Source organism: Notolepis coatsorum, assembly GCF_963971535.1.
Source record: "Notolepis coatsorum genome assembly, chromosome: 2".
NCBI classification, from domain to species: domain Eukaryota; kingdom Metazoa; phylum Chordata; class Actinopteri; order Aulopiformes; family Paralepididae; genus Notolepis; species Notolepis coatsorum.
The window spans coordinates 197,972,892-198,044,980 of NC_140166.1; the positions used below are offsets into that span (position 1 = coordinate 197,972,892).

At 43.0% G+C, this 72,089-nt stretch overlaps 4 protein-coding genes across 4 annotated transcripts in view; 2 read left to right on the forward strand and 2 right to left on the reverse strand.

The window, feature by feature from the left end:
- Positions 1-843: 843 nt before the first annotated feature.
- Positions 844-7,537, forward strand: pole4 (polymerase (DNA-directed), epsilon 4, accessory subunit). The gene is made up of 4 exons (XM_084307409.1): positions 844-1,178; positions 1,608-1,692; positions 3,399-3,440; positions 7,251-7,537. Exons 1-4 carry the CDS (start codon positions 930-932, stop codon positions 7,265-7,267), a joined length of 393 nt encoding a protein of 130 aa, XP_084163535.1. The 5' UTR covers positions 844-929; the 3' UTR covers positions 7,268-7,537.
- Positions 7,538-11,743: 4,206 nt separating this feature from the next.
- On the forward strand, positions 11,744-17,360 carry ccl44 (chemokine (C-C motif) ligand 44). Its single transcript, XM_084309144.1, has 6 exons — positions 11,744-11,835; positions 13,149-13,219; positions 14,299-14,428; positions 15,327-15,474; positions 16,634-16,717; positions 17,171-17,360. The coding sequence occupies exons 2-5, from the start codon at positions 13,156-13,158 to the stop codon at positions 16,670-16,672; spliced, it is 381 nt and encodes a 126-aa protein (XP_084165270.1). The 5' UTR covers positions 11,744-11,835; positions 13,149-13,155; the 3' UTR covers positions 16,673-16,717; positions 17,171-17,360.
- Positions 17,361-22,408: 5,048 nt separating this feature from the next.
- slc1a6 (solute carrier family 1 member 6) lies at positions 22,409-46,741 on the reverse strand (the record flags this gene model as incomplete). Its single annotated transcript, XM_084307898.1, has 7 exons — positions 46,623-46,741; positions 41,097-41,234; positions 34,149-34,356; positions 29,452-29,685; positions 28,637-28,831; positions 22,880-23,014; positions 22,409-22,610 (listed from the first exon to the last, which is right to left on the reverse strand). Exons 1-7 carry the CDS (start codon positions 46,738-46,740, stop codon positions 22,409-22,411), a joined length of 1,230 nt encoding a protein of 409 aa, XP_084164024.1. The 5' UTR covers position 46,741.
- Positions 46,742-57,910: 11,169 nt separating this feature from the next.
- tax1bp3 (Tax1 (human T-cell leukemia virus type I) binding protein 3) overlaps positions 57,911-72,089 on the reverse strand; it is a 21,704-nt gene continuing 7,525 nt past the window's right edge. Inside the window, exons 3-4 of the mRNA XM_084338149.1 lie at positions 62,020-62,097; positions 57,911-61,239 (exon numbers count right to left, since the gene is read on the reverse strand). Coding sequence (XP_084194275.1) covers positions 61,105-61,239; positions 62,020-62,097 — 213 coding nt within the window. The 3' untranslated portion in view covers positions 57,911-61,104. The remainder of the gene's footprint in view (positions 61,240-62,019; positions 62,098-72,089) is intronic.

Consider the following 72,089-nt stretch of genomic DNA (forward strand, 5'->3'; position numbering starts at 1 on the left):
ATGTAGCATTTGTGAACATGTGCGCCGCCATTTTGTTGCTGACGTCACGGTGTTGGTTTGGTGTATACACTGCTGGTTAGCTGCCTATAGTAAACATGGATTGTCGGGTCAGTCAGTAAATAAAATGTTGCCTACCAAACAACGGGACCGCGGTGGTTCTTTTTGTATTGCTCCTGGCTGTTCAAACTAATTTTACCGTGTGAAAGAGAGAGTAAAGTTGGTTCATTTCCACAAACTACCAGTGAAAAAACAGTGTTGTTGGCACGTTGGCTGGCTGCACTCAAGCCGGCGGCGCGATCAGCCTGTTGGACAGGGAATGAAGATCTGCAGCGAACACTTCATTGCCTCGGATTATGTTGTTGGGGGTGGGAGGTCATGTAGGCCGAAACATGTTGGACTTTTAAAAGATTTTTCTAAATAATGTAAGCTACTTAAAGGCTTTTTAAAAACTGTAGAGCTGCCTTGGATCTCAACCTTTCTTATATAAGCGTTTGTAAATCCGTCAAGATTTCAGCGAGTTAAGAGTATTTTTGTTTGTGCAGATCATTCACAGAATAGTCCACCGAAGCAAGATGGCCGCCCGTGAACTACGCTGGAGACTCCGCCTTGAGCCATCTAGTGTTTATATATATCTATGAGACCTACTGCACCAGTGTCATTGGCGAGGTATTGAATGGCTTAATATAAGAGCCAATCGTCGGGTCTTTCTTGCCTGTAATCCTACCAATCGCTGATAAAGAATAGTTGGCGGGAGGGGGAGAGGCGGGATATTCGACTGTTCGATTGACAAATCAGAGCACGTTTCTCACTGACACTGCGCAAGTGGCATTCGCAGCACGCCATGCTGACGAGTTGGCGGTGTGCTATGTAGGAAACAGCAGCAAAAAACACTGGGCATTTAGCTAACATTATATTTGTTGAAGCAGATAATGGCAGCTACGGTGGTGACACCTGTCACACCCACAGAATCCGACCCTGACCGGTGTGTGAGTGAGGAAGAGAGCCGCGGGAACGAGGTTGAGGAGGAGAACAACCACCAACAAACGGGGCCCGTGTCCAGTGTTCCGCACAGCCGCCTCTCTAAACTCCCGCTGGCCCGCATCAAGGCGCTGATGAAGGCTGACCCAGACGTGTCCCTAGCCAGTCAAGAGTCTGTGTTCATCATCGCCAAAGCCACGGTACGTTAGCTAACTAACCCGCATTTACGAGAAGAGAAGCTCATGTTTAGCCACATCTTCTCATCTTTATCTTCAAACGTTAGCTTGCTGGCTAACCAAGCTAACACTTGCTATGCCATAAATGTCATGTATGTTGTGTATGTCATAAATGTCACTATGAATTGAAAATGGAGGACCCTGATGTAAACAAGACGAAAGTCTTTCTCTGGTCTGCATCCCCTTAACAATTGTGTGTATTGAGCCGTACTATAGTATAATATTGTACCCATTCTGCAATCTGTTAAATAAAGTATGCATTCATTCATTCAGACTTCTGCTGCATCAAACGTTAGCATATAATCACAGGGATAACTCAGTCAGACAACTGTATGAGAGAGGGAGGGATGGGGGCAGGAGTGATGATGATGCCTTGTCTATTCTGCGTTTCAGGAATTATTTGTTGAAATGATTGCCAAAGATGCCATGGTGTATGCTCAACAGGGGAAGAGGAAAACGCTGCAAAGGAAAGATTTGGGTAAGTTTAGTAAAACAATGTATATTGAATGACTTGACTACCATACAAGAAGGCAGGTTTTTGCTCCTCTACCTCAAGCTCACTGAGCATGTCATGGTTTGGTGTTGGGTAACAACATTATGTAAATATAATAATAATAATAATAATAATAATAATAATAATAATAAAGAAGTTACTTAAAGGAGCACTTCACCCAAAAATGCTCATTTGTATATCAGTTACTCACCCTGTGATGCCTTGAATTCATAAAGATGTTTTTCTCTTCTCGCATGTCTCCATGGTGAACGTAGAAGGCATCATTAAACCAGAAATGTTTTCATTAGCAAGGTTTTAGCCAAATGCATGTTTGTGAAGTACTGCACCCACAATTGGATAAATTAGTTAGTTTTGATATAGTTTTGCTGCTGTTAAACCAAATCTCTTGTCTTGAATTCATCAAGTGTTTCTATGGTTTTCTGGATTCTACGTTCACAGTGGAGACATGAGAGAAGAGAAAACAATCTTGATGAATTCAAGGCATCATGGGGGATGGGGTAATTGATATACAAATTATAATTTTTGGGTGAAGTGCTCCTTTAACTTGAACTGCAAGGCATCAAATACAAAATAGTTTGTATGGTTTCTTGATTAATTTCAAAAAGTGTAAGATTTATTACAAACCCAACAGTCAGTGGATCCTTTTTTTTTTTTTTTTAAACTTTGACCAGTCAGCTGGTTCTTTTAGCGTTTATCGCTTTTTCATCGCATTCATACTTGGTCAAGTTCGACCGACAGAAGCAGGCTGAAAGGGTTCAGATGGGGGGGAAGACACTCTGGGAAAGGCACGGCTGCCGTCCGGGATTCGAACGCGCTCAGCCCCAGATCCGTGACGAGCACGGTTGTCCACGGCGCTGAAATAGCACTCGCGGTACGTGGTGAGCTACTGGAGCTCCCCTAGTGGATCCTTTTTATGTTGCGGAATGGATAAGACTGGTATTTGACATGTGGCCACATGATGCTGGTGAGTGGAGGGTTTGCGGTTCGAGGCTGTTGGGAGGACAGGTGCTGAGCACAAAGTGCCTGCTAGTACCTAGTGCCCACCGTTAAACTCTTGAAACGGTGAAGTCAGTGGACCTCCAGTATGTAAAGACTCATGGTTGAAGGAGCGGCTAAGTGGCGCAGTGGGCAAGGCGCTTGCCACTAATGCAGGAGATGCTGGGTTCGAGCCCAGCTCTCGGCATTGCTACCAGCTTGGCTGGTCGTTCATACTAACACAATTGGCAGTGTTAGGGGTGGGAAGATGGTGGGTGGGGATTGGCCGTTGTGGACAGCGACTCCTACAAGTCGGTTGGTGCGCCTGCGCAGTAGAATCAGGAAGCAACGGGGCGGCGTGTCCCTCCCTCGCCGCTGAGAGATCACGCTGTGCAGGTGAAAAGATGCGACGGCTGCTTCCTCGAGTACCGGAGGGGACACGTGATGCAAGGCTTCGTCCACATTGCAGCCGGCCAGTGGGAGGCATGGCCCATAACGGCGTTCGAGACGGGGGGGTAGAATTGGACAATACGGAATTGGGATGGGAGAAAAATAGAAAATGGGAGAAAAAGTAGATACAAAAAAAAAAAACTCATTGTTGGCAATAAAGTATGAGATGGCACCACAACAGTCTTAACACCACTAACCCTGCTGCCCTGTCTTTGTCTTCTCTTTGTCTATCTTTTGCTTAACAGACAATGCAATAGAGGCTATAGATGAGTTTGCTTTTCTTGAAGGTAAGTTTTATCTGTATGCTGTGCCAAGATAATGGCATTTGTCATTTTTGTTGTCAGCCTAATTTCAGCAGCTAGACTGATGCAGTGTTTTAAAGCTCAACTCGGTTATCGTCTACCTTCTCTGCTTTAGTCAAAGTTATCAACAAATGGTACCTATCGATACTGTGCAGATCTTTGGTATTGATTTAAAGGATAATTGTGGATCATTTTTACTTTATCATGTCAACATAATGACATCAAACCATTTCTGGGTGCTCATGTTCAGTCTCTCCCAGTTGCAATTCAATCTGTCATCCTGTAAATCAGTCTATCCCAGCTGCAATTATTAAATTCCTCCCAGCTGCAATTCAATTAAACAGGGCAACTGCGCAACAGACAACATTTCCAAAAACTAAATCTGTTCGTCAGAGTAGTTTCAGATTTTTTTAGATTTTTTTAGGAAAGTCTTTTGACTAAAACCAATCTGATTGAATTGCAACTGGGAGAGCTGTGGCCAACACGAGCGCCCAGAAAAAACACTGCATGCTCATTAATTTGTTTGAATTAATACGATTTTGGTCATGATTGATCCATATGAAACCAGATAATGGAAAATAGGGTCTAGGTTAGAAAATAACTGGAATTATCCTTTAAGGCAGCAAAAGGTATTGCATTTACCAAAAGTTGGATTCTTGTAAGCAGGTCTTCCTCAAACCTAAAATGTTTATTGATATCAATTAAGCATGTTCTGATTCTAGTTAGAAAAGTACTGTAGAGGGTATGTAGAAATTACATTGAACAAATATTGTGTAAGTAAAAATGTCTCATTCAGCAAGTATGATGTCGAGAATGGTGTTTTAGGGCTATGTGAAATTTGAAGTGGCAGAATGAGCATGATTCTCAGTAGTTTCTGGCACTTACTGGTCATACTGCCTTTTTTCACTGTATGAAGGGTCAACACAGTCTCATAAGAAAACATAAATAAAGTACAAATTGATCACAGGAAAAAAAAAGGTACATAATGTATATGTTATAGCCATAAGTAATATATTTATGGGCGGCTGGGTGGCGTAGCGGAGATCGCGCTCGTAACCAATGCAAGAGACTCCGGTCTCGACTTCCCGAGTCAGCATTGCCTGCGGCTTGGGCCAGTCGTCATACTATCTCAATTGGCAGAGGTAGCGGGTGGAAAGTCGATGGGTGGGGATTGGACGTTGTGGACAGCGACTCCTACAGGTCGGTTGGGTGACGCCTGTACAGCCGAGACAGGAAGTATCGGGGGCAGCATGAGCCTCCCACGCGTTACTCCTCGCCACAGAGTCCGCGCTGTCTGGTGAAAAGATGCGACAGGCTGCCTCCTTGTGTACCGGAGGGGACACATGATGCAAGGCTTCTATCCTCACTACAGCTGACCAGTGGGAGGCATAGTCTAGCAACGTTCAAGACAGGGGAGGGGAGAATTGGCGATGCGAAATTGGGATGGGAGAAAAATGGAAAAATAAGGAGAAAAAGTTGATCAAAAAAATAAATAATATACCGGTATTTATGTTTTGTATCAGAAAAAGTCCAAAACAAACGCTGCGACTGGGAGTTTAACCAACAATGATTGTGATTGTGGTCGCGGACGAGTGCGCTCACCACTAGACTATGCCACCCACCCACCCATCCTGATGCAACACAGCAATACTATGATGATCGTTTGTTTTAATGTTTAACTGTTTGGTTGGGCGAGGTTATCAGAAAAGTGTGTCTCGGTAGTCTTGAGGTAAAGGCACTTGCCTCCCATGTGAGCACCCCAGGTTTGTTCCCCAGCAGGGAGCGCAAACGTTTTCTGAAAACATTCAAATCTTTTGTAAAATGTACTTATTTGTAATACATTACTTTTGTAATTCTCGTAAATACGTCAATAATAGAGGGGTCAGAGATGTAGGAGGGGGCCAGGTTGTTGAGGGCTTTGAAGGTGATGAGTAGAATTTTTAACTGAATCCTGTACATGATGGGGAGCCAGTGGAGATCATGGAGGATGGGGGTGATGTGGTCGGAGCAGCGGGTGGAGGTGAGCAGCAGAGTTTTGGACGTATTGTATTAGATTTTGGTGGATGTGCTATAAAGAATGCTGTTGCAGTATTCCAGTCGGGATGTGATGTGCGTGGGTCAGTGTTTCGGCAGCAGAGAAGGATCGTGAGAGGGCGTACTACACAGGCAATGTTCCTGAGGTGGAAGAAGGTGGTTTTTGTGATCTGGTTTACATGCAGGAGTAAGGAATGGGTGGGGTCAAGAATGATACCTAGGTTGCAGACGTGGGTGGGGGGGGGGGTGATGGAGCTGTCAATGTTGACTGAAAAATCCTGGGTGGGTCAGGGAATTTGGGCCAATAATGGATCAGTTCAGATTTGTCACAGATGAGTTTCGGAAATTTCTTTTGCATCCAGATTTTAATGTCCGAAAGGCAGTTGGAGTGGGTGGCGGCAGTGATGGTCTTGGGGTGGAAAGGTAGAGCTGTGCGTCATCAATTCTTGGTCTTGGTGGAAAGGTAGAGCTCTGCGTCAGACAATTGCATACGTCTATAACGTACAATATGCACCTTTTTCCTGTGGTCAATTAGAACTTTACATAAGTGAGTTTGGACTAGAAGGGTAGGTATATAAGCTTAGGCTTATTCCTGCACATTTTCGGTCATACTAATATTGTTTATATGGACAAAATTACACAAATAAAATTACAAATAAAATTGCTTTGATCATCACCAATGGCATACGTTGTGGAGTAACGTTACACACACACGTTGCGATTGATGTGAAATCATGGTTGGATCAAAGCAGGATTGATATAATTTAGTCCTTAGCTTCACTAGGAGGTACCCCAAAAAGAATATTCCAATGGTCTTATCGCGAGTCCCAGTATTGGTGTCCATCGTGTCGCCAACATAATCCACCACAACAGATGCATCAGGGGCATTTGACGCTTCTCAATGCGATCGGGATAGCCGCTCGACTCGCCTGACAAAAAAAACTGCGCCCGGAGGGATTTGAACGTAACACAAGCCAAGATATAAGGTTTCAAAGGGTGCTCGATACTGCCACCTGGTAGGATGCGGCCGGTATTGCACTTTGGCAATCTCAGGATGATTCCCCATTGATTGATTGATTGAAAACTTTTAACAGATTGCAGAATGGGTACAGTACAGCTCAATACATACAATTGTTAAGGGGATGCAGACCAGAGAAAGACTTTCGTCTTGTTTACATCAGGGTCCCCCATTTTCAATTAATCATAACATATTTGACATACACGACATACAGATAGACTACTGCTACATCTATACATTTATGACATACCAGATTTGCAAATACAGTACTGTTTGTGATACAAAAAGAGTCCAGAAAAGAGAGTATATACATTTGACGTAGAAACTGTACCCATGTTAACCCCGATGTCCATGTGCCTGAAATGAATAGAAATATTGAATAAAAGAAATAACGATGAAAACCCGACTATACTCGGGTCTGGCGGTGAACGGTTGGCGAGATAACCCGACTATCCTCGTGTCTGGCGCTGATTGAGTTAATGCATCTGCCATGTGAATAAAATAATAACTGATAAGAACATCTCAAGAACAAATTGATTTCAGTTAATTTCTCCATTGACTATATGAATAAACATGGTATATTAAGGCTATTTGTTACTATTTGTGTCATAATACCGTAAGTTATTTAAAAGTACCAAAATTAATTCCTTGTTGTGCCTCTAGGCTAATGCACTTGTCAAATAAAGCGTATTCTGTTTCAGTTGTGTAACTCTAACCCTTTCTCCTGTTTATTCCCTGTAAAGGTGCATTGGATTCCTAAGGAGAGGAGGGACACAGAGCGACTTTGTGAGAATTCCCATCACATGAAGAGGATTTATTGTGGAAAACATTGCAGCACAAGAATATCACTTTTGAAGTTGGGACTCTTTTAATTGGAAGTTTGTAAATGTTGTGCTTCTATAATGCGTTGTGTACATTTGTCAAGTCTTGGAATTTGTGGCGTCTTCTTGTACTATGCATTGGGTCTACCATTTTTTTATTTGTAAATATTAGTGAAATATTGCAGTATGTTGGAATAAACTATTTTTAAAGTGTAAATTATGGACTTTTAATCGTCTGTATTAATGACTCATGTTGGAATCATGTTTTGAAAATGGTAAATGGTGAGAAACTATGAAATAGTCAGCCAATGGGGAGACTTATGCTGAAATAGTCAGCCAATGGGAGGTTTATGCTGAAATAGTCAGCCAATATAGATGCTTATAAATGAGGCCAGTGTCCTCAGAATAGTAATTAATTCACTTATGGTCAGCTACTCTACCCTATAGTCGTGGCTCACGCGTATGCCATGTTCAGTCAAAGCCTGCATGGCATGAATGCTTTGTCCTTTTTTATTATATTTTTTTTTAACCAAATGGCAAAAAAATACATATCCTTGAATTTAGCAAATCTACTGGGGAGTGGTTCCTGTAATCTCAACACATCAAAGTGAGGTTGGACTGCCTAGTCACTAGTCTTAGTGCATTAATGCGCTGTCCCCACAGATGCTAAGAGGTTCATTGGTTAGGTTTGTATGTCTGACTTGTGTTCTCTTAGCTGTGCTGCTTGGGTGTCATTCTCCAACGGACTTAAGACCAAACATTTGCTATTGGGGCCATTTAAAACATCTTAGATTTTGGGATTCCCCAACCGATCCCTAAAATTGGATTAGGCTTTATTTGGGAGGAATCATAGTGATTCCTTCATGTCAACTCTACAGGCCTCCTTGGAATTAATTAATCATAATTTAAATAAATATTACTATCTGTACGATAAAAAGTTATGCATTTGATGTCGGAAAAATAAATAAAATCCAAGTTTATAGCTATGGTTGGGGAATCCCAAAATCTAAGATGTCTTAAATGGCCCTAAGAGCAAATTTGTTGTCTCATTCGCCAATGGACTTAAGACAAAAAAATTAAAGGTACATTCCAACATTTTGGGAAATCTCCCCCAGAGTCGGACAATAATATTGATATGCTTCATCTCTGTGTGTCCAGATTGAAGCACCAGAGAGATAGAGAGGTCCAGGTGCATGCTAGCCTAAGTTGGCACAAGGACTGGAAGTAGGGAGCAGCTAGCCTAGCTCTGTCAAAAGTGAAGAAATTCAACTTCCAACCACTCTAAAACCGACATGCACAGATGGAATTCATCAATGTTCTTGTCTGACTCGGGATGATGGCAAATAAGTGTTAACCACAATGTTTTTCTTTATGAAGACTTTATGATCTCCAAGGTAAAAAAAGGTCCTCATGGAGACTAACTTCATTCATATGTTAATTTCTAATGCTGTATTTATTTTGACTTCATGGATAAGGTCTAATTTGTGTCTTGATGCAAAACTAGTTGATAATGACTGGTCTGGTCCTCTTGTCTGGTGTGTTGGTTGGTTTCAATAAGACTAGAGTTATTTAACTGTCAATTCGCTCCCGTTTACTGCCTTCTCCATAGATGGACTGTCAGCCAAACATGGGTTTCTTGGTGCTGTGGGTCCATAATCAAGAAGGCATGAGAGGAGATTTTGCCCAGATCCGGGTGGCTCAGGCGAGGGTGGTCCCTTCTGCCATAGTAAATTGAAATTATCTGGACGAACTCAAAGCTATCTGGAAAATACAGGCTTTTCTATGCACTGCGAGAGTTACTGTGCTCACTGCTGTATTAGCAATAAGGTTGTAGTGAGTGACGGCTGACAGAGGGACAACCAAAGAAATCTGATAAGGGGACAATTGCCAAGAAATGCAGACAACGGGGATCAACGACAGCTATTATGTTGTTTAGGGGACACAATACTGTACATAGTAAAAGGTGCATTGTCTTTATGAGTGATGTAAACTTGGAATTTCACTCTCCTATTGTATGTTGGGAGTAACATTGTTCCTATGATAATCCATTTTTGTTTGTCCAAAGACTAGCATTGATTATCATTTTGCTGTCGGAGTAGTACGCAGCTGAAGGCAGACGTGTTACAGGCAGAGTGCTGGAGCGCAGAACCACAGCCCATGGCAGAACAGAAGGGGTTAAACGTGCTGCTCATTGCCAGATACTCCAAGCACTCCCACGGTGACTTTGTCTGGGACACGGAGGAAAATCATGTCTCGTTTTGAGTTTGGATTAAGAGCGTATTAAGAATCACCCAAGACAGAAATGTCTTGTTATTCTTTCTGGCAGCGTTTGTTAAACACATCCAACCCCCGAAACGTGTTCAGTTTCACACTCCCGAGTACAGTCGAGACCCCTCGAGTTTTTGCAATGGGGTTTTTGAAAATAAATGCTTTGGTTTTGTGTTAAAGCAAATACTTTCTGGGTTTAGTGTTACGGTGGGTAAAGAAACAGAGCTGTGAGAAGCCCAGATGTTTGGTTCCAGAAGAGTCCCGGTCGACTCCCTTCGGAAGAATGTCTGACTGGCACTGGGAAACGTGGAGCACCTCTCTGTTCTCATAAAATATAATCATAACATGTTACTGGGACGGACATAATTTTATTTCCACAGTCTGTCAAGACATTCCATTAAGGAAATCTCATGTGAAGTAAGATGGAGTTCAGCTCCTCCTCCTCCCTGCCCACAGCTGCGGAACACGGAACAGGCCCGCGTGGATGTTCCTCGTTTAGGCTGGTGAAAGAAAAGGCACGCTGATGGAACAAGAACAACCTGGAGCCTCTGCACATAATTCAAAGAGTCCTGGTCAAGTTCACCAATAGACTGCCATGTGGACGGCACCATCCTGAATGGCATTTTGTGTGGTTTGCTGTGTCTCTCTCGTGCATTTAATTTTAAAAAAAAAATGGGAGAAAGAATTGCCCCCCTGCATCTCATCCCCTGGAAATTCCTTTTAGGTAAGCTCTCCCGGTGCAGGTAATCTAGTGGAGAGAGCCATGCCTTCCAACAGCCCCAGGAGACCATAGTAGCCCACCATAATATCTTCTCTGGCCCGTACCTCCCCTCTGTTTTTATTTTGGACTGACCTCTGTTCGGAATGTTTGTGTGTGTTTGTAATATACTTTAACAAGAGATTTCTTAATCACTGCGCAGATATGCAGGAAATGTATTTGGCTCACGAGCATGCAGACCTGAAGTCATGTGGAAGGTATGTTTTTGTAGCTGAGAGGTTCCAACCTGATTTCTTAAGGGTCAAATTCTTGAACACCCCCCAACCCCCCTCCACACACACACGCACGCACGCATGTGCACACACACACACCTACCTCACCCCCTCAGTACACAGACGGCATATTTTCACTTCCAGGACTCCAGGTATGTGTGCACAGACTCAGATAGGGGATTAGACTGTGGCTTCGTTGTCTGAATATTTCTCAGTTCACCCACTGAGCCTAATTTAATAGCTTATGGATAATTTGCTCGGTGGTAAACTATTGTACCACAGGAGCCAAGCTGGGCAGATCCAAGTCCCTGCCGTATCGTTCTACCTCTGCATGTGCCAGTTATTATATGCTCATGAGACATTAATTAAAATAAATGATCTTGTAAAGCCATGCATACTTGCAGGAGGGGCGCACGTCTTTCCAGAGAGGTAACTTGCAGTTCAAATGATGTCATGCCAATGCACTGAGCGTTCATCTACTCTTAGTTATTTCCTGCGATATGTCCAGAGCATTTAACCTAATGGGGTGTGATAAGTGTTATGTTGTATTTCATTGCCTCAGTTTTAATTTCTTTTGCCTATAATATTTTATATAACCCAGGTCAAAAATGTTTATAGCTTTTTCCCCCACATAATTTCATTTAATGGAACAGCAGCAGGTTTTTTCGAGGGAGTGTTTTTCGTGAGTCTGTAATGGGCGGTTGTTTATGTGGATAGGCTGTACAATGTGGTGCATTGAAAGAGTTCTATTATATCGAACATTGGGTGACTTAACCAGAGAACGCCCACGCACATGCACACAAACCCAGAACATGGAGCGCCTGAACTCTAAACTAAACTCTCAATATATTCATTATTATTTCACTAGTACTGTGGTAGGTCAATAGGTCAACATTTGCTCATATCTAATCAGTTGTTGCTGTTGTTGTTGTCCGCATCGCCTGACTGCGGCATCCGTGTTCCAAACAGATACTGTGCAACAGATGGAGGCCGACACCAGTTCCCCTGGACCTGCTGGCGTCTATACTGAAGTTACTGAAGTCTTTCTTTAAAGGTTGTTGTCGACGCTTAACTCTGGAGACACAGCCTTCAGCGTATTATTTTGGTCGCCATCAGTTATGGAAACTAAGTGACTGCCTTTTTCTATCTATCATGGAAGTATTATTCGAAAGGCTCTCAATCAATATGGAAAGCATGAATCCAGAATAGATTCCATCTAAATTCTGATCACATCAACATACCGTCTGATGTAAGTCTGAGTACAGTGAAAGTGTTTTTGTTGTTTTGGCTTTGTATCCCAGCACACTGGATTTGAAATGGAGCAATGACTATGTAGTTAAAGTGCAGACTTTTAGCTTTAATAGTATTGGTTATATTAGTTAGTGTATACTGTACATTTCTATATAAACAAAGCTAGTAGTGGGGCAACAGAGGGCGCCATACTGCCCTTTGTGCCTTTTAATGGCATCATTTATAACAATAATTCAACAGATTATATTCTTCTCATCCCAAATGAATGCCATGTATCTCAGTTTCTAGGTGTGCTTAGTATACAGTTTAAAAAAGTCTTATGATCCCTGCAGTTAAAACACATGGACATTGTATATATATATATATATCCATACCAATTACACATCACACACATAAAGTACATAAACAATGTTTCATTTCTCACTGCTCTTATAAGCCGTTGCATCACAACTGTGTTCGGTCACATGGTTTTTACAGTGGTTTAGTGGTTTCAGTGAATCAAATCCAATCAAAATTATTTGTAAAGCCTGCAATCACAAGTTAATGTCCCCACAATGAACTAGAACAGGCATGGTTTAAACTTTAGACGTTAGGCAAGTGCAGTGCAGAAGCCCTTGGCTGTAGTCGTTTCAAAATAACAATCGGTTTATTCATTTCAGTACCCCATTTTCATACCAGGGGACCCAATAGGGGGTCCTGACCCCCAGGGTGAGAAGCTCTGGGAACAGAACTTGGAGGCAACACTAATCCAGACACACCTACTGCAATGTTAGGTAGGGCACTTTCCATGACTGCATTAGATCATAAATCAGGGTTAGTTGAGTGCTATTTGGGAATGCAAGAGTGACATACAGGGACAGCAAGTGAGAAAAAACAATGTCAAGGGAAAGAGAAAAGGAGAGAGGAGAGCAGCATGTAGAGTGGGAGGGAAGACAAGAATGAGTGAAAGTGAGAGAGAGAGAGAGAGAGAGAGAGAGAGAGAGAGAGAGAGAGAGAGAGAGAGAGAGAGAGAATGAGTGAAAGTGAGACAGAGAGAGGGGGTGAGTGAAAGTGAGACAGAGAAAGAGAGAGAGAATGAGGGAATGGGAGACAGAGAGAAAGAGAGGGAGAATGAGGGAATGGGAGAGGGAGATTGAGGTGGGTAGACAGAGGGAAGGAATCAGGAAGGAAGGGAAAGAGAGTGAGATAGAAAAAGAGGGAGCGGGAGGGAGAAAGAGAGAGAGAGGGAGGGAGTATAAGAGGCAGCCATAGAGGGAGAAGTAACAGAGTGGATTATCTTCCTCTTCTCTCTCCTCTCCTCCTATTTGCCAGCCTCACCATGTTCCTGCTACAGACTGTGACTGTTATTGCTCTGACTGTTGTTCTCCTGGCATCCGTGGAAGGTAGGACACAACCGCACAAACTGTGTGTGTGTGTGTGTGTGTGTGTGAGTGTGTGTGTGTGAGAGTGAGTGTGTGTGTGTGTGTGCGTGTGTGCGTGTGCATGCACACGTGCGCATGGCTGGCTTGCCTGCTTGCTTGCATGCACCCCTGCAGGTGGCCAGCGTAGCAGGGGAGCGATGGCGAAGGAGGAAAGGGAGAGGAGGAGAGGGGGAACGAGGGAAGAGGAACAGAAGCAGCAGCCACGGCATGGATGTAAACACAGGGTGTTAGAAATCACACAGGACTCAAAACACGGATGAACTGTCAGGGCTGCAGCCGGTGGATGGCTTCCGTGGTTTAGCCTCAGTGTTTGAAACGTTACTGTTCTGACAGCGATGAGAGAAAGTACTGTGATGTGCCTGGCTGCAGGTGATGAGGTGTTCAGAGCCATCTGTGACAGAACACTGTTATGCTGCAGTAGTAGCTGCTGCTCCCGCTATCGCAGTTTGTTTTGTTTACAGTCTGTCTGTCTGTCTGTCTGTCTGTCTCTCTCTCTCTCTCTCTCTCTCTCTCTCTCTCTCTCTCTCTCTCTCTCTCTCTCTCTCTCTCTCTCTCTCTCTCTCTCTCTCTCTCTCTCTCTCTCTCTCTCTCTCTCTCTCTGGATGAAAAACCATAGCAGCATTCCCCTCTCCATGTCACTGGCATGGCAGCATGTTCTGCAGGATGATGTGGTTCTAATTCCTCTGGCATTTGTGTGTGTGTGTGTGTGTGTATGTGTGTGTGCTTTGGGGGCGTGTACAGTAGTCTGCAGAACAGATAACATTTTTGCTATCAACAAAAGCTGCCATAACATTCTTTCTGTACCTATGATAACAGAATAATACATTTGACGTAATGCTGTACTTCTTTCATCCACCGTATGGACATTAGCAAGTGTAACTATACAACATCTTGTGAAAAGTATAGCAAATAATACAACAGAGTTTCTTACTGGGTCTCTCTCCCTCTCTTTTGTCCCTTTTCTTTCTTGATGTTTGTGACTCTCATCCCATCCCCTCCCCCTCCCCCTCCCCCTCTCCCTCCCGTTGTCCCTCTCCCAGGCAAAGGGGTCCAGATGCAGCGGGACGTCCAGTGCTGTATGCTGTACTCCCAGGGCAAGGTGCGCACCAAAGACGTCCTGCGGTTTGAGGTGCAGACAGAGGGGCCTGACTGCAGCATACAAGCCATCATGCAAGTATTCCAACTATCTATCCTGGAGCTGGGAGGACAGCACGCTGCACACATGGAAAATATGCCTCTCCCACTTACAGCAGGGCAGAGCTGGGCTGAGAGGCATTGTCATCTATCCAGGTCATGTTGTTATGGCAGAGCTCTCAACTGTAATTGCCAAGGAAGTGAGGAAGGAAATATGTGGGAATAACAAGCCATCACAAAATACCTTTCAAGCCAGCTGAGCTCTGCTGCAGTCAGTCAGTCAACCAGCCAGCCAGTCAGCCAACCAGCCAGCCAGCCAGCCAGCCAGCCAGCCAGCCAGCCAGCCAGTCAGTCAGTCAGTCAGCCAACCAGTCAGTCAGTTAGTCAGTCAGCCAACCAGTCAGTCAGCCAGCCAGTCAGTCAGTTAGTCAGTCAGCCAACCAGCCAGCCAGCCAGCCAGTCAGTCAGCCAACCAGCCAGCCAGTCAGTCAAGACAGAAGGGTTGATTTAAGTAAAGCTGTTTATTTTTCAGCGTGCGCTCTGTGGGTCAGAGAAATGTGATGAGATGGCATGAGAAGCTCACCAAACCATGTGGCCCAGTTACTAATAAAAATGGAATGGTTATAGATCATAACATTTTCCTTCCTGTGTTCCTGTTCTGCGTAGCTCAATGGGTAGAGGATGTCACTAATGCTGCAGGGGTTGGGGGTTTGATTCCCACGGGGAACACCCAAGCCAAAAATGTATGCACTCACACTACTCTACTGCCCTTTGATAAAAGTGTCCATCAAATGGCAGTTACTGTACTGCGTTCCAAGTTAAGCCCCTGCCCTCTTTTTTTATTTTTATTGTTTTGCTTTAGTGTTTTTTTTGCCCTAGCATTCTGTGTTCTGCCACACTATGTTATGACATAGTGTGTCCTTGTGTTGTCCAGTCTGTATACTAAGAAGGCGGTGAAGTGTGCAGACCCCAGGGACCGGAAGGTGAAGAGGCTACTGAGGAAGCTCCTGCAGAGACAGACGACCAAGGCCCACAGGACCATGTGGCTCCCCCCGTACAACAACCTACCTGTCATGTCAGAGGTCTGCCATATACACTAGACATTGAACCCTTGAGCGAGGCACTAAACTGTTAGATTAATTTGGTCCTGTGCTGTGTGTGTCAGACCTTTTGGGACAAGCTGGCCATGTATCAGTCCTTGGCCGCACATATCAGAGGCCCTCGCTGTAACTGGAGGCTAATGATCCTGATGTTTGGCAGCCTTGGACATGATCATAAACGTGCAGTTAGTGGCTTGAGCACTGCAGGCCTGTGGGGAGGAAGGGCCAAGCAGCCGGAAAGATTTAGTTTGAACTTGGCTGTAATGGCAAGCTAGGCAGTGTGGTATGTTTTATGCACCCATAAAAATGTCCCCAAAAGCATACCAAACCTTTGGTTATATTTACATTTTACATTATGTGTGATATCCTAAGTTGTGTTCAATTGAAACAACTTAAGTTGTACTTAGTGTGTTAAAAGGTGTACTTAAATATATTGAAATCATACTATTGATGTATTTTTGGTTACTTTTGCTTACCAAAATAGTACACTTTTAATAGGTTTACTAAAGTACAACTTAGGTTTGGTAAACATGGTAAACATGTTTTAAGTGTACATACATTACAGCATTACACTTACAGCATAGTAATGACTGTCATACTAAACATGTGCATTGAATTAGTACCTGACAGCACATACGAAGTACAAAAAATACTTTGCAAGTACAGTCTCAGAAAAGTACTGGGTATATAGTAAAAATATATTTTCGGTATGGAAGAATATACAGTTTCTTTTGACTTGGGATATGATCTGTGGATTAAAATAAAGTAATTAAAATATGTTGTGTTATGTTAACATATGTTATGTTTATGTGAGTGAGGGGATTGAAGAAACAGCTACTTGTGTGTTTATATGTTGTGCTTATGTTTGTGTGAGTGAGAGAGATTGAAGAGACAGCTACTAATGTGTTTATACAATATGTTATGTTTATGTGAGTGAGAGGGATTAAAGAGACAGCTACTGTGTTTACAGTATATGTTATGTTTGTGAGAGTGATTGAAGAGACAGCTACTAATGTGTTTATACAGTATGTTATGTTTGTGTGAGTGAGAGGGATTGAAAAGATAGTTACTAATATGTTATGTGTATGTTTGTGTGAGTGAGAGGGATTGACAGCTACATATGTGTTTGTGTGATTATCAGGATAAGAAAGACAACTGGGCATCCCTCCATGTGGAATGAGATCACCACCGTAGGAGCACCAAGATGCAAGATCCATAGTCATAGGTAAGGTTATCACTGGACCAGCTACAGGGCTGTAATGCTCTGTGTGTGTGTGTGTGTGTGTGTGTGTGTGTGTGTGTGTGTGTGTGTGTGTGTGTGTGTGTGTGTGTGTGTGTGTGTGTGTGTGTGTGTGTGTGTGTGTGTGTGTGTGTGTGTGTGTGTGTGTGTGTGTGTGTGTGTGTGTGTGTGTGTGTGTGTGTGTGTGTGTGTGTGTGTGTGTGTGTGTGTGTGTGTGTGTGTGTGTGTGTGTGTGTGTGTGTGTGTGTGTGTGTGTGTGTGTGTGTGTGTGTGTGTGTGTGTGTGTGTGTGTGTGTGTGTGTGTGTGTGTGTGTGTGTGTGTGTGTGTGTGTGTGTGTGTGTGTGTGTGTGTGTGTGTGTGTGTGTGTGTGTGCATGCAATGTATCGTCCACTTCCCTGTAATGACCCAGTATTTTACATTCTCCTCCTCCTTTACAGGCCAAGTAAAGTGTCAGCGGCTTATCATCCTAACCCAGCGGAGCTTGCTGACCCTTCAGTCGTCTTGTGTCTCTATCTACCCCACCTGTCTACCTGGGACCAGGCCTGGGCAGCAGTATATATGAACATGCTTTCAAATATGTAAACCACTCGAGGCATGCTTGATTAAACCCCAAACACTTGGATCAGCTTTGAAAGTGGAGAGCTTTACTTGCAGCATAAGTTACATCAAGTGCTCTTCGTGGATTTTTCCAACAATTTGACATGAATCCAACTTCTATGTTGCCCAGGTCTTCCTGGAAGTGTCTACTACTACTACTACTCAAGTCAAGTCAAGTCAAGAGTTTTATTTGTCACGGCATACAAGTATACAATGAAATGCGGGTGGTCTTACTACTACTACTACTACTACTACTACTACTACTACTACTACTACTACTACTACTACTACTACTACTACTACTACTACTACTACTACTACTACTAGTGGCTGAACTGTTATGTATTGGGCTATACACCCACCATAGGCCAACAAAGGCCTCACTTATCAACATGATCGTATGCATAGATGTAGTGTTCAGAATTGACCTATCTCAAACACTGCCCTCTTTTCTTGATTCTCCAATTGCAACAGTTGCAACAGTTGCAATTGGAGAAGCAAGAAAAGAGGGCGGGTTTGAGATTGGTCAATTAACGCCAAAGTTTGTGATTCCTAAAACGATGGCGTGAAGTGCGATTGGTTTTCAGTGATATTAATACTGTATATCAGTGGGATATATACTTATTTGTGACTTGTAGACCTTCAGTAATGTGTAAGGACATCACGCACAGTACAGTCAGATTGGGTTTAGTCACAGAATATGGACTGTTTGTACACTGAATCTCTGTATGAATCCTAAATCAATATGTTTAAATGAGGCCCTCAGGCATCCATAGGAGGTTTTGATACAGTATCTATCAGCTAACGATTATTGTCTTTTTACACTGACTGTCGCTAAACTATGCCAAAGTATTTGCCAAGTATTTCTGATGAAATTCACCGCCCATCATGGCTGTTAAAACATAAAGAGGGCTGGATCTGGTCTGAAGCACCGATGTAATGTATGTTTAAACGCAGTATCTCAAGTGATTATCTCAAGTGAACTCTTTTATAAATTAATCTGAAATAGTGACTTTGATTCATTCATTGTCTGCTTTTCACTCGGCCAATGCTGTAATGTGTGTGTTTGTGCCCGTGTCTGTCCACACGTGTGATTGTGTGTTGCATGCTGTGTGTATGTGTTTGTGCCCGTGTCTGTCCACACGTGTGATTGTGTGTGTTTGTGCCCGTGTCTGTCCACACATGTGATTGTGTGTTGCATACTGTGTGTGTGTTTGTGCCTGTGTCTGTCCACACATGTGATTGTGTGTTGCATACTGTGTGTTTGTGCCCGTGTCTGTCCACACATGTGATTGTGTGTTGCATACTGTGTTTGTGCCCGTGTCTGTCCACACATGTGATTGTGTGTTGCATACTGTGTGTGTGTGCCCGTGTCTGTCCACACGTGTGATTGTGTGTTGCATACTGTGTGTGTTTGTGCCCGTGTCTGTCCACACGTGTGATTGTGTGTCGCATGCTGTGTATGAATGCGTGAGTCTCTGAAAATGTTTGTGTACATTACTGTTTTGGATGGGTGTGTGCATATAAGCATTTCACACAAGCAGGCAAATAACATACTGGGTTTTCAGATGAATTCAGTCCACAGTAAAATGCTACTCTATACATAGCCACAGCTAAATCTAGTTTCCAGTTACAGTTTGGAGTAAAGTGCCATGTTGTGTTGTCACCCCGGAAACACAAAGCTAGTGTGTGAGCGCCTGGCAGGGCCTGGTGTGTGTCTGTTTATCCAACCTGGCAGGGCCTGGGTCTGTTTATCCAACCTGTGTGGACTGGCTGTTTGACTCAGGTAGCTTGGAACTCCTCTCTGAGATAACATTTTTAATAAAAAATATGGTATCTCAGAGTGAAGCACGTGGCCAGCTTTGATAAGAGCTGTGATTTAATCTTATTTGTGAGGCTATAAGGACGGGGCAAGGTATGGTTTTCTAGACAAATCCGAGAGCATCTATGAGGAATATTAGTTGTGCTGCACTTTGGGCTAAAGACAGAATCATGTCCACCAGGGGTAGACATTCTCTCCATCACACCCAATACTCTCTCCCTTACACATACTCACACACACACTTGAATGATTTATTCATGTCAAAATAAATGTAAACACTGTAAATGCAGTCAGATATTCAGAGACCTTTCAGTTACATATGGGCTCAAATCGACAACGGGTTAGTAGTTCATACAACAAAACTAGGCAGACGGCACAATAACATGCGGAGTGTGCTTCAAGGATATAAAAGGCGAAAGGAGAAAAGACACACACACAATTATGTGGATCAAACACAAACTTCACACAAAGCTTGTCCATTCCTGAGACATTTATTGGTAAACATTTCTTTAAATCCTCCAATCAAAATACTGTGTAGCTTTCCCCACATGTATTAGCAAGCATATTGGTATAATGACATCAAGCATCAAAGCCACAACCAAACTGTTTATCTAGAACACAAGTGGCACAAAGTCAAGGAATACGCTTTCACTCAAAATGTAAATGCACTTTTTATGTGCACTATACTTTCTTTTTAAAGCACTCTCCACTTAACATCAAAATAACTAAATTGCATTTATGTAGCTACTATACATACAATTGCTTCAAAGAAAGCATACTCAAATTCTTTTCAGAGTACCTATTCACAGAACGTGTAAATAAATGAACATCAGTAGCTTGCAATGTGTTGTTCTAGTGAAAAATGTACCAAACCATAAAGAAAAAACAAGCCTAGTTAAGCCAGACCCGACGACACTCACACATGCGCGTTTCAACAATGGGGAGATAGTCAGTTAAGGACATTAACTAATGTTGGCCGGCCCTTTTTTCCACCCTCATTGTACCTGTTCCCTCCCTTCTATGTAAAATATAACAAAAATTTTAAAAATTTTAACTTGGTCACACGCACACACACACATACAAAAACAACCTTTACATTGAGTATATGGCTTAAAAAAGCATTCAGGTAGTATAAAGTCAGGCCTAATGGTATACCATCTTTATGGCACATATTGGTGACCAACAGCTTTCTACTATAGTCAAACTCAACTTATACTGTATCAGACATATCAAAATATGTATTGTATTTTTAATAATAACAAAATCTAATACTGTATCTAATACTGTAGGTTGAGGGGGTGTGGCTTAGTGCACCCTCTCTGAGCACAGCTAACTCTCAATAGGTTGAGGGGGCGTGGCTTAGTGCATCCTCTCTGAGCAAAGCTAACTCTCAATAGGTTGAGGGGGCGTGGCTTAGTGCACGCACTGAGCACAGCTAACTCTCAGTATGTGAGGGGGCGTGGCTTAGTGCACCCTCTCTGAGCACAGCTAACTCAGTATGGTGAGGGGGCGTGGCTTAATGCACCCTCTCTGAGCACAGCTAACTCTCAGTATGATGAGGGGGCGTGACTTAGTGCACCCCCTCTGAGCACAGCTAACTCTCAATAGGTTGAGGGGGCATGGTCCATTAATTTAAATGAGATGTCAAGTTACTATCTTAATACATGACGCTTTCAAATGTAAACAAATTCATGGGACCAGTGTGATCAGTTGCAATGGGAGATCAACATTGGCTAACTTGTGCTAGCAGGTGATAAATAAATTGTTGCTGTGAATGTTTTTGAACCACAAAAATAACTAAATTGTAGCAAACTAGTTTTATTACTTGTTTGTGGACTAGGTAGCTGATATATTTTACAACTACTGACAACTGACTGACTGATGGGCCAATCGGGGAAACCCGCTTGGATTCTTCAAGGAAGCAGATTGGATATCTGAAATGGTTTAACTGTTTATTATCCAGGGGGCTTTAGTCATCATCATTTTCACAACAGTAGTTCTATCCTTCTGGTAGAAAATGCAAGGAAATTGGAAAACAAATGTTTTCATTGTACTGGATCTTTAAGAAAATGCAATACAATCACAAGAACATCAGTGTTTTTTAAAGCAAGTATTATTCCCCTCCCATAAATTACTGTACAAAACTGATGTCTTGTGTCCATAGTGAAAAAGCACTTACACCAAAGACTGCTCGGTTAAGAAACTCTAGAAATACACAAAAATACACTATTCATTAGAAAGGATTGAATGAAAAACATTCTAACAAATCACTAGAAATACAGTATATCAAACTTGTATTAAGTAACAATGAAATCCCCAGTGTAAAACAGTCCGTACAGATATATTCAAAGTGATGCAATGACACGGTGCAACCAACTTAAATATGCAGAGTCATATGTACTGTAGAAATGGTGACGGATATGAAACACATGAGGTTGAAATATTTACACTTTCTTGATATGTTTTGTTTTATATCTTATCGGTCTTAGTGTTGCTTTGTTGAAGAACAACATTAAGAGTCACATTAGAGGTAGTCAAAAAGAGAATGCAAAATAAATTAAGGTAAATTAGATGGGATTGTGGTCAGTATTAAAGCCATGCAACAAAATCAGCCAAATTATGCAGATTTACTTCTTCACGGATTTAGAAAGATCACTAGTCATTCTTAATTTTTTTTTTACTTTTCTTGTGCATTAAAAATAACCCCCACATTCACCCAACTCCCGACCCACAATAATATAGTATATTCTGTCATTAGTCCCTGTGTTTCTCAACTAGTTTGTTTGTATAGTTATTGGGAGAAAATATATATTTTCATAAACATGAGCAACTATCTGACACACCAGGCACAGACCAAATCAAACAACTTGGCTGAAAATTATTTCAAATACTATTTGGCCCTAACCTGTTGATTAAAAAGTATTCTGTTCCTTGCCATCATGCAGCCTCGGCCTTTACCTTGTTTCCCAGCGAATTCACAGCTTAAGTAATTTGTTCTTTCATTCTACAGTTTCATCATAGAGCTGAGAGAGAAAGAAACAAGACAAAAAAAAGCAACATTGTAGTTCAAAGAGAGAAGTGAGTGTATGTCTCCAAGGATAGAAATAACAAATTACTTTGTGTAGTAACACTCTGAAAACCTCAGGCATAGTTATCCCAAAAGTATTTTATCTCTAAGATAGTTTTCATGCCACTGTAACCTTCATGCCAAGATACTTTTGGGAAGCCAAAGCCCTTTTGAGTCAGGCTCTGGCCCTCACATGGTGGTCTCACTCTTGCAGTGTTTGAGTGAGTCGTCGTTCTCCTGGCAGATGAGCTGGTAGGGTTTCTCATTCTCCTCTATGACAGAGTTGCCCAGCTCAGCATCCTGGCTCTGCAGCTCTCCACGGGACAGGTGTTCCACGATGCCCGCCCCGAGAGAATCGCCCAGCACGTTGGTGGTAGTACGCAGGCGATCCCTGCAAACATCCATAAAGATGACAGAGAGAGAGAGATGAGAGAGAGAGATAGAGAGAGAGATAGAGAGAGAGAGTGAGACGGAGCTCAGCCATGATTCATATTTGAAACATGCCTGTAAACTGTAACACCTGCCTTCAAATACTCTTGCAATCTGCATTATGCATCAATAACCTTTCCTCTAGTGGCACTTATGGGCTCTCTGAAGCCTCACTATGACATTTAGGCAGCAGGCCAATCCCCATCAAGCTGACATTTAGTGGGAACTTACAGGAACCAATCCACAGCGATGATCAGCGTTATGTCCTCCGTGGGCAGTCCCACCGATGTCAATACAATCACCATGGTAACCAGCCCGGCCTGAGGAATGCCTGCTGCTCCGATGCTAGCGGCGGTTGCTGTGATACTGAATGGGTGCAGGGAGGAATAGGGGGGAATTATAACACTGATACAACACTATCATAAACATGACATAACATCTGACGTAGACCTTTATTTTAATGACTGAAAATTTGGTTAATTATGTCACTTTCAATGTAAAGTTGACATTGTTCTGGATGTCTTTGTCATGACAACTTGACATTAACTAAGGTGATGTAATTATCATAATAAACGCTGCTTTCATGATAGGTATTAAATGTGGTAACTACCTCATCATCTTATTGAACCATGTAATGAAGTGACAATATATTATTGTATTATTGTCTCATGAAAGACAATGTCGAAATTAACTGCTTATGACAATTTAATATAATGTTAACATATACCACCAAATTAAGGTTTATTTATGTCTGATAATGAGACCTGCTTTGACACAATGTCAACTTTGCATTGAGAGTGACATAATAAACCAAATAACACTTGATGACAACAGTCATTAACATTCATGAACATCTATGTCAGATGTTATGTCATGTTTATGACAGTGTTATGTCAGCATTATGATTACCCTTTCAAATAAAGTTTGACAAAGAGAAACAAACATAGAGCACATACAGTATAATCATCAGGATACCAGGGATATGGATAACAGTCATTAGGCTTTCAAATACAATGTTGTGATTATTGATCATATGTAAATACAAATTTACTTTTTGCGGTTTGTTTCAGTGGACAATAGTCTATAATCAATGTGTGCTGTTTTGATAAAAGGAAACCTGCAGTAACATCAAATAAAGTTCATACATTTCCTCTGATATAGTGCACATACTTGCAGCCTACATGGCACTTTTGTTACTTGGCTTCCCCAGCACATGTGACCGTCTTTCCTTCAGGCTGTATAGTGTGATGTGTTTGACTATATGGCTCTGAATGAGGTGTGACCTGGGTTTGCTTGACTGAGCCTTCAATGGGTAAGTGACAGGAGTATACTGGAGTATGACATACAGTATACTGTGTGATACTATATGAGGAGGGTATGAAGATGAGGATGTGTGTTTATGTGTGTATGTGAAATCACACATGCATGTGAGTCATTCAACATATGTAAAGCCTATAATTGGCTTAATAGGAATTACAGTATTATCTACATAAACACAAACAAAGTAGCTTCAAATGTAGATAGAATTTATTTAGCTTAGAACTAAACCTAATTGGGATGTGTTCTTTGTTTCTTTCTTGGCCTATTGAAACGGATTTAGATACTATTCAATAACTTGCTTAAATAGATTAAAGGTTCCATGCATTATAAATGGCCTTTTCCAGTGTTTAGCATTGTTTCCTAGCAATGGGGGGTTATATCAATGTGGTCTGTGTCTCTAATTATCATATTGACTCATCAGTCTAGTCTCGAGTTCACGAGATCTTCCCTCACTCAACTAAGCCATTCTGATTTGACTGTTTTGCTGACGTGAATACTACTTGGTTGTAGTCACCGCCCACAATTCGCTCAGCAACAGAGCAGTGAAATTACTTCCTCAAACAGAGGGTGCGACAGACAGCAGAGAACGAGCAAGCGAGAGAGGGAGAGAGAGAGATAGAGAGGGAGAGAGAGATAGAGAGAGAGAGAGGGAGAGAGAGAGAGAGGGAGAGAGAGGGAGAGAGAGAGAGGGACTGTGTGTAAATGTGTGTGCGCCGCGGGGATGGGTCTTCTCCCCGCAGTTGGGAGCACTCCATATCACTGTCAAAATATCTTTGCGCACGCTCCCACGCGCACGCCTGTATTCCAATCCGTGCAATAATATTCACAGAGGTATATATTGTCATTTGAAACAAGTTACCAATGCATTGTCCCGTGGGATTATGCCCCCCCCCCCCCCCTGCGGCGAAATTAATTAGTATCCCCATCAATCTCTCTCTCTGTCTGCCAGTCGCAGACTGTGTGGGTGACTGTCACTCAAAGCGCTTATGGGCGGAGCCCAGCACAAACAGCATGAAATCCTGAGGTAGAAAACTGTTGCTTTTGAGTACTTGATTAAAAATATAAAACAATTAATTGTTTTTAAAGAAACTTTACAGATGTGTTCCATAGACTCACAGGAATTGTGTAAAGTTGCCCAAATAGTGCAAGGAATAGCAATGCGTGGGACCTTTAATAGATTATTCTTATTTAAAACCCATTTTTTTATCAAATAAAAACAAAGAAAATAATAATAAGAATTAGGGTAGATAAAACTTAAATACATTTTCTAGCAATAAAGAAAACAAATTTAATTATGAGTCATTACTCAACTGTGACAAATGTAATGCTACTAAATCGTTAAGAGGAAACGTACAGTAGGTTAATTATTAGCCTAATTGGCACATCAAACAGCCTACCGGTAGTTAACATTAAGCAGGCAACACTTGTTCAGGGCCCACAGCTGGATCAACTGTGATTAACTGGATTAACGTGACCGCCCTTCACTAATGGGAAATGGAAATCCTTTTATACAAGCCAGAGACTGATGTCAGTTTGATGGCACAAAAGAGAGCAGGTCCCTTTGGATAAAAGATGCCCTTGCTGGTTTTCCAACGTACATGACACAGAAAAGTCCAAGACAATTCCCTAACATTAAAGGGGAACACCACCCAAATTAAGAATTCCAATGTTATTTCCATGGCCTAGCTGTTCTCTCCCAAAGCCAAAAAACTAGAGAAGTAAGAATCAAACGTATGATGTCATCAGGTATAATGTCTGTCTCCATAGACAATGAATGGGACACATTTTGTGGACCCACAGAATGTTGTTTGAGTTTTTATGTACTTGTATACTCATACACATTTCATTGGAGATTATATGGATTCTAATCTATGGAGAAGCTTCAGACTTTATACTTGGTGACATCCCAAATTTAGCACTCTTGTTTTTAGTCTTAGATCATAAGAATAGTATGAATTCTGAAATTGGGCTTAGTTCCCCTTAGCCTGTTAAACTGTAGCCCTATTTTCAGAAATTTCGCCTAAAGGTACATGCCCAAGTAAATGGAAGATTGCTCCACTTCTACAAGGTCAATTTGCATGTTCTTGGTATCTAGGAACATATAAGGACCTGGGGGTATGTATTCCCAGTGCCAGAAATATTGTGTCTGTTACTAGGCTTGAGTAAATTGAGAATATAAATTATGATATTTTTTTGCATCTTTGCCAGTAAATAACACCATGTTACAATTGTGCCACCACCGAGCTCGCTCACTGAGCTCATTCAGCACCTTCTTGAGATCAAGTGTACAAAAGATGATTAAACAGAAGGATTTGTAGATAAAGTAATAAATTATAATCCATTTTAATTATAAATTCATATTTGACCTTGAACTTGACCATGACCTTATTATGGCCAAATCATATATCTATGGATAGGGGAAAGGCTCCTCTTTCAAATGGCAGTGTTAAACCTGGATTTAGTCATTTCCTCACGGTTTTACGATAAAATAGATATAATTAGCATTTTCCCGATAAATTCATATTTTCGGTAAATCTTAAAAACATCGGTACTAAAAATGTAAATATACACTTTGACTGCTGTTTTGATAGGGTTAAGGTCTTTACTCTTGGCTACATTTGAAAAAGAAACACAACATTAATCTCTTAACATCCAAGGGCCCACATGTGGGACGATTCACGACCCGCCACTTTGCCGACCTCTAGTGGCTCGGGTGTGCATTTCATTTAATATATATAGAGAATTAAAGCCCTATCTGTTGCCTGTCGATTGCCCTTTCAGGTGACAAAATCCACTCAGCGGTTCTCGAGTTACATGCCGATATGTGAGGCATGCGCCAAAGTACATGGCAAAGTACACAACACGTACACGACTCCCGGGGCTCTAGCTCCATCAATCATTTGGCGATCTCGAAAGAATTTGGACAGGGTTGTAGCCAATGAGTGTGGCTTTCCAATGATACCCCACGTGGGGATCTAATACGATCTTGATTGATCAATTTATGATTTTAAAAAAGCAGGGTCCCCTTATTAGGGGACCTTACAGCTTAACAGGAGCTAACCATAAACAACCCAATTACACAATATCTCCACGCTGACAGCTTACATTACATTTACATTTACATTTAGTCATTTAGCTGACACTTTTATCCAAAGCGACTTACAAGTTCTGTATGACAAGTCATCAGGAAGGGCACAACTCTATCAGCTGAGTAACAATGTTCATCAAAGTGTTGAGTTTATTAGGACAAGTGCATGACAGTAAGGTTAGTTAGGGTTAGGGTGTTGCTGTAACACGCAACACTTTGATGAACATTGTTACTCAGCTGATAGAGTTGTACCCTTCCTGATGACTTGTCGTACAGAACTTGTAAGTCGCTTTGGATAAAAGCGTCAGCTAAATGACTAAATGTAGATTATTTTTTCAGATAATGGTTGAAGAAGTGCGTCTTTAGTCGACGGAGAAATATTGGACAGGTTTCGGCTGTCCTAACTAGGGTGGGTCGTTCATTCCACCATTGTGGGGCAAGGACTGAGAAAAGGCAGGTTCTCCTTGATGACCCTCCCGGGGCTCGGATAGGAGTGGGTCTGAGACGGCCAGAAGATGCAGAGCGTAGGGGTCTTGATGGTGTGTAGTTAGAGACCATTGACCGGAGGTAGGCAGGAGCGGATCCCTTTGCCGCACAGTATGCCAGTTCGAGGGCATTGAAGCGGATCCGTGCAGCAATGGGGAGCCAGTGCAGGTCCCTAAGAAGTGGGGTGACATGGGCCGACTTCGGTAGGTTTGAGATCAGGCGGGCCGCTGCGTTCTGAATGAGTTGAGGAGGCTTGGTGGCAGTGGCCGGGAGGCCAGCAAGCAGTGCGTTGCAGTAGTCAAGGCGGCCATTACACATTAGCATGGCCAGAGTGTATTCCTGTGGCATCGACATGCGGCTGTGCTGCCTATCAGCCTTGATTTAGGAAACATTGCCCCACTTCCTTTATTCTGCTATGATAATGTTCCACATTTACACCAGGCGTTGCAGGGCCAAGGCTAAGAGAATAGTCAAAGACTCTAGCCACCCAAACAACTGCCTCTTTGCACTGCTGCGGTCAAGCAAGCGCTACCGGAGTCTCATGGCCAGTACAGAGAGACTCAGAAGGAGCTTTTATCCCCAGGCCATCAGGATGCTCAATGACTATGACTATGCAACACTAACCCATCCATCTACATGCATTGCACACACATACTTTAAACAAACACTCACCTTTAACATTCACTTAGACACTTTAAAACACTTTTAAACACTACCCCATATTTTATTTTTTATTTTGCAATTATTTGCATAATTTCGTACTTTAGGCTGTACTTTAGTTTGTATATTGTATATTTTGTATAGTGTTTTACTGTATGAAGCACATTCTCAGGGGGCTCATACAGATCCAAGCATTTCACTGTAATGTACATGTACTTTATACATGACAAATAAAAACAAACTTGAACTTATGTGACATACGTCAAGTCTCTCTACTGTCAAAATTGCTCCAGCAGATATCACACTAATTTGTTGGGTTAGCGAAATGAGTCAATAAACCAGTGGTTCTCACATCTTGTGTTGGTGTCAGCATGGTTGGTTGCTGCAAAACCTTGCTAATTAAACAAAAATATAACAAAGCTGTTGACAGGTACCTGATGGTGAGGATCTGGCCAAAGTTGAGGTCCATGTCATTGACCTGAGCTATAAAAATGGCTGCCACGGCCTCATAGAGGGCAGTGCCATCCATGTTGATGGTTGCGCCCACGGGGAGGATGAAGCGTGTCACTCGCTTGTCCACATGGTTGTTCTCCTCTAGACAGCGGAAGGTGATTGGCAGGGTGGCAGAGCTGGGCAAACAAGGAGAAAGTGAAGGATATATATAGTAATAGTAATAGTAGGTCGATCACTCAGAGACACTTGATATATAGATACTGTAGATGTGACCTTTATTTATCCCCTTATGGTAATTTGGGAAATATAAATAATGTATTTTTTAAACTTTAGAAAATCACAAATGCAAATATTGCAACTCATATTGTATGTGCGAGTGAAGGTTTTATGTAGTGGTGCACAGAAAACAATACTAGTATTGGATATAAAAATTTGGCAAAAATGTGTGTAACATGCCAGAAATCAAAGCAAAAAGACTTGATTTGCTGCATTTTAGATATTTAAATCTCACTAATGGAAACACATGTATTATATTTTTGTCTAATGATCCCAATATTACTAATACTGAACGTTTACGACTGTGAATCTGTATCGGCAGTGACAAAGTGTTATCGGTGCTTCCCTAGTCTTATGTGTCCAATTTTAAATCAGACACGGACATGGGCGATCTGATTACTTAGTTGTATCGTAATCTGTATCTAATGTATGTGTATCTCTGTCCCATAATGTGACACATTGTACTGTATTGTAGTGTACTGTATTTACAATATGTAATCTGTAGCAGACAGTGACTGACCTGGAGGAGGTGCCCAGGGCGGTGATGAGCGCCTGAAGCAGACCACCGATGAAGCTGTAAGGATTCTTCTTGGTCACCAGGAAGTAGAGCAGCGGCAGGACAAAGAGACCGTGGATGAGGAGGCCCACGATGACCGTCACCATGTACATCCCCAGCTGACCACCCACTTCCACCAAGTCCTTCATCTCCACGATCTTCCCTGCGATGAGGAACAGGATGCCCACTGGGGCGTACCTGAGAGGGTGGGACGAGGGGATGGGGGGATGATGGGATGATGGGAGAGGACGGACGGGGAGGAGAGAGAGGGGCGTGGAGAGGGAATTATAAGAAATAAGGTGATGAGTTATGTGCTATTTTTAATGACATGGAGTAAGGTGATGAGTTATCAGCACATAAACTTTCCTTGTTAAGATTGACGGATTTGAGTCCATACTGACCAGATGATAATGGCCACCAGCCTCATGATGGCTTCGTTGAGACAGTCGAAGAAGTCCTTCAGGGCCTGGCCCTGCTGCTTCATGTTACCGATGACCAGTCCAAAGCACATGGAGAACACCACCAGACCCAGCGCATTCACCCCGTTAGAGGAACCCGGCATGGGCACAGTCTCCTCCACTCTCTCCTGTGGTAGAGAGTCATTATCCTATTGGTTAGGGTAGACATATGCTATGATATCATGCCTAGACATTTTCTCAAATAAGATGAGATCACCTAATCTGAAGATTTTGGGGGAAATCCCATATTATCGATTTTCTCAGAGGCTTTCTTTGAAAAACAGCTTCATCAATTTCAGTTGAACTTACCTGAGACCTGCGGTACCTGAGAACCTCACCTTTCCTCCTGCTACTCACACCTATCCCCCTCAACAATGTGCTTCCTACCTATCCCCACACTTTCCTCCACCAGACCAGCTTCAAGCCATCCATGCCAGTTTGGAAGCAATCCTGCAAACCTTGCCTACCCCCCACGGCAACAAATATACCTATTACTGTACGTGGAGGCTTATGGAATTGTCAATCAGCCATCAGGAAAGCAGACTTCATTACTGCCTACACCTATAGTCAAAACCTCCAGCTTCTGGCTCTTACTGATACCTGGATAACACCAGATAACTCAACAACACCTGCAGCCTTATCTACAAACTATAACTTCACTCACACACCACAACCTTCCAGACGTGGTGAAGGCACTGGTCTTTTGACCTCTCCCTCATGGTCAGTGAGGTCAGTGAGCTGGATGCAATCCTACCTGGAGGAGAGAGAGCAGATGGTGGAGGTAAACGGTACCCTATCCCCCCCCCTCACAGTAAGCTGTGGTGTTCCACAAGGAAGCATACTAGGTCCGCTACTGTTCCTAATTTATGCAAATGACATGTCGTCAGCTTGTGACTGCAACTTGTTCCTGTTTGCGGACGACTCAGCCCTGCTGGTCTCTGACAAGAACAAGTTACAGGTTGAAAAAACCCTCAGCTCAGAACTAGGCAAAATCTGCATATGGCTCGCTGATAACAAACTATCATTACACATGGGCAAAACAGAGTCCATTCTCTTCGGTTCAAATAACAAACTCAGCAAGACCGACGGCTTCTCAGTTACAGTGGGTGACAATATTGTCACAAGGAAAGAAGATATTACCTACCTGGGTTCCATCCTAGAGGCAAATCTTTCCTGTGACAAAATGGCATCCAATGTAATAAAAAAAAGTCAACCAACGAACTCGATTCTTGTACCGGATCTCCTCACTGGTAAACAGGAATACCCTGAAGACTCTGGCAGGAGCACTCATTCAAGGGTACTACGACTATGCTTGTACCTCATGGTACCAAAGCACCTCAAAGGCGCTAAAAACAAAATTACAAACATCTCAAAACAAACTGGTCAGACTACTGCTTGACCTTACTCCTAGAACCCACCTCACCCCTGCCCACTTTGACAACCTAGGATGGCTTAGAGTAGACGACAGAGTACAGCAACTTGCAATGGGCCTGGTCTACAAGATACACTACACGACCAAGGTACCCATGTACATGTCAAAATACTTCCCAAAGGTCAGTGAATACCACGATCACAACACCAGAGGGAGCTCCACAAATCATGTTAAACCCAGATTCGGCTCAAACAAGGGACTAAACACGTTTCGCAATTATGCCACATCAATGTGGAACGCCCTACCCAAAGCTGTAAAGGAATGTGAATCACTACCCACTTTCAAAAACACTCTCAAAAAACACCTAAGGGAGACTGCAATTCGAAACTGGCCACTGTAAATGTCCGAACACAACCCCCTCCAATGTACAGCAAATTACCAAGTATGGTCTTGTCAATATTCCAATGTACAGTTTTGTTTGTACAGTTGTACAGTGTACCCCACCCACCCCACTATCACTTTGTGATACAGAAGGAGTCAGGAAAAGGGAGTATATACATTTGACGTAGAAACTGTACATTGGAGGAGGTTGGGTGGGGGGGGGTTGGGTACACTGGGATATTGACAACCATACTGGGTAATCTACATTGGAGGTGGTTGGGGGGGGGGGGGGGGCACACTGTATAAACAAGCAAAACTGTACATTGAGGGGGGGGGGGGGGGGAGACACTGTACAAACAAACAAAATTGTACATTGGACTATTGACAAAACCATACTAGGTAAATGACTGTACATTGGAGGGGGTTGGGTTAGGATATTTACAGGGGGGTTAGGATATTTACTGTCATATTTACTGTCATGCTTCCCACTCACAAAGCAGGCAGCTCCTTGGGTCTCATATTCTCCCTTAACACCAGCATTATTAACACCACGGTAACTCCCCTCCATTTTTCTGACCACTTCTTTATATCCTACTCACTAACTCTTGCTTAACCCCAAACCATCCATCCCAACCCAAACCATCTCAGTCAGACGCAACCTGCGCTTCCTATCCCCCTCCACCCACTCCTCCGACATCCTACCCGCTCTACCTTTGAGTGAGACTTTCTCTGCTCTCCCCACAGATACGGCAACCTCCACCCTCCTCTCAGCCTTCTCAACCTCCTTCTACAAGCTCTATCCCCTCACGAGAAGCCTGCTCGTCGTTCCCCACCCAGTCCATGGCTGTCAGATGCAGTGAGAGAAGAAAGACAGGTCCTGAGAGCAGCCGAGAGGAAGTATAGAAAGTCACACCTCACTGGTGACTTCACCACCTATCACAACCTCTTGTTAGCTTTCTCCAAAACCATTACTACTGCCAAAGCTTCCTTCTTTCACCATAAGATCGAGGCCTCAGCTAAGAACCATCGCAAACTGCACGCGCCCATGTCCTCCCTCCTCACTACCCCACCACCCCCTACCCCTCCTCTCTCTCTGCCGAAGACTGAGATTTTTCTTTTGAAAAAAGTGGAGAGCATCCGCAGCTGCTTCTCCCAACCCCCACCCATTCCAAATGCTGAATCGAGAACCTCATCCTTTACTCTGTCATCTTTCTCTCCCATTACAGACGTCGAGGCCTTGACACTGGTAACGTCGAACCATCCCACTACTCATAGACAACTATCATCCTGTCTCTCTTCTCTCTTTCCTTTCTAAATAACTTGAACGTGCTGTATCCAACCAACTTACTGATTATCTCTTACAGAATGACGTCCTAGACCCTAATCAGTCAGGCTTCAGGACTAGCCACTCCATACTGACGGCCCTCATAGCAGTCACAGTTGCTCTTCACTTAGCAAAAGCGAAGGGCCTCTCCTCTGTCCTTATTCTCCTGGACCCAGGGCCCCTTGGACCCCTCCTCTTCTCCCTCTACACCAAATCTCTGGGTAACATTATCACGTCTCATGCCTTCTCGTATCATTGCTATGCCAATGATACTCAACTCTTCCCACCACAGTTAGGAATTACTGTCTTCTATAATGCACTCTTCCTACTATACTAATATGTCTTTACTACTATGCACTCAACACTGCACCACCCAAGTTTCAGCACTGTTTGATGAATATTGTTACTCAGCTGAAAGAGTTGTACCCTTCTTGACTTGTCTTACACAACTTGTAAGTCGCTGTGGATAAAAGCGTCAGCTAAATGACAAAATGTAAATGTAATATCAGAACTGATCCTTGCCTCACAGACAGGTCTGGATTTTGGACCCAGACACGCCTCAGGCCTCAGGTAGCAGGGTTACAGTTACAGGTTTAGGTTTTTTTGGGCACCAGTGAAGACCCCTACTGTCACTAACACCCACCTGTATGCTGTGCAGCACCCTGTTGAGGTTTGACACTGTGGTGCTGAGAGATTCAGAGAGGTTCAGGCTTAGGTTTGACTCTGTGGCGTTGAGAGCCTCAGTGAGGTTCAGGGTCACGGTCACATTCCTGGTGCGCACTATCTTCTTATACACCGTTTTATACTGCCAGACACAGAGACAAATAAAAAATCTGGTGCTTTAACACTGTTGTATTGATATTGCAAGCTGCAAGAGTAAAACATTTGCACCATACAATTATTTTACAAAATTAAACTGAAATGGAAACAATGTGGTGGGGGAAGGTCATGACGTTACCTGTTTGAAGCAGGCCTCCACCAGGTTAGGAGGAAACATGTTCCTGAGACGAGAGAAGGAAGGATTATTGTCCTGGTGCTATTGTTGTTGCCAGTCTGTACAGACCACAGACTGGATTGTTAATCATATCAGATCATAAATTTATGCGCATGCATAAAGAGGTGTAACCTGATGAGATCCAGGAAAGCGTCAGCAGCTTGTACTGGTTCAATGGTCCCAGCGGTGGCCACAGGGCTGTCCCTACTGCCCTTCCCTGGCCGGATGATCATCACCATGACGATGCCGATGAACACAGCCACCAGGGTGGTCACCATGTAGTAAACAACCGCACGCATACCCATCTTGCCCGATGCCTTGCTGTCCAGAGCAGAGATACCTGGGACAGTATGAAAGAGGAGTTCCATTGAGCATTCAGAGAATAATTTGTTGTATAACTTCAATAACTTGTATAAAATCAATAACTGGAGTGGTCAATGTCAACACCTCTCTCCACATTATTTTTCACTTTGTTTTCATGCTGTACTGGAGGCAGGGGAAAGGTCAAGCACAAATCATTCATCATGGAGGAATAAAGGTGTAAATACACATCCAGATGTATGTATTTATTCATCGGTCACTCAGGGCGGTGCTCAGAAGGGGGGCTTTATATTAGCTAGCCGACTGAAGGGTGAGATAATGAAGAGCAGGTTGTGGGACTGGCAAAGGGAACAGCCAATCAGAGCTGGTGGAAGTAAAAATAGCTTTCTTTATTTTTAATGTATTTATTGATATTTAGTCATTTTACAAACAGTCGCTACCCCCTCTCCCCAACAGAGATTGCAATACATGTGTAGTAAGAGAGGAGTGATGCAGTATACCATACCACCCTCAACCTTACTCCCCTATCGGCACTGTGGTGAGATCAGAAGCTAAATAAACAATAAACAGCTAGGCAACACGATTAGACATACTGACAATCAGACAGAGAGAGAGAGAGATGGACAGATTGACAGACATGTGCAGTAGATGCGGACATACATAGAGGTACTTGTCAAGACAAGACTAGACAAGATGACAGGGACAAATAAACAAGTGGCATATAAACAAATAGAGGAATGATAATAAAAATTGCTTTTTCCACAATCCAGATTGATTTGTTAAAGGGGCTATGTACTGCTATTCCTAGCACTCATTTGGGCAACTTTACACAATTCCTGTTAGTCTATTGAAGACATTTTGTAAGGGTTTTTTTTTTTTTCCTCAATATTTCAGGCTGTTATGGACTGGCTCCACCCATAAGCACTTTGAGTGACAGTCAGTTCCACACAGTCTGCACTGGTAGACAGAGAGAGATAGAGAGAGAGAGAGAGAGAGATGAGAGAGAGAGAGAGGAGAGAGATGAGAGAGAGAGAGAGGAGAGAGAGGAGAGAGAGATGAGGAGAGAGAGGAGAGAGAGAGAGAGAGAGAGAGAGAGAGAGAGAGGTGAGTGACGAGAGGGAGGGGGGGTGAGAGAGAGAGAGAGAGAGAGGGATGGGGTGGGAGAGAGAGAGAGAGAGAGAGAGAGAGAGAGAGAGAGAGAGAGAGAGAGAGAGAGAGAGAGAGAGATAGAGAGAGAGAGAGAGAGAAAAAAAAGACAGGCCGTTATTGACAAGGCCCCCTCTCTCCCTCCTCCTCCTCTCTCTTCTTTCTCTCCCTCTCGGTGATGAGAGTCCACGCGGGCAGCTTGTGTTTTTTTTCTTTTTCTTTCTTTCAATCTCCCGTTTGCGGGTGTGTGGCGCGCGGCAGCCCCCCCCCCCCCCCCCCCCCCCCCAAGTGCTCTCTCTCTCTCCCTCTCTCCCCATACAGAGTATGAGGAAGTGGTTTCCACTCGCTGTGTACAGTCAGTCTAGGTAGAAATGTGGGCGGGCATTAGCTACAACCACAGAGCCAATCACATCACTGTCTGCTACCCAGCGTCCGCCGAATGACGTGACTCAGCCGTTCAAATCAAAATGGCCTGATTTACTGGAGAGGAAAGGGGCTGAGCTGAATCAGAGCAATCCGCCAATATGGTATTTAGACACTAAAACACATTGATACGAACTCCTATTACTATAATACAATGCTCAGAGACCTTGAAAATGTCACCTTTAAGTATCTGTGCGCTTATATAGGATTATTTGTACAGTCTGATTGTCATCCATGTCTGTAGAACAATAATAAATGTAGCATTTTTAACCTGAGAGTGTTGCCCCTCGTCCTTCTACCTACAGATGAAGTAACGTTTTCCTAACACCATTCTACCGTGGCAATAGGTGGCGCTCCGTTGTGCTCTTGTGCTGATAATTTCTTGTGAAGTGCTGTTCTGTTATCTGCCACCAGGAGACGCAAAGCCATTCCGGCGTGTTGGTAGGCTGTCAATCTCATTGTACTGTAAATATCTAAATGTCTATCCATTACAACATTTATCACAGTGAATCTCTTAGTTACATCGTCATTGTGTCCCTTCCTGGTCGTTGCACGCATTTCCCCCCCACTTGCCGGCCTAGGGAGGGTTGATAGATACTATCACATGCTTCCTCCGATACATGAGGAGTCAGCCAGCCGCTTCTTTCCACCTGACAGCGAGGACTCTCACTGGGGGAGTGTAACGCGTGGGAGGATCACACTACCTCCCTCAGATCCCTTCCCTGCTGAGCAGGCGACCCGACCAACCAGTAGGAGTCGCTGTTTACAACGACCAGGATACATACCCCACCGGCTTCCCACCCGCTAACACTGCCAATTGTGTTAGTAGGGACGACTGACCAAGCCGGAGGTACCGCTGACAGCTGGATTCGATCCCAGTGTCTCTGCGGTGGTAGGCGAGCGCTTAGTCCGCTGCACTACCCAGCCGCCCCAAGCAGTGGTGTTTATGTGAACTATTTAACAAACATTTATCCCAGCAAAGTATTTGTATTTTTTCAATTACTGTTTGATGCGAACCTTGAAATACTTGTTTTAAGAGAAAAAGGTTGTGTGGCATAGTGCTTAGGCTGGTAAAGATATGACTCCTAAAGTGTGTAAACGGAAGTACAGGAAGTACAGGCTACAGGCTTTCCGGTTTCGACAAAACAATTATAGAAACGAGTGAAGTGCACAATATTTCCTTATTTAAGCCACTGCAGCGGCTTTGCCTGAAGAATTTACTACATGATGTTCTAGCTTGTTTGCCGACAGGATTCGGGAAAAGTTTGGTCCGTTCGGAGGCAGCTTCCAGGGGAAGTACATACACCGGAAATGATACCCCATACACACTTTCGGCCATAGTTCTTTACCAGGCTTTATCTCACGGAGGAGATAAAACTGGGAACAAGGTTACATAGTGCTTAACACATCCGACCCAAGTTAAATTCCCAGTCAAAACTTTTGTTTTAATTTAATGATCAAAACCGATGATTCTCACTATATTCCATTGTCTCCTGAATTAGTAGATCGATTTAGAGAGAGAGAGCTGTGGTTGAGATACAGGGTTCCTGTGGGTTTCAATACGTTACATTTAAGAATTTTATGACCACTTTGAATAGAACTTAACTATATGTTTATTCTCGTTTGCATATAATAGACATAAAGCATCATCAAAATAAGAATAAAAATACATGAGAGAACAAAATGGAGATTGTATTACTCATAACCTGTTTATGTAAATGTTTTTGGATGGCGAGCAAACAGCATTTCATATCTCTCATCCACAACACATTATGACCACTTAATAGTAGTTTCATAGAGGCTAAAATACTGTGAGAAGCACACATTTGAACTGTCCCTTTTGTTGCGTATTGGGTGTACCTCCAAACTGTCCCTTTTGTTGCGTATTGGGTGTACCTCCAAACTGTCCCTTTTGTTGCGTATTGGGTCAGGTGTACCTCCAACCTGTCCCTTTTGTTGCGTATTGGGTGTACCTACAAACTGTCCCTTTTGTTGCGTATTGGGTGTACCTCCAAACTGTCCCTTTTGTTGCGTATTGGGTGTACCTCCAAACTGTCCCTTTTGTTGCGTTTTGGGTGTACCTCCAAACTGTCCCTTTTGTTGGGTATTGGGTGTACCTCCAAACTGTCCCTTTTGGAGCGTATTGGGTGTACCTCCAAACTGTCCCTTTTGGAGCGTATTGGGTGTACCTCCAAACTGTCCCTTTTGGATCGTATTGGGTGTACCTCTAAACCAGTGGTTCTCAACTGGTCTAGCCTCGGAACCCAACATTTTCCTTAGTCATTAAGTCACGACCCAAAATTTTTAACCACTATGATTTATGTAAAAAAATAATTGCAGTAATACGCAATCTTTCAAAACATGAAATAAACACAAAAAAGTGCAACAAAAGTGCAACTATTGCTAAAAACCCAATGAAATAAAATAATAATAAATAATATATGCTTCTTAGCAGATTTCTTAGCTTAACATAACAGACCTAAATTTGGGGGAACTAATGGGATAACTGGGGTTGCAACAAAAGTGCAACTAGGGCTAAAAACCCAATTAAATCAAATAATAATAAATAATATAATTAGCAGATTTCTTAGCTTAACATAACATACCTAAGTTTGGGGGAACTAATGGGATAACTGGGGTTGCAACAAAAGTGCAACTAAGGGCTAAAAACACAATGAAATAAAATAATAATAATAATAATAATAATAATAATAATAATAATAATAATAATAATAATAATAATAATAATAATAATAATAATAATAATAATAATAATAATAATAATAATAATAATAATAGTAATAATAATAATAATAATAAATAATAATATATCCTTCTTAGCAGACTTCTTAGCTTAACATCACAGGGAACTAATGGGATAACTGGGGATGTTGTTTGCTCCTGACAAGAGACTTAAAGTCTGGGGTGATGGTAGACAAAGCAACTCTGAGGTCATGCTCAATGTCCAATCTGTTCCTCCGCTTTGTCTTCAGCTGGACCAGAGCTGAGAAGCCACTTTCACAAAGATAGGTAGTGCAAAAAAAAATTAAACTTTTTTACACACACATCCGCGACCCACTCAAAATGGCCCCGCGACCCACTTTTGGGTTGCAACCCACCAGTTGAGAAACACTGCTCTAAACTGTCCCTTTTGGAGCGTATTGGGTCAGGTGTACCTCCAAACTGTCCCTTTTGGAGCGTATTGGGTGTACCTCTAAACTGTCCCTTTTGGAGTGTATTGGGTGTACCTCCAAACTAGCTCAAGACCTGATGAGACAAATGCCTTGTGTGTTTTGTCCTTGGCTGGGAATGAAATGAAAGAGAATGAAGATAACAAATATACATTTGATCCACAACCCATGTTTTCAACTATCAGCAGGAAAAGGCCAAATGTACGCAACATCGTTGATGTGAGAGAGAGATAGAGAGAGATAGCGAGAGAGACCTGACTTACATTGACACGTAAACTCAGTCAGTCTCTTCCCCTGATGGGTTATCTGAAGACAAATCATTTATAGCTTTTACATCTACAACCACAAGCCTACAACCCCCACCCGCTGGTAGCTCATTGCTTGTTTCAGACAGGGTCTAGATATTTAACATGCTACTGTAGATATCTGTCGGGCTTCTGTGACACATCAAGCCAAGATCAATTCACCAGCAAAATTCTATTTAATGAATTTGCCATAGGGCTGAGAAAGCGCAATTCATTATTTTAATTAGACATAAAACATGTAGCCTATTATTATCATTCAAGTTCAGAGTATCGGGGAAGATACTCCACTCCTTCTATTCCAGGGCTGTAGAGAGCATTCTGACTGGAAACATCATTGCCTGGTTTGGAAACGGCACAGGACAGGAAGGCACTCCAGAGAGTGGTGCGCTCAGCAGAGCATACTACAGGTATTGCACTACCACCCCTGCAGGACTTATATAACAGGAGGTGCAAATCCAGAGTCTGCAGAATTATGAAAGACCCTCATCACCCCAACAACAGCCTGTTCAAGCTGCTGCGGTCAGGCAAGCGCCTACGGTCACACGCTGCAAGAACAGAGAGACTCCGGCTAAGCTTCTTCCCCCAGGCCATCAGAACACTGAACACTGAACTCTCAACTCACAAGTACACATGAGCACACACAGACACACACACACACACACACACACACACACACACACACACACACACACACACACACACACACACACACACACACACACACACACACACACACACACACACACACACACACACACACACACACACACACACACACACACACACACACACACACACACACACACACACACACACACACACACACACATGCGGCAACCGCTAAAACAATCACTTTAAACAAAATGTCACTTTAAAAAATAGAAAGTCACTTTAAAGGAAGGAGGTACTGTATAGTATATTTTAGATACATTAAGAGTTAAAATTGTAAATTGTATATTGTATAGTAGTGTATATAGGAACCAGTTTCTCAGGAACTTAGCATGTCTTTTTTTTACCATGCATATCTTGTGTCTTACCTATTTTATTTGTTCTATGCCTATTTTTATTTTTATTTTTATTATTGTATTTTGCACAATCAATGCGGGCATGACCACCCACATTTCACTGTATGCCCTGGTATGTATGTGACAAATAAACCTCTTGATTCTTGATTCTTTGAAGGTGGGTAGGGATTCAAATTTGTTTATGGCTATGGGTAGGGCGTTCCACATTGATGTGGCATAATTGCAAAACGTGTTTAGTCCCTTGTTTGAGCCGAATCTGGGTTTTGAAACTCCCTCGGGTGTTGTGGTCATGGTATTCACTGACCTTTGGGAAGTATATCGACATGTACATGGGTACCTTAGTGGTATAGTGTATCTTGTAGACCAGGCCCATTGCAAGTTGCTGTACTCTGTTGTCTACTCTAAGCCATCCTAGGTTGTCAAAATGGGCAGGTTTGTTTTGTGATGTTTGTAATCTTGTTTTTAGTGCCTTTGAGGTGCTTTGGTACCATGAGGTGCAAGCATAGTCGTAGTACTCTTGAATGAGTGCCCCTGTTAGAGTCTTCACGGTATTTTTGTTTACCAGAGAGGAGATCCGGTACAAGAATCTTGTACAAATCTAACTTCCAGTCAGTCAGATTGTACGTAGTGTAACAGCCCTATACTGTGTATCTGGAGAGGAGGACGTACCTGTGACCAAGCTGGAGACAATGAGAGGCAGGACCAGCATCTGTAGCATCCTCATCAGAAGCTCCCCGGGGAAAGCAAAGTACTTGATCCCTCTTGGGGACAGATCATATGGCCGCAGGGCAAAGCCCAGCATCACACCTGGGGACAGATACACACACATTGAGAAATTACGAGGAACTATACAGTAGATGAAAATAGTTTGCACAATCAGACAGGCAGTGTTTGTAGATAAACTGTGTATATAAATTATAGCTGGGCCGTTAACGGCGTTAACGTGCTGCGTTAACGCTATACTAGTATCGCGCGATAATATAATTAACGCATTAATCTAAAAAAAAAAAAAAAAAAAATTACCTTTATTTACCCAGGGTAGGTTCGCTGAGCACAGATGCTCTTTTTCAGGAACGCCCTGCTTCACATTCACACAGTTTAATTCACACCTGGGAGCTGCCCAGTACAACCACAGTTGACACCATTGGCCACTGAGCAACTCCACTGGAGCAGTTGATTCAAGCCATGTCACATAGTTCAAGTTTGAAATGATTCTTTCTGTTTTGCTCCTGAGAGTGTGCTAGATACTGTACTGTACTGGTAATATTATTTATTTGTGTTAACTTCTGAATAAAACAACTTATTAAACACAAGTACATCTTATTGAACATTATTTTGATATTTCATTACCAATTATCATAGCAAAACAGCTTTTTCAAACAGTCTGTAATGCATTTTGGAAACGGGAGATGGGCTCATGGTGTAATGGGCCACCTGGCCTGAGAAACATAAGGAGGAAAGAAAAAGTAAGGACTTACTTCTGGTCATTATTTGGGTAGAACACACATATTTTGAATGCCTTCGGCAGGTTTTTTTTCTTTTTTTTTTAGCCATTTTAATCTAGATTAATCTAGATTAAATCCAGGATTGCAGATAGATTAATCTAGATTAAAACAAATTAATCTATGCCCACCTCTAATATAAATACAAGACACTCTCAGGGGCTGTATAAAGCACACTCTCAGGGGCTCATACAGAACCAAGCATTTCACCGTAAAGTACATGTATTTTATTGTGACAAATAATAAACAAACTTGAACTTGAAACTTGAAACATTGGTGTGTGAAAGCTGGAGGCAATGTGCATAACCATCCTCCTCTTCATCATCACTATCATCACTATCATTCTAAAATGATAGTTTACAAACTTCGTAAGAACAAACTTAAGAAAGATCACTGTCGGATTCATGAATACATGAAAATGTGTTATTAAACAATAAAAGTGTTCTCAGCTGCACTCCCCCGAATGAAGAATACCACCGATTCTTAAATTGAATGTGCATTCTCATACACAAAAACAGTCTGGCCAACAACATAGTCAAGATGGCCAGCAAGATAATTGAGACCCAGCAGCTTTCCTTGACAGACATTTATAACAGACAAATTCTGCGGAAGGCTCAGATGATCTTAGACAGCTCTGACCATCCTCTCTTGGAGGAGTTTGTCCTCCTCCCCTCTGGCAGGAGATATAGGCTCCCCAGGCTAAAGAGCAACATATTAAAATGTTCATACATCCCCAGGGCACTACATGCACGTAACTTCCTTTAAAATAACAGTAATGCATTTTCCTTTTCTTTTTCCTGGTTGGATTCTGTAAGATGTGATGTTTCTTGTGTTGTGTTATTTGTTGTTGGGTGGGGGAAAAAATCGATACGTAGTAGTATCGCGATACTTTGCGTGGCGATACTGTATCGATACAGGGACGCCAAGTATCGATATTAAATTTTTTGTGTAAGGAAGTTGCATTGTTCATTTCAATACCTGTAATAGTACAGTAGTCCACACACACACACATGTGCATTCAGTTAAGTTAGAATATGACTGTAATACAAACAGTTCAGTTTGTCAGGTACATGCAACACAGATTACAGTGTTTACATCTGTCTGCTTGAGAAAATACCATGTTCTGCAATAGAAATTATTGAAGTGAGAATAACACACTGAACTTTATTTTATTAGATAAAACATGTTGACAAAGTTTTACTTTGCAGTTGAAAAAAGGTAATAAATCGCAATATATCACAATATCGCAATACTCAGCATATCGCAATATATTTAGTATCGCAATACTATCGTAATGTGACTCAAGTATCGTGATAGTATCGTATCGTGAGGCCTCTGGTGATTCCCACCCCTATGTTGTTGTCTCTACCACTGCTGCAAAGCAAATTTCCCCTTGAGGGACAATAAAGTCTGAACTGAACTGAACTGAACTGAATTTGCATAAATAAACGCCCGCCAGCTTCTTATACGGGCATGCTAACACAGCATTGTGTGCACACAGAATCTACAGGCAATGCAAAACAGTAAAGTACAATGTACAGGACCCAGTAGTTAAAAACATTTCATCTCAATCAGATCTGATCATCTTTTGAAATCCCATTTTTTGTGGTCCAGGATCAGACAACTTGGACAGATTTTGTCCCGGTATTTCAAAGCAATTCAGGATAGGGTCACCCTGATCCAGATCCAGACTTTTCAAGATTACTAGATCCTGAATATCAGTGCTTTAATCCTACCAATCTGTAGCTGTGGCTCCCTGCTACTTAAAAAAAATAACGTTTATAGATATTTCTGTGAGAAAATCTGGGCACTGTCGTTGATGCCCTCTCCCATAAGATGGTCAAATAAGTTCCCATGAGAGTTCCCATGGACGGGAGGGGAGGGGGTTGTCTGTGTGTGTGTGTGTGTATGTGTGTGTGTGTGTGTGTGTGTGTGTGTGTGTGTGTGTGTGTGTGTGTGTGTGTGTGTGTGTGTGTGTGTGTGTGTGTGTGTGTGTGTGTGTGTGTGTGTGTGTGTGTGTGAGCAAAACAGGTGTCAAGTCAGGTCAAGTTTATTTGTATCAACATCTCCATTTGTTGTCGTGGAGAAAGGGGGTGAAGGTGGGGTCACACCTGTATTGTACTGCGAGAAAATGTTTATTCCCATGGAGGAAGGGGGTGGGGGAGGGGTCACATACTGTGATGTGAGAAAAGATTTGTTCTCTTGGAGGAAGGGGGTGGAGGTGGGGTCAGATACTGTATGAGTTTTGTATAGTTTTACCTATAGTTTTACCTTGCCGGGTCAAGAATGACCCTAACACAGGCACGTGCACACATAGAGCCCAAGGGGTGCTTGAGCACCTGCCTTTTGAGCCTCATAAAAAAGTGCCATTTTTGAAGAAAAAAGAAAACACTTTTTTTTCTTTTTTTTTTTACCGTTACGCATGTAAACTGCCCTTCCAACTGAAAAATGTCAGGATATAATCAAAATATTAGGTAAAGAGAGAGAGATGCCCCATATTCCATTGCAGTTTGCACGGCCTCCTCAGCGTGCCTCTCCACGGACCTATATATTTTATGCATAGCGTGGGTGGTGATGATGATGATGATAGAAACCGCTGTGGCGCATACAGTTGAATGCTGGTATTACACTCATTGAGGGACACGAAGAAGTCAAGTCCGATGGGATTTGGGAATCTCAAATACAAATCGGGATTGGAATAAAAAAGGCATTTTAGGGTAAGCACTTATTCCCTCCCCCCTGAACATTTATGGAGATGTATGGGCCTTTTAAGTCAGTGATAAAAGTGTCTTTCAAGGATAAGTGAGCTCCTGCACTGATTATTATAGTTCAATATTCAATATTTGATCACCAAAACCCCCCAAAAAGCATAAAAAGGGGCCCCCCCTCGCCCGAAAAGGGCGCTTAAAAATCGGGTTTGCGCGCTGTGCGCGCTCGGTTAAAAGACACACAGGTATAGTGCCCTTTTCAGCCTTTGAGCACCTGCCCCTCTAAAGTCCTGTGCACGTCCCTGCCCTAACACCACAGTTTTTTTCTGCAGATACCTTCAGAATTTTCAAAATGGTGAAACATAGTTTTGCTGTGCTTATATATGTGTTGTGGATGATATCATAAAGCCTTGTTCTAATAAAATCAACTACATGGTAGTTATTACATATTATAACCTTGAAACAGGCCGCTGGAGACCCTAACACCACATAAGGGTTTTAATAGGGATGTTTACCCTACCCCTTATATTACTCTATATCCACATCTGTCTGTGCATACCTGTATATAATCCTTTTTACATATCTGTACTATATCTATATCTATACTATATCTGTACATATCCCTTACCTACTCTTACTAGTTACGCTGCTGGCTTACTACCATAGGGTCTTTATACCGGTATCACTGTACATTAATACTCTGTACATACATCTGATTAACACTATTACTCAGTAGTACTAATTTATATAAATAATATAATATTATACCAATTATTATTTTATACCCAGTTTAATCACTTGTACATTGCATGACTATTGCACTTTACTGTTACATTTGCACTCTGGTTGGATGCCAATCTTTGTTGTACTGTACTTTTGCTGTATAATGACAATACATTTTAATAACATTTTGATCAGTCGCAAATTGCTTTTGCGTTGCCTGTGGATTCTGTGTACACACATTCCTGTGGTTGCATGGTCTCATAGGGAGCTGGCAGGGCTTTTATTTATGCAAATTCAGATGTGCGAGAACGCACATTCAATTTAAGAATCAGTGGCATTCCTCATTCAGGGGAGCGCAGCTGAGAACACTTTGGCTGTTTATGAACACATTTCCACACATTCATGAATCCGGGCGGGGATCTGTCCAATGTTCATAGTTCAATGTTCCCCCTCCTCTTCATCATCACGATCAATGTTCATAACGATCCTCCTCCTCCTCTTCATCATCACTATCAATCTTCAAAACCATACTCCTCCTCTTCTTCATCATCATCATCATCATCATCACTATCAATTAGGGCTGGGTGATTCTTGCTAAAATGTGAATCACGATTTTTCTCTCTAAGAATTGAGATCACGATTCTCTCACGATTCTTATTTTTTAAATAAAATCATTTAAAAAGTAAAGTAAAAAGTAAAAAATAAAAAGAATATAAAAAGAAAAATTTAATAAAAGAAAATCGTCATAACTTAGAAATGAGATTGCATAGGTCTATGAAATGAAATCACGATTTTTTTTCTCGATTAATTGCCCAGCCCTACTATCAATGTTCATAACCATCCTCCTCCTCTTCATAATCACTATCAATGATCATCACCACCACTACTATCATCATCATGACTATCTATGATCCTCACCATCCTCCTCCTCTTCATCATCACTATCAATGTCATCATCATCATCACTATCAATGTTCAAAATCATACTCCTCCTCTTCATCATCATCACTATTAATGTTCATAACCATCCTCCTCCTCTTCATCATTATCATCACTATCAATGTCCATAATAACCATCCTCCTCCTCTTCACCATCACTATTATCACTATCAATGATCATCACCACCACTATCATCATCATCATCATCATCATCATCAGCATCATGATGACTATCAATGATCATCACCACCACTACTCGCATCATCATCATCATCATCATCATCATCATCATCATGAAGTAAAGTAGCTACAGCTTCCTCACCGAGAGCCACTGCTGCGATTGTGAACAGGACGAAGAGGTTGCGCCTGAGGAAGCCCTTCACACTGTCCCTGGTGATGGAGTTCATCCTCTCCTTCATGTTGCTGCTTCTCTTCTCCATGGCCCTGAGCAAACGCCTCTTCAGACCTCCTCGCTCCGGCAGGGGGGGCTTATCCGCGGCCTCGTTCAGGAAAAGACTGGTGCTGTTCGGGGGCTTCTCATTCATAATCAGCTCCAGAACCTGGTCCAGGAGGCAGGTCTCGTGGGAAACTGGGGATAGGGAGGAGAAGAGAGGGGGAGAGAAGGAGGAGTGAGAGATAGAAAAGGAGTGAGATAGAGAAGGAGGAGGAGTGAGAGATAGAGAAGGAGGAGTGAGAAATAGAGAAGGAGTGAGATAGAGAAGGAGGGGTGAGAGATAGAGAAGAAGTGAGAGATAGAGAAGGGGGAGTGAGAGATAGAGAGAAGGAGGAGTGAGATAGAAAGAAGGAGGAGGGGTGAGAGATAGAGGGAAGGAGGAGGAGTGAGAGATAGAGAGGAGTGAGATAGAGAGAAGGAGTGAGAGATAGAGGGAAGGAGTGAGAGATAGAGAGGTGGAGTGAGAGATAGAGGGAAGGAGGAGTGAGGGGGAGAGGGAAAGAGAGATAGATAGGAGTGAGATAGAGGGAAGGAGGAGTGAGGGGGAGAGAGATAGAGGGAAGGAGTGAGAGGGGAGAAAGATAGAGGAGGGGGGTGAGAAGAGAGATGGATAGAAGGAGGAGTCAGATGGGAGAGAGAGATAGAGACAGAGAGAGAGAGAGAGAGAGAAGGAGGAGTGAGAGGGGAGAATGATAGAGGGAATGAGATAAATGAGAGAGAAGGTGTTACATGCTCTTACCTAGTATAATAGTGTATGTAGCGTAAACTACAGTGAACCATCTCCCAAGTGTTGAATTTTTGTTCCAATGTATGGCACTCTGACAATTAGCTAATGGCATGGATATTATGTGTACTGTAATCACAGAATTCAAATGAATAAATTCATGACAGGATAAAACCACATGGAAGTCAATCTGCTGAATAATACTATATAACTATGTGTAATACTGAATACTAACACTATACATACAACTAGGTAAGGAAGGGAAGAAGAGCTTTAATTGCATTTAATTAATTAAATTATGAGGCAAATAAATTCATATGATATTGTATTATACGTTATATTATATATTACATTATAATCATATTAGAATTGATTATGATATTATATTAAACTATATTTACACTATATTCTATTATATTATGGTACTAGGGCTGACCTTCAAAGCTTTTATGGCAATCGAAGCTTCGGGGTAGAGATTCGATTTTAATTCAATGCTTCGAGATAAATTAAATTTTTTTTATTATAATTTCTTTTTTATCTTATGTTGTGGGACTTGTACAGCACTTTGGTCAACTTTGTTGTTTTTAAATGTGCTCTATAAATAAAGTGGATTGGATTGGATTAATTAATTAAATTAATAGTGAGTCGGTTGCTCTCCGTTACACAGCCAACAACATTACATTACATAAGGGCGGCCGGGTAGCGCAGCGGACTAAGCGTCTGTCTACCACCACAGAGACAGTGGGATCGAATCCAGCTGTGGTGCTTCCGGGTTGGCCGACCGTCCATACTAACACAATTGGCAGTGTTAGCGGGTGGGAAACCCGGCGAGGGTGGGTTCTGGTCGTTGTAAACAGCGACGCCTACAGTTCGGTCGGGGCGCCTGCACAGCAAGGGAAGGATCTAGGAGAGGTAGTGTGACCTTCCACACGTTACACTCTCCCAGTGAGAGTCCGCGCTGCCAGGTGAAAAGAAGCGGTGGGCTGGCTACACATGTGTCAGAGGAAGCATGTGATAGTCTCCGCCCTCCCGGACCGACAGTAGGGGGTAGAATGCGCAACGACCAGGCAGGGGATTGGGAATTGGCATAACGACTAACATTGGGAGGGGAGAAAAACGGAAAAAAGAAGATAAAAAGATAATAATTAAAAAAAAAAACATTACATTACATAATTATGCTGCAACCTTCGTTCGTTGCATTGGAGGCGCAATGTTTTGCAGGTGGGAGGGGGTAAACATTATTATTTATTTTTTTTAATTCCCCCATTCAAATTCCGTGCCCATCGAATGAAGCTTCGAAGTATTTAAGACAGCCCTACCAATATCCAAAATAAAAATTAACCAATATCTGAAATAAAAATTAACTGAACTGAACTGAACAATCAACCAGTGAGGGGGAGGAGGCCCAGAGTATCAGAAGCTCACTGTAAAGCAGTCTAAATCTTCAAAATAAACTTCAGCAGCAAATCACAATATGTCAACAACACACAGCTCAGATTGCTAATCTTACCGTAACCGCACAAAACAGTCCCCCGAGTACATTAAGTACAGTAGTAGCACTTCACAGCATGTGTCTGTCGCCCTCAATTCTCCTTATCTAAGTAGGTGATCAAGTGTTTCCTCTGAATCACCTTCCACAATCACAGAGTCCACGTCTTATTAAGTACAGAAGTTAAAGGGAACACGACCAGTAAGCTATTCTGTGTGTCATTAACCCGACCCCCTTTATATTTTTCACTATGCCCACAAGGATAAATAAAAACTGACAATATGATCCCCAAAGATTTCTGTCTATTCCGCATCACTCTTGTGCATTGATTTTCTTTGTCCATTGTTCTGATGTAAATGGCAAATAAAATCCATCTAAACATCCTCCTCACAATGTGGAACCTCCATTGATGAGTGGGTTGTCAGATGAGCCTGAATGATCCAACTCATTGTTCAACCCGGTGTCTGTACCTACACAATAGGCTTATTACTACTCTCATAGCTGTTAGTGCTTGTGTGTGTGTGTTTCACAATTCAATGACTTGAGTAATTGAAAGCATCCCCACTGCACTACTGACCCTTGATTTAAGGTTGAGAGAAGATATCTGAGAAAATATTCACTCACGGTAGCAAAACGAAGCAAAAGAGCTTAGAAAGCAAAAGCACTGAGCGGCTCCTGTTCACCACCATTATGCTTAAGCTTGTACTAAATGCAAGCAAAACTAAATTCATGGTGTGTTCATGGAAGATGAAACTACCTATAACACAGGGGAAGTTTAGAGGCTTACTTGCAGGCCTACGTAGTAGAAAAGACTCACGCACATCCAAAGTATAGTCACGGGCGCTATTGTACTTCAGAACACTGTGGACTATGAAAATGAAATTCTGAGACAATTAAATTATCAGTCGTTTTACAGTAAGTTACTGTCTGACCCTACCACTCAATTTAAGCAGTCTGTCCATGATAAATTGTTGTTTTGGCTAGAGAAAGGGGAAATCACAAAGAACGAATTTGAATTCATGAAGAACGAGTACCCTGTGACACCTGTCATCTACACACTTCCCAAAATCCACAAATCCCAAACAACCCCCCTTCCTGGGAGACCCATTGTTAGTGGTATCGGATCTCTGACCACCAACATCTCCACTTTTGTGGACCACTGTCTCAAGCCATGGGTGACCTCCCTTCCCTCCTATACACAGGATCCCATTGATCTCATTAACAAACTAAAGGCCACTGTACTACCTGACAATGCTATGTTTGTCACTTTAGATGTGACTAGTCTGTACACCAACATCCCACATGATGGTGGGATTGAAGCGGCACGTACCTTTCTGAGCCTCAGACCCGAGACTGATAAACCCAGTACTACTGTACCTGCATATGTGACCTAATGGAAACTGTACTGACCAACAATTACTTTAAGTTCAAATCAGATCACTATCTTCAAACCAAGGGTACGGCCATGGGGAGTACTATGGCCCCCAACTATGCTAATCTGTACATGGGTCAGTTTGAGAATCAATATATATTGGACCCTGTTGCTAAAAAAAAAATCCAGACATATTGATATATCAGCGCTACATAGATGATATTTTCATTATTTGGACAGGGAGTGAAGAGTCACTGGAGGCATTTCATAAATATCTCAACGCAGCTAACTCCAATTTGAGCTTCACTCTGGAGGCCAGCTCCAGCAGCATCAGTTTCTTGGATGTTTTGGTCATCAAGGAGGGGAACACTATACATACTGATTTATTTCGCAAGCCCTACTGACAGAAACACTTTACTACAGGGTGACAGTTTCTATCCCACCCACCTCATTAAGAGCCTCCCGGTCAGCCAGTTTCATCGAGCCAGGAGAATCTGCAGCCTTGATAGTCTATATCAGAGACAGTCCACAGACCTGAGCAGGAGATTCCAGGAGAGAGGGTATCCTACAGAATGGATAGATAAAGCTGCTAACCGCTTTGATGTGGCCACACAGGGCGAATGCCTGCAACCTAGCATTAGACCCACTAAGGACCAGTCCCTGCTGTGCTGCACTACATATTCTCCTGTAGGTTTTGAATTCACTAAGATCCTACATAAACACTGGCACATCATCAACTCTGATCCCAAACTCCAATCTGTCTTCAAGGAACCTCCCACTGTAGTTTACAAACGCCCCCCCCCCCCCCAACCTGAGAAACCAACTAGTGAGATCCTACAGCCCACCCACGGCTCACAGACCCACGTTCCTAGATAACACCCCGGATGGGAACTACAAGTGTGGTAACTGTGCACACTACAGTGTGGGTATACTATTAAGAGCAAGACCTACACACATCCACTTAATGGTAAAACCCTCAGAGTCCGTGGCTTCATCACCTGTAGCTCCACTCATGTCATCTACCTAATAAAATGTCCATGTGGCCTGAGCTATGTAGGCAAAACCAACCAGCAACTCAAAACACGCATCAGCGAACACCGCAGCAACATCAGATGTGGTGATGAACATAACCCGGTTGCAGTACACTTTAGACAGGCAGGACACAATATCAGCACATTAAGATACACAGGCATTGAAAAGGTAGAGAGACCAGCGAGAGGCGGAGACCATGGCAAACTACTTTTACAGAGAGAGACCTACCATATACACACCCTCCAGACTATGGCCCCTCTTGGACTGAATGAAGAGTTTGACATTTAACCCTTCCTGTAAAGGAAGACACATTCTGTCTGGTTCTGTTTTTTACGTTTTCTCATTATATATATTTTTTTCTCTATTTTGCATGTGAAGGTGTGTTACATCTAACTACTAACTACCGTACTGCTGTTATTGTAACTATGTACCGTATGTGCTGGCACTTGAGCTGCAGTATGTTTTGTAAATTTGTAGCCTATAGGCTAATTGATTTGAACCTTGACCTGGTTCAACCTTGACCCCTAATATGTATGTATATATACCCCACCCCTTTTCACATGTTGGTGACACTTGACAAAGGCCACAGGCCGAAACGTTGTGTTAAAGTAAATTAAACTTGGGGACACGGCAGACGGTGTGCTGACTTTTTTTCCACAACCTTACTTGCAGGCCTGCCTGCAACAGTCTGTAACTGTTTTTGACTTAGCCTACTTTTATTAGTTAAAAACTGTATATAGTCTTTCAGGCGTTTCGTGCATTGGTCTTTGTTTATCTTCATCTGGGATGCCGTTTCCGGTGGGGCGTGTCGTGGTTGTGCGTGGTGGTGGGGGTGTCGTTTCTGTGGGCTGCTTTGTTGCCTCTGGTCCTGGTGGCCTTGCCGTTGCGGGGGTATCGCGTGGGTTCTATGTTTTTTCTTTCAGATTCTGCAGGGGGATGGGACTGGCTGTTCCGGGGGGTTCACATGCCTTCAAGCAACAGTGTACTTATTGTACTTATTTTATGCCTATTCCTATGTCTGCATGTTTACGTTGCACTATTTCTATTGTCTTTTATACCTATACTTATGTCTGCAATTTATGCATTGTTTTTATTCTGTCAACTGTGTGCTGATTTTATGCCTATGTTCATTCTATACTAATTGCTATGGGGCACTCTGGGACTGCGGTCCATGTGTGAAAAGTGCTATATAAATAGAGTTATTCATATTTATTATTATTATATTGTAAAAAATGAAGGGGGAAAAAAGCGATCTTCACTTTTAACCAATATGTTTTAAACAACGATAATGTTTCTTCACTCTATCTGAATTCAAACAGCGGAATGTGAAGATGGTTTCCCATCTTCAAAGCAGACAGGCAGACAGACAGCAGTGGTTAGTTATCCTGCTGCAGTCTCCCAGCGGTGGGGTATTAAAGCTGCATGAGCCACCTGCCCCGGAATGGAGCCAGGCAGGACAACATCAGTCAGTCTGATGTTACTAGAAGTCATCAGAAGTGACAGAGAATCCAAGGCCAATTCTCATGGAGTAACTTAGAATAGGAGCATCAGCCGTGAGATCAACACTCTAACCCTGAAAGAATACAGGTGGTGGTGTTCTGTCCAGCGACTCAAATATCTACTGCAATATAAGGAGAAATATCAGTGAGTCAATTTCCTTGACATGTCTGCCTCATTATGAATGACAGATTAGGCAGGAGTAAGAGTGAGACCTGATCCAAGTTGGAAAGCTGCCACGAGTGACCAACTAGAATCCAACAACCAGAATCCAGCCTATGATGAACACATCCTGTATACAAACACTAGAGTGAGGATTCCATTGGGAAAGTTTAAGTTTATTTGGATCCCCATTAGCTGTTCCTGGGGTCCACACAAAACAATAAATACAAACAAACTACATAATAAAAAATTAAAAACCAGCAACAATAACATACAAAACAATATACATAACATTGAGTTAATTTTGAAAGTAAATAAAAAATATTGTAAAAGCATTTCTATCAAATGGTTAGATTGTAAACAGTAATTCACTAGTCAGCCAGCTGTTATTGTATTGATAGCGGACGTGGATATTACAGCCCCTGCTTGTCAGCCAGATGGTATTTCACACCTAAGCACAAAGTCTCTTCTAACTATACCCTGTTAAATATACAAGGACATACAGATCACATTGCAGGCCACACTGTGTATTATTTGTAGTTCAATCAATTGTAATATTCAAAGAGCATTTTCTCAATGAAAGACCCTTATAAGTGCAACAACAGGTGATTGTAATCAAATAGCAGGTGATTATCATTAAATAACAACTGTGGCCAAGGAGCTGTGGCATTGCACCATATTGTATGGCAAAACACGCTATGAGAATAATATGAATTTAAGTAAATAAGACACATGTTGCCACAAAGGAGGAACCATTTAACAAAAGCCTTTTGAAACAGGAGATTAAGTCTAAATAGCCTATGGATTAGAAAAATAGCAAACAGAAACAAACAGCTACTTTGCAAATCTACAGCACAATGTTTGTTACATGCTGTACTCACCACTCATGGTACAAACCCTCTGACCAATCCCAGTTTACAGTCTAGTGGACAGGAATCAGAGTGGTGTATCTACTGCATGTGTCCGAGCGCAGCGTCAGAGTGGTGTATCTACTGCATGTGTCCGAGCGCAGGGTCAGAGTGGTGTATCTACTGCATGTGTCCGAGCGCAGCGTCAGAGTGGTGTATCTACTGCATGTGTCCGAGCGCAGGGTCAGAGTGGTGTATCTACTGCATGTGTCCGAGCGCAGGGTCAGAGTGGTGTATCTACTGCATGTGTCCGAGCGCAGCGTCAGAGTGGTGTATCTACTGCATGTGTCCGAGTGACCACAAGTCTCACCGAGATCCTCTCATAAGCAGACAGACATGAAAAGGTCTCTCATCTCATCTGGACTGACCTTCTCACGCCTTCGTGCTCTGCGTCTCACTCACACACACACACACACACACACACACACACACACACACACACACACACACACACACACACACACACACACACACACACACACACACACACACACACACACACACACACACACACACACACACACACACACACACACACACACACACACACACACTCATGCACATGCATGCTTGCACGCACACATACTGTACACACCCACGTGTGCAGTAAAGTAGGCACTCAAACACAGATGCACAGACACAAACACACACATATGCATGCATGCAAATACAAATATGCACACACACACACACGCACGCATGCACGCACACACACACACACACACACACACACACACACACACACACACGCACACACGCACCACACTTGCCCTTTGACAAATGCATCCAATGTCAAACCCTCTAGCTGCAGCAGCCTCCACACACCCCTGTCCCTCCCACACACACCCCACTTCCCAGGGATCTCAGGGAGTCTCTTCAAATAGCAAAACACACACAAAAACACAAAACCTAGTTTTGAAACATATCTGACTCATCGTGTATTTATGAATTATAGGGTCTCTGTCTAAATGCAATATGAAAAAAATATGTTACAGGTACAGCTTAAATCAAGTCTGCTTCTTGGAGTATAGCAGCATAATGGGTTTTGGATGCATTCAAGGAATCAACAAGTGCAAACATTATCTTACCCCACAAAAGCATTTTTCATGTTTCAATGTTTTGCCAAATTGAATTTGACTCATTAATTTGGGTTGTGTTTCTGGAAGCACACACAGAGAAAAACATACCTTGTTTCTGTTGCCTTCTGTCAAGCTGTCATGGAGAGTTGCTGGTCAGTGTGTAATGTATGCAAATGGTGGCCCTCCTCACAACCTACAAAACAAGACAATTATAAATTACGTTTAAAACTTCAGTAACCTACAATATTTCATAAAACTGTCATTCAAAAAGTATGTACAGGTTATAAACAGTTTCATGATACCTGGATATAAGTGAAAATGCTGACAAGCCACATTGTTGAGCAATGATTAATAATTAATAAAAAATGCAAAAAGCGACACGACATGCATACCTTTTCTCGGACCGTTCTTCGCGCCGACTTTGCGTGCTCTCCACTCACTCACTGAAACGAACGTAGGCTAGTGCTGCCCACACAATGCATTTTCTCTTATCACGTTTACTACTGTAACTGTACATGAGCAATTGCCAAATTGCGCTTTTCCTAAACCCTCCGGCGAGGAAGAAAAGCGCCAGGAAAACGTACAGGGAGGTCGGCGTGGGAGGAAGAGTGGTTCTTCGTTCGCGCGGGTGGGGGCGGGAACACCTGCTGCTCATCCACGACTATATGCTAAACTAAGCTTGTGAGAGGAGAGCACAATCTAATATTTATGGATGGTATAAAACAATGAAATAATATCATACATTGATATCTCATTTGAACGACCATTGCAAGCTAAATCCACCTGGTTTTAATCTAATGTTATATTTATTAATGTATTTTGTTATTTGATATGAATACACCCATTCATAAGGGGGGGGGTCCACAAACACTGCAGTTATTGCTATGACAACATGCCTCCCTGCTCTTGCTCAGGGTCTGGTCTGAACTACTCAGGGGACACATATATTTGTAACCTTCAGCACTCAACTTCCCACTCTCACACCCACTCATGTTGTTATATAGGCACTATGTGTTTACCAAAGTTACATCAATGTGAATATAGGCCTGCTAAACTCCGGGGGGCTTCAAAGAACTGTTCAAATTCCTTGCAACAAGTGCATTAGAACAATCTTTCTACAAATACACAAATATTCTACAAAGTGTCTAATGCAATGTTTAACTGAGATGTTATGAAACAGAGTACATTTTCACCACCGTTGATCTGTTGAATATCAGAAGAAAATGATATATTTGACATCCAGCTATATTTGTGGAATTCACAGTAAACAGTCAACAGCTCAACAGAGAATTGCAAATTACACTGCAAACTGTAAAATTCCATACTCCTCTCATACAGCAGTGGTGCAGTGCAATCAGTCTAGCATAAACCCCAAACCTCTCTAACCATGGGTGGTTTGAGGACATAACTGGAAGTTCTTCAAACATGCCCAAGCATTCTGAGGATTTGACGTTTGGAAACAAAACATATTTGCAGATGTGAATACCTTTAAGGAGCAGAACAGATATGGCCATCTATCTTAATATGAGTACATTTTAGGCCACTGTACATTATTACTATCTATGAATGGTATCGCAGCTGCAATATCAGCCCCTAAAATAAGGACATGCCACTATCACGTCAAATGTACATCTCTCTCTCTTCCAACCGGTACCCATGCTATTTCTCATTCTCCACAAGAAGGAGAATCTGAGGCTGAGGACCATCTCTTGGTTCCAATCTGGTGTTGAACCAAAGTGATAGGAGAACAGATTGCATCACTATGGCAACACAATTACCCTGCCATAGCGTGGGAGGTATGGATCATGTATGTTCCTCATTTAGATGTGCAATTATTCACTTGCCTGCAGAAAATAATCCATTTTGTTATCTATCCTGGTGAAAAGACCATTGTATCATGATTAATTTGGTAGTTAATTGAATTAATTGAATTAATTGAATTAATGTGATTTTAGCATTCAATTGATGCATCAATTAATTCATTTCATTGTATGAATTAATTGTGGTGTATTCAAATGTATTTAAGTTCACAAAGGAATCAATTCTGTATAAGGAGAAAGGAGAAAATGATAAAGTATGTCCATCTTGTGTAAATGCTGCATTCTAAGCTACGTTGAATAGCCAATACTGTATCTCATGTAAGGAAGTTGGGAGTATTTTTCTTTTCCCCCCTTCCAATAAAGTCCAAGGACATCCATCAGTTACCTAGCAACAGGAAATGTGTTAATGTTATGATGTTGGTGAGAGCAGAGTCGATTCTATTGTGAGTTACTGTTGTGTGAGCTTCAGCTGAATCGTGTAACCAACCACCACATCTAGTCCTGTGATGCCAAGGCAAGTGGAATGGAGCATGCTTCCCTCTGTCCTCCTCGAACCACATGCACATACATGCACACACGCACGCATGCACACACACACATAGAAAGAGTTTGCTCGTCAATTATTTCTTAAAGGAGTGATTTTAGCTTGGCATCACACTAAATCGACCATCTGAGAATAGACCAGGTGATATTTTAAGACTTCTAAACAAAGATGCATTGGAAAGACAATCACCTCAACTATCCTTAGCCATAACAGGTCAGAACCAACTGGCAATAGATTGTGCAACTAATTAGAAACTCAATGACTATGACTTTTTGTACAAAACAACTAGATAAGCTAGTGGATGATAATAGTTATTAACAAAAAGATGCTGAGGTATTGATGGACCAAAGGGCTCGAATGGTGTAGCCAGAAATCTGAATCTATAGGTAGGCACAGAGAAAATCAGGTGGGCCTAGCCCCAATACTAACCATACAGTGGGCTCTGAAATGCAAATAGGCCTTTGTTAGCTGTATTTGCTGGCTGCTGGCATTCTTTTAATGCACTGCCACAATAAATCACACCTTCAAGTGAAAAACCAAGCCTAATGTTTATTGGTCACATAGTCAAAAGATAACAGTAGTCAGTGACAGGTAGCTGACTCATTGGGTGATCCAGCTTTTCATTTGTTTGTAAAATGAAACCCTCTCATTGGGTGGGCCCACAGCTACAGGTGCGCCCCCTGGTTCACATAATACAGTAGTCGAAGCAAATGTAGGCATGTTCATCCTGTTGTAAAAATCAAGACCAATATCAGTTGACCATATTCACACAGTGACAGGGTGGGAATCCTAACCTGAGCATGACATGGCAAAATGGCCACAGTGTGAATATGGACAATGGTCTGCTTGTGAAACCACTATTAAAGGTTAACTTTATCACCATGAAATTCACTGTTTACATCCAATAATATTTCATAATTAGCATGCAGGTTAATTGGTTTGTGCCCTGCTCTATTCAGTGTGCTGCATCAGATGTTGTTTGTCAACCCCTCAGTTGAAAGGTGAGCATTCAGACACATATTAATCATTTTCAGATTAGTCTTTTTATTTATTTTTTGCCCTGTTCTCATTGCTCAACCTTATTTTTATCATCGTGTACCTTGAAATAGCATCATGATGCCATTTTTTAAGTACTCCACTGACATTTCAAAATCAGAGAATCCATTCCATGACCTTTCTTTCTGTGAACCTATAGGCATTTTGATACAGGGAGCTTTCTCCTCTTTCATCTCTTAAATAACCACACAGTCAATGAGTTTTAGGTCAGTTTTGTCTCTTTATGTCTGAGAACATTCAGATATAAACAGTATACAATCAAATGTCAAGCCAAATTTGCAAGTGAAATCTTGTAGAGCATTTGATTACAGGTTTTATTCCAAATAACTACATATAATTTATAAAAAGAAATTATAAAAAAAAAACACACAAAAAGTTCATTAATCGGTATTTAAAATCCCCAATTTCGAAGTAAATTCGTTTTTACAAATATCCCATTAATGCTCTCGTTTTGTCAGAGGAGGTACCACTTTTCTAATGGTGGATAATGGATGTCATTTTGGAATGCAGATCTTCACTAATTATTTTACAAACTTTGATGTGGTTGATTAGTTTGGGTTATCATCTCCCAATTGAAAGGATACTATAAAAGCAACTACAAAAACCACACACATTTATACCACCAGTATAACATAGAAAAAGTCAGAAATAACATTGTAAAATCCATTACAATAGTTTTAAGATTACATTCTGTAGAGTTACTACTAGATCTGTAAGGCAGTTCTGGGTGCTTGTACATGTCAGTTCATTATTTACATGGAAAGAATACAGAAATGGTTCAAGCAATACACAATGATTGGTGTCATAATGGTTAGTGGTGGTAAGAGTTTATTTAAGGCTGCTGTGGATGAAAATGTTCCAAATGTCCTACATTGCAGCTGAGCTTGTCAGAACACCCATAGCCAATAATAGGGTAGGTTCCACATAGACACAGACCTATACCTACTGTTGTTGATTTCAGTATACAGGCCTGAGACTATTAGTAAGGTGACCTGGAACACACCCATCAACAAACACCAACAACCTTAGTTGGTTCAGATTATGCTCATTATTTGATGGCCTGGTAGGTGTAACCTTTTTCCTTCCCTCGAAACTTTGATTTGGCCTCGCTCGTCGACATAAAATGAGCAAGTTCAAGAAATATTACAAGAAAATGTCATCATCTCAGACAACGTGAATGCAACCTAATCCAGTGTGAAACTATAGTGGAGTTGCTTGCATCTGAAATGCCAAACAATTCTAAGTAACAATTCTGGGCACCAAGTTTCTCTATTTGAACCTGAGAAAGAAGGCACTTCAGTGATAAAAAAAGAAAAGAAAAAGGTAGATCATGCAATGTCATGTATCACCCAAAAGAGAAGGATGCTGCATGCAGCATACATACTGTATGTCCTTATATGGGATGTAGGTCATTTATTTAACATGGAATAACTTGGAATATAAAGTGGAATCAAGTATGCTATTTAGCTGTGCTGGTAATGTTGGTTGATGTACAACATAATATAGACAAAGATGGACAGATGACGTAAAACAAATAGAGAATGTCTGTTAGTGATGTAGTGTCAGTCTGTGTTCTGCAAGTGTATAATATTGGGTTTTTACAACTTTTGTACAGTATATGACTATAGAATACACATGCAAAATTATTACAAACACTTGTTTATATTGATCAAGCAACAGTTTCTTGGTATCCTCATTTGGCTTTTGCAGACATGAATATGAAAACACAAGACAAAAAAACAATTAACATTGGTTCAGATATTTAAGTGAGATGAAATGTGCTGCTAGCTAATCACTAAGAACCTAATACCCAGGACTACATTACCTAAACTAATTTAGCACCAAGATCATCTGTCATCAGTTGTAAGCTAATGGAGAAAAGATTACTTTGAGGGTGCGTTGCTTCTGGGAGACCAACACTGTATCTGTGACTGCCTAGAAGGATGCTAGTGCTCCCAGAGAAGTGGTATCATGAATGGATTGTTGATCTACTTGATTTGTACAGTAGTGGGATATGCAGATTGTATAGCGTATATATTAGTGATATATTTGGATGACCTAAATTATGTTGCTGTTCAACATGGGTTGACTCCGTCATCCCGGGTCATAGCTTTGGTCTGAAAGAGGTATTAGTCACTGACATCTCACTACCCTGACAGGAAATGAATGATATCATTATGTTCCAAGTCTGTCCTCAATTCCACAACAGGCTCAAAACAAAATAGAACTGACTGTTCATGCATGTGGAAAAATCTAGGAATTGCTTTCTATCCCAGATCTTCCCTTCCATCTGACCTCATTCATTCCCTCTCAAGATGGGACAGGATTACATGGTTGTGTTTTACAAAGGGGGGAGCAAATTAAAACGGAATGAACAAGTTCACAAGGAGGGAAACAGCATCCACATATAGAATTGACATCTCAAGCCCTGCCCTCTTTTCTTGATCCTCCAATCACAACTGTTTGCCCCAGACATTTGTGTATGCCATCTGCATGATGAAAAACTATTCTGACGGGGGTATACAAAAAAAGTGTTTTGTTTAGTATTAAAGTAGCTATAAAAGCATCTGTGCAGCCATGACACTGAAATGTGGTCTCTGTACTCCTTGGTAAATTTTTACGGACAGTGGCATGGAAAGCTCTGCTCTGTTGGCGTTATGGAAGTGATTACATCATGGACGTTCTGACAGCGTCCTCTAGCGACCTCCTGGTCACCAGAAGCCGCACCACGTCCTCGTGCTTCTTCGTTAGTCTTTTACGAGCCTGGTCATGGGTCACCATGGTCATATCCCAGCCGTTCACCTGGGAAGAAGACAGAGAAGGGAAAAGATCTGACCCTTTACGAGAGGTTTGGACAGTTACACGCACACCCCCAATTAAACACACACACAATCACAAGTTAGGTCTGTAAACTTGAACAAAACAAGCACAACCACACTACAACTGTAGTTGAATACTTTTATTATCCATTATACCATTAATATCTTAATGGAAGATAAAAACTCTGAACGTATTAAGAGCAAACAGAGTGTCATTTTCATCTAGTCTGAGTAGAAGCAGTAGTCATTCCATCAACCTTTCAGTCAGTTGAAAATACATCAAGGTTTGGTTAGGGCTGCTTGATTATGGCAGAAATCATAATCACGATTATTGATTGATTGATATTGAAATCATCATTATTAAACACGATTACTTATTGATTTGAAAACATCATATGGCGACAACCTTTCACCTTTCTTCTCGACCAAAGGCTGCCTTTCTGTCATCTACATGTTACTAAAGACGTTTCAAAATAAACGGAATGGACACGAGCTGAAACTACTGTTTGGGCTTGGGGTGCACCGATGTGAAGGAAGGGCAAGGACAAGACAAAATGAGAGCAACACGGCATGCAGCACAATAATTGTTTCATCTATCGATTATCTTGTCGTAATTGAAATTGAAACTCTATTAAATCGCCCAGCCCTAGGTTTAGTACACGCAGCACAATCCAGACACCTACAGGACAGCCAGCGCTATACGCATACTGCCATCTTGTGGATGTGACATTTAACAAGAACAGTCCATCTGAGAAGAACATACCTGCATTATTTTGTCGCCCATCATCAAGCCTGCCGCCTCCGCTGGGCCACCTGGTGTCGCTCTGGTCACATAGATGCCCTGTAGGGTCACACAGACACATGCCTCACTCCTTCTGCATGTACACACACTAGGGCTTGTGATGTACATGCATCCCTATTCATTGTTTATGGCCTCGTCTATCTCTGCTATCGTGTGGTGATGTTTTTGTTGTTTTGTTTTGTTTGTTATATTAAATTATGATATGTTAAAAGGGGCAGTTCATCCAAAACAAAACAAAAACGTACATAATTTCACCCTTATTTGGATAGCTATCCAATCCATATAGTTCCGGTGTGATTTGCTTAGGTTTGGAGATATTGGTCATAGAGATGTCTGCAGTCAGCATAATACAATGAGTTGTACAACAGCCAAGTAATCATGAGTCATTTACTCACAATAATCCACAGACCTGGTTGTGAACAGTTTCATCAGGAAGCATTTTCTATCGAAGTATGCATTGCACGCCATAATAGTTCTCAATGAAACTGTTGACAACACTGTTGAGTTTTTCCAAATGTACGCCACAAAAGAAGACCCATTGAGCTCCATTGTATTGGGTCAACACATACTACAACATCATACATCTCCAAACCTCAACAAATCACACCGAAACGATACAGGGGGGATAGATAGCTCTCAGTAAAGGGGAAATATATTCTTTGTGAACTTAAATTAATATTTGAATATTTGATTACAGTTGAGAATTAGTTTCAGTTTGATAGTGTATAACACTTTGTATTATAATGCAATCCAATTTGATGAGCATCCATTATCCAACATCCAATTGTCCTTAAATCAGCAGATAACATGAAGTATATCAATATTGAAAAATAGTATTCCTATATAGCCCAGCACTAGCACAGCCCTGAAACAGCCCTAACACAGCCATGAAACAGCCCTGATACAGCCTTGACCCAGCCCTGACACAGTGCTAAGACAGCCATGAAACAGCCCTGATACAGCCTTGACCCAGCCCTGACACAGTGCTAAGACAGCCCTGAAACAGCCCTGACACAGACCAAAACCACTGAAACATTGGAATACACACAGATACACAATAGATGTGTACTGTGTGGGTACATTGCTGTGCATAGTTCCATAGTTAGCTGCTGGGTTTAGGGCTCTACCGTATATCCACTGACTATTTGTATAGCAGACAAAATACAGTTGGCTCTGGTGTGAGATAAATGACGAATGATGAATATAGTGGCCTATTACTCTTTCACTTTTTCTAGCACTCAGTTTCTGGTTTGTTCCTACCTGAGGCTGCAGCTGATGTGTTCAGGCATGTCCCTCTCATACCTTACCTACTCCCTAACCTATACCTACTGCTGTCTGATGCCTTACCTATACCTACTGCTGTCTGATACCTTACATACTGCTGTCTGATACCTTACCTACTGCTGTCTGATACCTTACCTACCTACTGCTGTCTGATACCTTACCTACCTACTGCTGTCTGATACCTTACCTACTGCTGTCTGATACCTTACCTACTGCTGTCTGATACCTTACCTACCTACTGCTGTCTGATACCTTACCTACTGCTGTCTGATACCTTACCTACTGCTGTCTGATACCTTACCTACCTACTGCTGTCTGATACCTTACCTACTGCTGTCTGATACCTTACCTACTGGTGTGAGATACCTTACCTACTGCTGTCTGATACCTTACCTAGTGTTGTCTGATACCTTACCTACTGCTGTCTGATACCTTACCTAGTGTTGTCTGATACCTTACCTACCTACTGCTGTCTGATACCTTACCTAGTGTTGTCTGATACCTTACCTACTGCTGTCTGATACCTTACCTACTGCTGTCTGATACCTTACCTACTGCTGTCTGATACCTTACCTACTGCTGTCTGATACCTTACCTAGTGTTGTCTGATACCTTACCTACTGCTGTCTGATACCTTACCTAGTGTTGTCTGATACCTTACCTACCTACTGCTGTCTGATACCTTACCTAGTGTTGTCTGATACCTTACCTACTGCTGTCTGATACCTTACCTAGTGTTGTCTGATACCTTACCTACTGCTGTCCGATACCTTACCTACTGTTGTCTGATACCTTACCTACCTACTGCTGTCTGATACCTTACCTAGTGTTGTCTGATACCTTACCTACTGCTGTCTGATACCTTACCTAGTGTTGTCTGATACCTTACCTACTGCTGTCCGATACCTTACCTACTGTTGTCTGATACCTTACCTACCTACTGCTGTCTGATACCTTACCTACCTACTGCTGTCTGATACCTTACCTACCTATTGCCCAAGAACCTCAGTTAGCCCTGCCCGATGTGTAATATCCTTGTGCTTAGAAATCAGAATGAAATTAAATAGAATGGAGTAGGAGAGTAGGATATCATTAATAGTGTTGGTTTTGGTCTATTGAAACTGTATGCCCAGTACATGCATGCGTATATGTGGACATGTAAGCACGAACACATACACATTTGAATAGTTAATTTATGTCCATATGCAATTACAAAAAGGGACAATAGACAAGGGATAGAAACATTGTTAATGCAGTCAGATATTAAGATGCCCGACATATATGAACAGACCTGCTTAGCCTTTAATAAACATTTAGCTGATGCTGATCATTTGTTTGATAATAATCATGTTCATGTGCGCATTGTGAGGCATGCCTCTCAGTGTTCCTTCCAGCTTTACCCTACTTGCGTTGTTTTTGAAGCATTGCAATCCATCGATAGCAGGAAATCAACTGCATACTTTTTTTTTCTCAGGCTAGCTGCTCCATTAATTACAGAGTAAATAACATATATATTTAATATTTCTTTGTCAACAGGCATTGTTCCTAGTGCCTGTAAATGTTTCATATACTGCATCTCTATTACATAAAAGGTGGAGATAGAAGTGACCTAAATAATTATCGACCAATCTCCAAACTATCCTGTGTAGTGTAGTGCTGAGAGACGGGAGTCCGAGGCGATGTCCTGAAGTCGAAGGTAACTCCTTTAATATTCATCAGCACAACTACAAGATACAATACATTACTAGAAAGCTAAACAGAATCCTGCCGTAAATAGGAATGTTAGAGGTTCTAGAAGGTACTACTATGACATCATCACCAACGTTCCAGCATGTACTACTATGACATCATCACGAACGTTCCAGAATGATCGGGCAGACCTAAAGTTCTAGAATGTTCTGCCATGACATCGTCACAAACATTCCAGAATGTTCGGGCGGAACTAATGTTCTAGAATGTTCCTAACAATAGTTCCGTGGGTGAATTATGTACCATTACAATCACTACTGTAACTGAGGGGTACAATTCCCTGACTGTATTGATAAGTATGGTATTAAACCACTACCTCTTGTACTTTAACTTCTGGCCATCCAGTACATGATATAGATATGATGAACACTTTCCCACCTGATGAAACGAAGTCCACACAAATGTACAAATCGAATATTTAATATAGCAAAAGGTATATACAACGTTCACTTGTTTACACTTATGATTTGAAATGCACTTGTATGGCAAATGAGTATTCGTAGGTAAATCAACATTGAATGTCCAATCTCTGGTTACGCAGGGAGTAAGTATACAACCCGGTTCTTTAGGGAACTATAGCGATGGTACTTAAATGATTATAGCTGGATACACTAAGGGGGGGGGGGGTCCCGCTGGTTGTAAGACAGTAGGAGGGGGGGGTTAGAAGAGCCGCTGGCGGTATCCCATCTGGCCGACGATTTATTGGGAGAATTCAAAGTCTTGAACACGGTGCCCACAGAACCTCGGTCCGCAGATGAATACAGCTGGACCCTCTGGTGGACGGTAGCTGCCGGTCCACAACGGAGAGACGTGAGGCGACCTCACTGGTGTAGAGCGCCGTCTCACCTGGACTCCTCTCCGGGGGGTAGTTCCAACACTCAGCAGTGTTGGCCGTTATCCATGGAATAATCAAAGCACCCAAAGCATAATCCAAGCCGTGGAAGGCTCGCCGTCGTCCGGGTAAAGTAATCCAATGTACAGGTCTCCTCGTCCTGGCCCGGAGCTCCTCGGATGCAAGCACCACTAGTGGTCTGCCCAGCCTGGTTAAGACTCCAGATAACGTCAGGAACGATGGGGGTGCTGCTCACTTTATAACTCTAACCGACGATGCACCATACATAAATAGACTATTATTAGCTTAATAGAATACGTCCAACTCGACGGTATAGTGCCAAACTATGACAATTCAACTATTAATCCACACGATATCTCAATGCCTATTCTGAGGCCAAGTAGGCCTTACTGCACCACACGTGCGTCGTGGGTGAGGCTTCGCGTCTGTTACTCGGTTGGAGGGTAAAGAACTAATGGACTAAAAGAAAGTTCTACTTTACTTGCGCCACATATATATGCGCTGTGAACAAATAGTACCATTCGTATTTCGCCAGACGTATTCCTACGCGGAACCGGGCTTGCCACGACATGTTGGGCGGCACGATTGAACTTGAACCTAGGGGTATGGCTGCTGGCGCCAGGTTCTCGTCCAATGGTAGAATGAAACTATTATGGGCTGTTTAGTAGACTAAAGGGATATTCAGTGCATATTGTACAAGGAATATACAGGGGATATCAAACGATATACAAATACTATTTAAATATATATATATATATAAATATATATATTCGGTTTAATCTGATCCTTCACAACAGCCGCCCCCTAATTAGTCCCACCTAATTAGCTAAGCAGAGACAGATTAACCGCACTGTCTACCACTCAAGGTCCGCTGTAAGGGTCAGTCAACTCACAAAGTCATGGGGTCATGGTCATCATCGATAGTATCTGGGAGTCGGGGCAGTTCTATTAGCCTCGCCACGGGTCGTGTGTAAGTGCGCCCTTGGACGAGTACTTCAGCTGCTCGGACCTTGCCATCGGCACCGGTGATCACTTTGCTTACGCGGCCAGCCGGCCACATAGCTCTGGGTAGTGACTGGTCGATAATCATGACGACTGTTCCTTCTGTCAAATTGTCTCTCTCTTTTACCCACTTCTGGCGGGTCTGTAGAGACGGTAGGTAGTGGAGCAGGAAGCTGCTCCAAAACTTGTCAGCTAGTACTTGACTGTACCTCCACATTCTTCGGCCGTTCGCTTCTTCAGGCCTGTACATTGTCTGGGGTAGCGCGGGGTCCAGCCGCCCCATTAAGAGTGTGTTGGGGGTGACTGGGTCGACATCTGCTACATCACTGGAGACGTAACCGAGGGGTTTTGAGTTCAATACTCCCTCGATCTCCGTGAGGACTGTCATTAGGACTTCCTCCGCCACAGTCTGGGCCCCAAGCACGGCGTACAGGGCTGTCTTTATAGAACGTACTTCTCGTTCCCAGGTTCCACCGAAGTGGGGTGCGTTCGGGGGATTAAACTGGAAGTCAATCTGGGATGGAGCTAGGTGGGTCTTAAGTTCTGGGCCCATAGCTTGGAAGCTCTCTCTCAGCTCTCTTTCTCCGCCTTTGAAGTTTGTCCCGTGATCAGACAACAATGTAGACGGTTTTCCTTTCCGTGATGTGAATCTTCGGAAGGCCATAAGGAATGAGTCTGTGCTCATGGTCGGAAGGAGCTCGATATGTATCGCTCTGGTGGTCATGCATTTGAATACAATACCCCACCGCTTCTCGGTTCCTCTTCCTCTCTTTATATACAACGGGCCAAAACAGTCCATGCCTGTGGAGTGGAATGGCTTGTCGCCGAGTCGGAGGCGACAGGGGGGTAAGTCAGCCATCCGTGGTATGCTGGGCTGCGCGCGCCACTTTCGGCAGTCTAGACAGGTTCGCTGGAAGCGTCGCACCGCTTCTCTTCCTTGAAGTATCCAATAGCGACGTCTGATCTCCGCGAAGACTCTCTCTGCTCCTGCGTGGTGTACATCCTCGTCGTATTTCTTTATGATCAGCTCTGTGACCTTGTGTCGGCTGTTCAAGACTATCGGGTACTTAATGTCATCCGGTAGATCGGGGGCTCTCCGCAGGCGACCACCCACTCTGATGAGATTATGGGCGTCACTCTCGGGTGCCAGGTGGAGCAGTCTGCTGTCTGATGGGACGGGCTTTCCTCCCTGTAGACAGTCTAGCTCATCGGGGAACGAGTCTCTCTGGGCTCGTTGTAGTAGAAGAAGTTCTGCTTCTTCGTAGTCAGCTGCTGAAATGTCAGTGGTGGACTGAATCTCTGGGTGGTGCCACAGGAATGTCCTTTGCTGCGCACTCTAGGGTAATGCAGTCATCTATGTTGGGGTCTGTGGAGGCGACTGTGCTCAGTCCACAGAACATAGGTTTCTTGTTCTCAGCCTCCTCGTTACTTGCTTCCCGTGGGGTGGGCGTAGGCCACTCTTCTTCCGGGAGCTTGAGGAATTCTGGTCCGTCACTGTAGATGTTGCGACGGGTGAGGTCATCCAGGGACATTCCCCGGGTGATGACGTCAGCTGGGTTGTGTTTGGTGTCCACATACCGCCAGCTCGCTGCTTCTGTTAACTCTTGAATCTCGGTGACTCTGACTCCCACGAAGACTTTGTATCTGCATGAATCAGACTTGATCCATGTGAGTACTGTCGTGGAATCTGACCACAAGATTGTTCTGTGCACCGGGATGGTGAGTTCACGTTGGATTAACGTGGCTAGATGCGCTCCTGCTAGGGCTGCGCAGAGCTCTAGACGCGGGATAGATTGTTGCTTTCGTGGGGCTATTCTTGAGCGAGCCAGGATGAAAGCAGTGTGTATCTTTCCTCCCTTCTCTTGGGCACGCAAGTAGGCCACCGATCCATAGGCTACTTCGGAGGCGTCGCTGAAGACGTGTAGATCAATCTTGCATGTCTCTGGCCTCACTGTGGATGGGAAGTAGCTGCGGCGTATATTGACGCCTGGGAGTGAGCGGAGTTCCGTCTCCCACTCTCTCCATGTTGAGGCAAGGTGTGTGGGTATGGGGTCGTCCCAGCCCTGGTCCTTGTCCCATAGTGCTCGTACAATCATCTTTGCCCTGGTGGTGTAAGGTAGAATACATCCCAACGGGTCATATTGTCTGGCGAGTGTTCTGTACACACTCCGTCTGGTGGTCGGTGTCGCCGTCGACCTTCCCTGCTCTGGAGTCAGGGGTTTGTGTCTATAGTGGAGCGAGTCTGTTTTGAAGCGCCAGACTAGTCCTAGTGTCATTTCTTGGGCTTCTCCTGGGATGGTCGCCCTCTAGGTCTCGCTGCTGGCAGCCTTGTCCGCGGGGGAGAGGCTGCGCAATACGTGCGGGTCACTGCTGGCCCACTGCCTGAGATCAAAGCCGCCTTTGATCAGGGAGGCGCGTAGCTTGATTAGGAGAGCCTCGGCTTCTTCTTGAGTCGAAACGCTTTGTAAACAGTTGTCCACGTAGAAACTGTTCTTCACACTGTGTCGGAACTCTTCATCTGCTGTTGGGTCCTCTGCGACGTGTTTCTGTAGTGCAAATGTAGCACAGCACGGGCTGCATGTGGTTCCGAAGGGGAGTACTTCCCACTGGTAGATGGCTGGGTTCTCATCTCCGATCCTCTCTCTCCATAGGAACCGCAGCAGGGGCTTTTCCTCCTCCACTAGTCTCACCTGCAGGAACATCCCTTTGATATCCCCGCTGATAGCCACCTTGTCCTGGCGGAAGCGCAGTAGCACGCCTAGTAGGGAGGGGCCGAGTGTGGGGCCGGGCAAGAGCTCTTTATTCAGATTTTGGGGTCCGATCTGGTAGCTGCAGTTAAACACAATGCGATCCTTGCCGTTGTGATGGACCTTGTGATGCGGCACGTACCATGATTCGGTCGTCTGATCGGCCTCTTTAATGTCAATCTTTGTCACGTGTCCCGCTGTGGTTAGCTTCTCAATCTCAGTGCGGTACACACTCTCTTGAGCGGGGTCTTTGGCTAGGCGCCGCTCTGTGTTCAATAGATAGCGCTCCGTGGCCTCTTTCTTTGCGTGAAAGGTGGGCATTCCCTCTCGCCTCAGGAGTGGAGTTGCGTATCTCATCACTCCGCCGACTGTGACTCTCTTTGTCCCTTGCTCGAGTAGGTTGATGGCGTAAATGTCTTCTTTAGAACGAATATCTTTCTTTTCATTCTTAAAGGGCATTGTCTCTAGTGTCCATAGCCTCTCGACATGCTGCAGGAGAGTGGTGTCTTCTTCTGTCGTTCTGGAGTGGAGGCAGCTAGTGGCTGCTGTTCGGTTGAGAGATTTAGCGAGGGGGCCTTGTAGTGTCCACCCTAGGCGGGTCTCGACTGCTGCAGGACAGCCTCGGGGTCCTGTATGGACCCGGTCAATCGGGACTATGAGTTCTGCATGGTCGGAGCCTATCAGCAGGGTCGGGGTAGCGCCGTCTATGAGCGGGATAGGTAGTTGTCGCAGGTGCACATATTTATCCATCAACTTGGCGATAGGGTAGGTGTACTGCGATAGTCCTATTTCTTGGCTGGTGAAAGCATTTGTAATCCTATACCGTCGCTCTGGCTGCCCGTTTGCTGCGATAGTGAAGGAGACATTCTCGCCCTTTATCGTCTTTAAATCTCTTCTTATTGTCCGAATCGTCATTTCGTTCTCGCTCCCCCGCAGTCCCAGCTGGGCCGCAGCGGACGCGAGCAGAAGGGTCTTCTCTGACCCGTCATCAAGGACGGCGTAAGTGTCCATGACTTTATCTTGGTAGCTCAATGTCACACGGACTACCTTTAAGAGCACTTGGGCGCCGCTGCTGCTGGCGGGGTCAATGTACATGACACTTGCCTTGGTGCCGCTCGATGGTGCAGGTGAAGGCCGTCTTCTGTTACTGTCGTGTAGTATATCTAGATGGGCTCCGTCGCACCGACTGCACCTTTTCTTTAGGCGGTATTCGGCTGCCATGTGGCTGCGCGCACATCGGTAACAGCGCCTGTTGGACTTTATCCATTGACTCACTTCTTCTGCATTCATCTTTGTGAACAGGTCACATTGTGACAGCCAGTGTTCTTTCTCACAGTAGGGGCACACCATCTTCCACTTCTCCTTTCTCGAGGGGGTACTGTGGCTCTTACTGCTCGGTACTGACTCTGATTGGTGCATGACAGTCACATTTATTCTCCTGGGTCCCTCTCTGGAGCTTGGCGTGCTCCGCCCGAACGTATCCAGTCGTAAGCTGCTGACTTCTCTCGCCAGGAAGTCGGCTAGATCAAGGAGGGATGGTTCGGGGCCGTTGGGATCCCGGTAGTCTCTCTGCCGCCTAAAACGCTCTTGTCTTGCGGGTGGCAGCTTCTCCAAAATCCTCTCGACGTTAGAGTTGGCGTATAGCTCATGCATGCCCTTTTCCCGTTGCGCTCCCAGCATCCCTACCAGGGACTGCACTTTGATTGACAGGTCGTCTAATGAGCGATTGTCTGTTGCTGGGGGTAGGCGATCAATATGCCTTATCTCTTGGATTACGTAATCCCATATACGTCCATATCTCTGGTCCAGCGCGGCTAGGGCCGCTGTGTATGGGGTCGTAGAGGTGGCATAGGCTAGCGCTATATTGTGCGCTCGCGGTACTTTCAGGTGCTTCAGTAATATTGCATACTTGTGGCGTTCATCAGCGACATCCACCATCATTGTCTCTAAGCACATCCGGAGCTCCGTGTACTGTGCTCGATTCTCATAGGTGAAGTCTGGAAACGACGGCGTGGCAATGTATGACGCCGTGGATGGCTGATACATCGGCGAGCGTTGGGGGAGAGACCTCCTAGGCGAGTCCCCTCTTGCGCCTCTCTGTGGGCTGGTACCGACAGGGTACCATGGCCCGCTGGTCCAGGTGCTATTCCTCGGGGCTGGTCGTGCGTCGTGCTCACCCGTGAATAGAGTCGGGGGTCTGTAGCGCAGCGCCGCGGGGGTATAGCCTGGGCTGTACTGGACCTCCTGGTCCGGTGGAGTACTGTGCTGTCGTCGGGCTTGGTTCTCCTCCTCTCCCTCTTCTTCCTCTATCAGGTCTTCCAGATCCTGTAATCGTTTATTTAGCTTCTCCGCAGTGTATGCCGCTCCTTCCTTGTAGCTGGGTCTCGCTTGGACCG

Bases quoted from the DNA above. Each gene is read 5' to 3' on its own strand.
- ccl44 (XM_084309144.1), top strand. From the start codon at position 13,156: ATGTTCCTGCTACAGACTGTGACTGTTATTGCTCTGACTGTTGTTCTC. The intron at 14,429-15,326 runs GCAAGTATTCCA...TGTGTTGTCCAG, and splicing joins TGCAGCATACAAGCCATCAT to TCTGTATACTAAGAAGGCGG. The intron at 15,475-16,633 runs GTCTGCCATATA...TGTGATTATCAG, and splicing joins ACCTACCTGTCATGTCAGAG to GATAAGAAAGACAACTGGGC.
- pole4 (XM_084307409.1), top strand. From the start codon at position 930: ATGGCAGCTACGGTGGTGACACCTGTCACACCCACAGAATCCGACCCT. The intron at 1,179-1,607 runs GTACGTTAGCTA...TCTGCGTTTCAG, and splicing joins TCATCATCGCCAAAGCCACG to GAATTATTTGTTGAAATGAT. The intron at 1,693-3,398 runs GTAAGTTTAGTA...TTTGCTTAACAG, and splicing joins GCTGCAAAGGAAAGATTTGG to ACAATGCAATAGAGGCTATA.